This window comes from Eurosta solidaginis, chromosome 3 (genome assembly GCF_040869045.1).
Source record: "Eurosta solidaginis isolate ZX-2024a chromosome 3, ASM4086904v1, whole genome shotgun sequence".
In the NCBI taxonomy this organism is placed as follows: domain Eukaryota; kingdom Metazoa; phylum Arthropoda; class Insecta; order Diptera; family Tephritidae; genus Eurosta; species Eurosta solidaginis.
This window is the reverse complement of record NC_090321.1, coordinates 217,920,790-217,982,493: the sequence shown is the minus strand read 5'-3', so window position 1 is coordinate 217,982,493 and position 61,704 is coordinate 217,920,790. Positions and strand designations below refer to the sequence as shown.

Below are 61,704 nucleotides of genomic sequence, written 5' to 3'. Positions count from 1 at the left end.
CTTGAACCTCTTTGTAGACAAGACCATATCCGTCTTCTCTGCATTGACTTTCAACCCGACGTTAGATGCCTAGGTATGAATATCCCGAAGCGCCCGATCCATCAAAGAACTAATCGTTGGAAGGTACTTTCCACTTATGACAATTGTAATATCATCAGCGTAAGCCGAAAATTTTACGGGTCCCTCATCGAATCGCCTGAGCAGTTGGTTCATGACCAGCGCCCACAGCAGAAGTGATAGCACCACTCCGTGCGGCGTGCCCCTGTCCACTGATTTGGTAGCCTCGTACAATCCCCATTGTGATGTTATCTGATCGGGCTGTTTACAAACATATGTATTTAAAATTGCAATATGAGATCCCGGGATTTTATTCACTGTAATGCCGGGATTTCGGGACGGCGAAATGTCTCGGGATCGAGATTCTCGGGGCTCGATGCCTAAGTGCGCTGCAGAAAAAGTAAAAATCATGTTAGCTTATGAAAACAATCACAAGGCAGTGGTGGACACATAATACGTCTGACTTTCGGTTGTTATGCTATGGTGGAAGCGTTCGAAATTTTGACAACGGAAAGCGTTTTTAAAAAGACGTTTGCTTGCTTGGTTGTGTTTAGACTCTTAGCTCTTGGTGGTCGCTGTGTCAATTTGGGAACACCTAATGATTGTGCATAGAAAAATAAAGAGTTGGTGCTAATGCAAATTAAGTTTCAGTCTTCGGCAGTCAGAAGGTTGCTATAAAAATTTTAGTAAATTGAGTTTGAACCATCATTTGCTGTATACGAAACATAACTGTTCCAATACCTCATGCATATAACATACTTTGGAAATAAATCGTATGCGGAAATTAAACGCTAGTAACAATATCCACTCGGAAAAGCCATGCATTCAATCATAATAGACAGAAATGACCATTTGGAATATGAATTGGCTGTAAATCCGGCAGAAATCAGTTTAACTAGTGAAGGAGAAGATGATTTTGCTAGCGCAAATTCTCAATATAACATACCGGGATGCATTGATAAAATGCGAATGTGGAAAATGCTTTGACTACATCCGAAAAGGTTTTCAATGCTTAATAAATAGTAAAAAGTTTTGGGCATTTAAATAACAACTTTGCTATGGAAGAACACAAAAGCATTCAAAAAGTATTTGTGTATAAATATACGATTAATATTTCTATTTGGCAACTGAATAAAACAAAAAAAAACTTAAAATTTTAGACTACAACGTAAGTTACAAGAACAAAAACACAACTGTCACCGTGCTGCCATCTTGATTGTTTTTGCCACAGAGACAGCCCATACCAGAGGTCGCTAACGATTTCCGACTAGAAGAGCCCAAAGTCAATCTAGTGTACCTCAAATTCAAAATCGGTGCAGAAGTTTAGGAGTCCATCGCGGACAAACAATGTGACACGTGATTTTTATATATAAATATTTTAACGCTCAATTTTATTTTCCTTATGACAAAAACTGAGTTATTTATTTGTACGATGGGTAGAAAACCGCCTTTGAAGCTAAGGATTCTAATTAGCACTTAACCTATAAGTTAGTCACGGTTTATAAAGCTCTAAGTAGTATTTAATTTAAGTACGATTATTTTTAAGTGAGCTTTCATATAAATTGCTATAATTCGTCTTTCACAGTATCATTATTACTCCCATCTTTCTCCACTGTACTTAATTTCAAATAAACACCGTTTAGTTCCGTCTGAGACTGATGAATACGTGCTGACTCTTCTACACCAATTTGAGATTGTCTCCGAGCCACTTCAGCATCTGTAACGCGCCGTCCAGTACGAAAGTATTTCTCAGTCTCGAGCAATGTGCGACCTTTCGTCTCAGGCACAAAAAAATAAATAAACACCGCAGCTAGCAGAGATATTCCACCGAAATATGCAAAACTATTAGCAGCGCCTATTAGAGATTTAATTGTGGGATATAGTTTAACAGCTACGAATGAGAAAAAGAGGCCAATGCTTAGCGTAAAACCATTAGCGCTCCCACGTACGCGTTGCGGAAATACTTCGGGTATCATAGTATATGGTAAAGTTAACAAACCAAATGCTGAGAAGATGATATGAAAAACAATAGCTATAACGGAGAGTAGTGGCAGATGTTCAGCTATGGTGGGCCACCAACCGTTTGCAGCGAGCATCAGCATACAGATGGTCATGCCAGTTGCCGATGTCAAACCCGCTGGACGACAGCCAAACTTGTTAATAACCACGCCGGTAAAGAAAGTGCATACAACGCGTGCCACGCCCACAAATACAGCAACAAGTAATGGATCTGCAGTGACGCCAGCATGCGCTGCAATTTGTGCTGCAAATACTACAACAACAACAATACCAGAACATTGTTGAAAATAAAACAAGCCAATCATCACAATCAGCGGTTTGTAAACTTCAGGTTCTCGTATTGCTTCCAATAATGATTCGTCGGCAGCAGCTTTGAGGCTATCATCCGAGTTCTTTTGAATGAAAGCTAATTCGGTTTCGAATTCCTCATAAAGCTTTATATCTATATGGGTGGAGTAGCAAGAGAGTTCAGAGAAATGCTGTTTAATTGTGGACTTGAACTTGAACGCAGCAAATAATATTCCCAGTACTGGCTTGTATAAAATATCCCAAGACAAACATCAACAAAATACCGATAGATAAAGCAACCGATGTGCCCATTATCAGCGGACCTCGTATGCGTGGCAAACTGATCTCAGCTGCATAGGCTCCAACGGGTGAGAGTGATAGGCCGATCATTACACCTTAATATAATCAGAAAGAGAGGTACTTGAGGTATTCATTTTCATATTTTTCTTTAATATGGGGTGCTATTACTCACCACATATAATACGTCCCATGAGTAACTGTATATAAATGGCATTATGTGTATTTTGATAGGGTGCTGTCGCTAATATCGCCAAACTAATTATGCCAACAAAATTGGTGCATAACATTGTGTTCCGACGACCTATACGATCCATGAGATAGCCGACTAATACACCTCCAATGGGACTAGCCACACTATAAATTGATGCTGAGAGTCAGAAAGACCGAGATAGAAATTATTATTATTGATGAAAACTTAACCATGAAGGTTCTACGACATTAAAGTGTGTGATAGAAGTGAGGACCATGCGATTGTAAATACAATCATGGCTGGTGCTCTCTTCCATAGATATTTGTAGTTGCACAAGAAGCCTATATACCAAAATATTATAAACAAGTAAGGAAGGCTAAGTTCGGGTGTAACCGAACATTACATACTCAGTTGAGAGCTATGGAGACAAAATAAGGGAATATCACCATGTAGGAAAATGAACCTAGAGTAACCCTGGAATGTGTTTGTATGATATGTGTATCAAATGGAAGGTACTAAAGAGTATTTTAAGAGGGAATGGGCCATAATTCTATAGGTGGACGCCATTTAGGGATATTGCCATAACGGTGGGCCAGGGCTGACTCTAGAATTTGTTTGTACCATATGGGTATCAAATTAAAGGTGTTAATGAGGGTTTTCAAAGGGAGAGGTGGTAGTGGTATATGTGAAGGCGTTTTCGAGATATCGACCAAAATGTGGACCAGGGTGACCCAGAACATAATCTGTCGGGTACCGCTAATTTATTTATATATGTAATACCACGAACTGTATTCCTTCCAATATTCCAAGGGCTTTTGATTTCGCCCTGCAGAACTTTTTCATTTTCTTCTACTTAATATGGTAGGTGACACACCCATTTTACAAAGTTTTTTTCTAAAGTTATATTTTGCCTCAATAGACCAATCCAATTACCATGTTTCATCCCTTTTTTCGTAGTTGGTATATAATTATGGCATTTTTTTCATTTCTCGTAATTTTCGATATCGGATTTCGGCCATTTTTTATACCAATACAAAGTGAGTTCAGATAAGTACGTGAACTGAGTTTAGTAAAGATAAATCTATGTTTGCTAAAGTTATCGTGTTAATGGCCGAGCGGAAGGAGAAACGGTCCACTTTGTATAAAAACTGGGCGTGGCTTCTACCCATTTCGCCCTTTTTCACAGAAATAAGTTACCGTCCCAGAAGCTAAGCCCCTACCAAATGTCACAAGGATTGGTAAATTTTTGTTCGACTTATGGCATTAAAAGTATCCTAGACAAATTATATGAAAAGGGGCGGAGCCACGCCCATTTTGAAATTTTCTTTTATTTTTGTACTTTGTTGCACCATATCATTGAATGTTGGCATAATTTACTTATATACTGTAAAGATATTAACTTTTCTTTTAAAATTTGACTTAAAAAAAAATTTTTTTTAAAAAGTGGGCTTGGTCGTTCTCCGATTTTGCCAATTTTTATTAAACATACATATAGTAATAAGAGTAACGTTCCTGCCAAATTTCATTATGATATCTTCAACGACTGCCAAATTACAGCTTTAAAAACTTCTAAATTACCTTCTTTTAAAAGTGGGCGGTGCCACGCCCATTGTCCAAACTTTTACTAATTTTCTATTTCGCGTCATAAGCTCAACTCACCTACCAAGTTTCATCACTTTATTCGTATTTGGTAATGAATTATAGCACTTTTTCTATTTTTCGAAATTTTCGATATCGAAAAAGTGGGCGTGGTTATAGTCCAATATCGTTCATTTTAAATAGCGATCTGAGATGAGTGCCCAGGAACCTACATGCGAAATTTTATCAAGATGCCTCAAAATTTGCTCAAGTTATCGTGTTAAGGGGCAGACGGACGGACGGACATGGTTTAATCAAATTTTTTTTCGATACTAATGATTTTGATATATGGAAATCTATATCTATCTCGATTCCTTTATACCTGTACAACCAACCGTTATCCAATCAAAGTTAATATACTCTGTGAGCTCTGCTCAACTGAGTATAAAAAGTGGAAAATCTATCTGAAAGAGAAAGCTGGAGAATGTGGAAAACGGATAAGAGACTTAAAAACTAGTCAGAACGAAAGAACAAAGGAAAACCAAGTGTCGATACAAACGACTGAGGAGATTGTAGTGGAAACTGGAACATAAAACAAAACGGAAGGGAACGAGTCTGCGCCTCCAATATATCTCACTGCTCGATTCGGACGAAGTTTTTTTTTTGGGATTTGAAAAAAAAAAAAAAGAAATATGTAATTTGGCACCTTCTCAATCGCGTTTCCTTCCGAAACCAGTTACAGAATAAAGCCCCAGACTATTGCAAGATATCAATGGTGGACTACCGATCGCCATCACCACACGTATAGTCAAAATACTTGAAGACTGCAACAAAAAAATATAGAGAAACACACAGAAATGTTAGATAGAAAGGTGAATCATAACTTTTGACAAGAAATTTCGATACATTGGATGTTCTGTAATAAAATTATTGTTCATGGAAACAATGAAGAGAACTATAAAAGACAGTTGAGGATAGGTTGGAAGGAATGAGCTTAAAGTTAACAATATGAGATCAGATATAGTCTTGAAGGTGTATGTGATAAATCTTTAAAAAAAATTTAAGAGAAATCTTCTAGCTTTGGTCATGGACTTTGGCAGTGAAGAAAACGAAAAACTAACATTACAATGCCGACAGAATCCAAAATATAATTTTACTATGCATACTTGACTACAAAAATTAATAAACCAACATATAAAGTGAAGAAATATTAAAGCTATAATCACTCTGACTTATATCCACAAACCTCGAGGAGAGCTAGAAATTGGAAGCTACAGATCGATAAGTATCTTTAACGTTCTTCATAGGCGTTTGAACATCCGCTTAAGTTCAATAATAATAGGAGAAATCCTCATGGAGCGCAAAATGAGTATATGAAGGGAATATATACAGACATTTTCCCCTGTGAGCTCATTGTGTGTAGCTCTCTACTAACTGTTGTAGGTTGTAGAGACAAACGAGCTCGATAGGAGTGGAGTAAGGAGTTCGAGTCCTTTTCGCTCTAAGTTGTGAAATCCTACACGGTGTGCTTAGTAGGTTACTTACTTGGGTCGCGGAAAGATTTAACTGAATTTTTTCAGTTACAAGACAAGTACAAAAAAATTCCAAATGTTTTCACTCAAAGGCACAGACGTCTCGATCTCCACAAATTCGAGTACAGCGGTGCCCAAGAGAACCCCACGTACACCCCATCATTCTTTTACATTCATAAAGTGCCGCTGAGGCTTCCTCAACCTCTCCTCCACGTTGAGCTTCCATGACAGCTTACTGTCTATGATTATTCCTAGATATTTTGTGCATGGTTTCTCTTGTAAGGTCACCCCTCCTAACTTAGGCCTGGCCAACTTGGGACCTTGTACCTCTTTGTAAACAAGACCATATCCGTCTTCTCCGCATTGACTTTCAACCCGACATTAGATGCCCAGGTATGAATACCCCGAAGCGCTCGATCCATAAAAGAACTAATCGTTGTAAGGCATTTTCCACTTTTGAAAATTGCAACGTCTTCTGCGTAAGCCGTAAGTTTTACGTGTCCCTCATCGAATCGCCTGAGCAGTTGGTTGATGACCAGCGTCCACAGCAGAGGTGATAGCACCCCTCCCTGCGGCGTGCCCCTGTCCACTGATTTCGTGGCATCGTACTATCCCCATTGTAATGTAATCTGATCGGGCTATTTACAAACATATGTATTTAAAATTGCAATATGAGATCCCGGTATTTTATTCACTGTAATCCTGGGATTTCGGGACGGCAAAATGTCTCGGGATCGAGATTCTCGGGGCTCGATGCCTAAGTGCGCTGTAAAAAAAAGTAAAAATCATGTTAGCTTATAAAAACAATCACAAGGCAGCGGTGGACACATAATACGTCTGAATTTCGGTTGTTATGCTATAGTGGATGCCTTCGAAATTTTGACAACGGAAAGCGTTTTTAACAAGACGTTTGCTTGCTTGGTTGTGTTTAGACTCTTAACTCTTGGCGGTCGCTGTGTCAATTTGGGAACACCCAATGATTGTGCATAGAAAAACAAAGAGTTGGTGCTAATGCAAATTAAGTTTCAGTCTTCGGCAGTCAGAAGCTTGCTATAAAAATATTAGTAAATTGAGTTTGAACCATCATTTGCTGTATACGAAACATAACTGTTCCAATACCTCATGCATATAACATACTTTGGAAATAAATCGTATGCGGAAATTAAACGCTAGTAACAATATCCACTCGGAAAAGCCATGCATTCAATCATAATAGACAGAAGTGACCATTTGGAATATGAATTGGCTGTAAATCCGGCAGAAATCAGTTTAACTAGTGAAGGAGAAGATGATTTTGCTAGCGCAAATTCTCAATATAACATACCGGGATGCATTGATAAAATGCGAATGTGGAAAATGCTTTGACTACATCCGAAAAGGTTTTCAATGCTTAATAAATAGTAAAAAGTTTTAGGCTTTTAAATGACGATTTTGCTATAGAGGAGCACAAAAGTATTCAAAAAGTATTTGGGTATAAATATACGATTAATATTTCTATTTGGCAATTAAATAATACAAAAAAAAACTTAATATTTTAGACTAAAACGTAAGTTGCAAGAACAAAAACACAAATAACCAATACTCCAGTTTATCATAACTGTACTCTAAATCTCATAAATAAGACACAAAATCTTATCAATAAATAATAGTAATTGTCATAATAGAAATCGCTGGACAGCGCAAATAAAAAATCCTTAAAGCAACTTGCATTTAAAAAGTGGTTTTAAAAAAACGTTACCCATATGTGGCCACTGTAGCAATTGGGATACACTCGTTTAAAATTCTGAAAACCATTTTTTTTTTTATTTTTTTCTTATTATCTTTTCTACTTTTTCCAACTGTTTTTCAGAAAAGAACAAACGTGTTTCAGAAAAATCAACTGTTTTAAAGAAAAGCTCAAATGTGTACACTCAGAGAAAAAATCGTTCTAAAACGAACGAAACAAGTTTAAAATCAAGAACATTCGTTGACAAAAGTCTGTTAAGTACGCTTTTTCTTAACTCGTGACCGATGTGCTTGATTTAAGAACAGTTTTTCCAAGCACACCGTTCATATTTTATGACCAGTTTGGTATTGATGTGTGAACCTTCTATGCTCATTTCAAGCTATACTTGGGCTTGATTTAAGATTTTTCTTTCTCACGCTTCGAGAACGATTTGGGGTCGATTTAATATTTTTCGGTCTCAATTCAAGAACGGTTCCTGCTTGATCTTTGGTGAGAGAGCAAGTATTTTTTTCAATAGGTACCCATTTATTTTTTATTAATAATGATTTTTTTGTCATAAAGAAAAAATATTTATAACAAACATTTTTTTATTAAATTCCAAAATTTTACGAAAAAATGCATAATATGATGCCTTTTTTCATGTTTCTCTTATTGAGAAATTATTCTTCTTTGAAGATGTAATCTGCATATATACTTAAAACATTTCATAACAAGTTTGAGAATTATCTGTGCATAAGTGAATGGCGGCCACCGTGGTGTGATGGTAGCGTGCTCCGCCTATCACACCGTATGCCCTGAGTTCGCACCCCGGGCAAAGCAACATCAAAATTTTAGAAATAAGGTTTTTCAATTAGAAGAAAATTTTTCTAAGCGGGGTCGCCCCTCGGCAGTGTTTGGCAAGCGCTCCGGGTGTATTTCTGCCATGAAAAGCTCTCAGTGAAAACTCATCTGCCTCGCAGATGCCGTTCGGAGTCGGAATAAAATATGTAGGTCCCGTCCGGCCAATTTGTAGGGAAAATCAAGAGGAGCACGACGCAAATCGGAAGAGAAGCTCGGCCTTAGATCTCTTCGGAGGTTATCGCGCCTTACATTTATTTTATTTAAGTGAATGGAAAAATAATTGAACGAAAAATAAAAGTTAAAAAATTGTTTTAAAAAATTTTTCAGTTCGATGGTGATCGAACTCGCGACACGCGATCGCAACCACAACCATTGTGAATGATTACTAAGTGTGATATCTTCTGCATAGACGTCAAAATTCCAAAGTGATTGGATCACCTGATTTGTATTTGACTATCGCTGTCTCATTTTGTATCTCTTCCTATCACCCGCTGAAGATAGGCGCCGCCATATTGAACAGCCTGTCAAAACACTAAAAAGTAGCCATATTGAACATCCTGTCAGGCAGTTGACAGATAAGATATCGCACTAAGTCATCATTCACAATGACCACAACATCATAACCGCTGGGTCACTACGACCGCTTGATAGCTTGTGCCAAATGTTGTATTTAACATTGTCGTGCACACGAATTGTACCGTTTCTTTTTTCTTTAACTTAATTTAAAAACATTGTTCTCATTATTAGAACATTTGTTCATATTTTAAGACCAGCTGTTCTCTTTTCAAGAAAATGGTGTCAGTTCAAGCACAAGGTTGTTGTTTTAAGAACTGGTCGTTCGTTTTTCAAGAACCAAAAAGTAAGAACATGAAAAGCTTGAATTGAGTCCGGAGGAGCTGGATTTTAGAACGGCGTTTTTCTCTGAGTGTATGAGAAAAATATAAACGTATTTCAGAAAACCGCAAATGTATCCCATATATTCCAATTGTATTTCAGAAAACCTCAACTTTACTTCAGAAAAACTCAAGTGCATTTCAGAAAAATTCAACTGTATTTCAGATTTTTCAAATGTATTACAGAAAACTACAAATTTATTTCAGAATATAGAAAAGGTATTTCAGAAAAAAAATTGCAAATGTATTTCAGAAAATTTCAAATGTGAACAAAAGTCTTAGATATTAAAAAAAAATATGTACATCAAAAATGAAAAGGATGAAAACGCATATAAAAAAAAAGTAGTTCAGTGCTGTATAGCGCGAGCACAACCAACTGTTGGCACCGTGTTTTCCTTTGTCGAATAGCTCTTTCTATATATCGTTTGCCTAATTCACAAAGGCTCTAACCAAAAAATTTAAAACTTGACAGGAGAAGCAAGAACCATTTTAATTTTACATTCAATACATGCAGAAATGTCTTTTTAAAAGTGGCAAAATACTGTTGTAATTAGTTTAATTGTTTCTTGTTTTGGCCTTTCGATTACTTCTGGTACATCCATGTTAGGAAGTGCCATATTCGAATTTACGTACAATTTGGGTTTGCCATGAATTTTCAATTGAATTGAGCATAGGGGAATACGGTTCCAGACCTAAATGAGCTGCTGATGTATTATAACAGACTTCCTACAACTCAACATGACACGGCGCATTGTTGCATAAAATAACAAAATCGGTCAAAACGTAGCTTAAAGTCGTCCGCTTAAAGGTTCTTGAACCCTTTCTACAGGTCCCTTCCGTTTGAATGAGCTATTTCGCACATCCATCGATAGCACACTTGTTGTATTTATATATATTTATATATTTATATAATTTGGCGTCCCTTCTAATTTAAACCAAACATTTTTTTACTATTAACTAGCATGAACTAATTGTATTTGAATTTCGAAATTTTAATTTTTTTTCCAAAAGTACTATTACGCTTTCTGAAAAACACTAAACATTTTCGGAAACACATTTGAGCTTTTCTCACATACATTTGACTCTTTCTGAAATAATTTTTCCATATTCTAAAGTACATTTGTCATTTTCCGAAATTAATTTTAGATTTTCGTTAATACCTTTGGAAAATCTGAAATGCAGTTGGTTTTTTCTAAAATCCATTTGACATTTTCTGAAACAAAAAAAATTGCAATTTTAAATAATTTGGAATACCTGAAAAACACTTGGCTTTTTCTGAAATACATTTTCACTTTTCCTATATTCATTTAAACTTTTCTGAAATACAGTTATAGTTATCGAAAGTATCGAAAAAAAAGATAGATATAGACTTCCATATATCAAAATAATCAGGATCGAAAAAAAATTTGATTGAGCCATGTCCGTCCGTCCGTCCGTCCGTCCGTCCGTTAACACGATAACTTGAGTAAATTTTGAGGTATCTTGATGAAATTTGGTATGTAGGTTCCTGAGCACTCATCTCAGATCGCTATTTAAAATAAACGATATCGGACTATAACCACGCCCACTTTTTCGATATCGAAAATTTCGAAAAACCGAAAAAGTGCCATAATTCATTACAAAAGACCGATAAAGCGACGAAACTTTGTAGATGAGTTGAACTTATGACGCAAAATAGAAAACTAGTAAAATTTTGGACAACGGGCGTGACACCGCCCACTTTTAAAAGAAGGTAATTTAAAATTTTGCGAGCTGTAATTTGGCAGTCGTTGAAGATATCATGATAAAATTTGGCACGAACGTTACTCTTATTACTATATATACGCTTAATAAAAATTAGCAAAATCGGAGAAGGACCACGCCCACTTTTAAAAAAAAAATTTTTTTAAAGTAAAATTTAAAAAAAAATTTTATATCTTTACAGTATATATGTAAATTATGTCAAGATTCAACTCCAGTAATGATATGGTGCAACAAAATACAAGAACAAAAGAAAATTTAAAAATGGGCGTGGCTCCGCCCTTTTTCATTTAATTTGTCTAGGATACTTTTAACGCCATAAGTCATACAAAAATTAACCAATCCTTTTGAAATTTGGTAGGGGCATATATTTTATGGCGTTAACTGTTTTCTGTGAAAATGGGCGAAATCGGTTGTTGTCACGCCCAGTTTTTATACACAGTCGTCCGTCTGTCCTTCCGCATGGCCGTTACACGATAACTTGAGCAAAAATAGATATATCTTTACTAAACTCAGTTCACGTACTTATCTGAACTCACTTTATCTTGGTATGAAAAATGAACGAAATCCGACTATGACCACGCCCACTTTTTCGATATCGAAAATTACGAAAAATGAAAAAAATGCCATAATTCTATACCAAATACGAAAAAAGGGATGAAATATGGTAAGGTAATTGGATTGTTTTATTGACGCGAAATATAACTTTAGAAAAAACTTTATAAAATGGTTGTGACACCTACCATATTAAGTAGAAGAAAATGAAAAAATTCTGCAGGGCGAAATAAAAAACCCCTAAAATCTTGGCAGGTATTACATATATAAATAAATTAGCGGTATACAACAGATGATGTTCTGGGTCACCCTGGTCAACATTTTGGTCGATATCTGGAAAACGCCTTCACATATACAACTACCACCACTCCCTTTTAAAACTCTCATTAATACCTTTAATTTGATACCCATATCGTACAAACAAAGTCTAGAGTCACCCCTGGTCCAGAAAGTCCCACTCCCTCTTAAAATACTCATTAACTCCTTTCGTTTGATACCCATATTGCACAAACGAATTCTAGAGTCACCCCTGGCCCACCTTTATGGCGATATCTCGAAACGGCGTCCACCTATAGAACTAAAGCCCACTCCCTCTTAAAATACTCATTAACTCCTTTCGTTTGATACCCATATTGAACAAACGAATTCTAGAGTCACCCCTGGTCCACCTTAATGGCGATATCTCGAAAAGGGGTCCACCTATAGAACTAAGCCCCACGCCCTTTTAAAATAATCATTAACACCTTTCATTTGATACCCATATCATACAAACAAATTCTAAAGTCACCCCTGGTCCACCTTTATGGCGATATCTCGAAAAGGCGAACACCTATAAAACGAAGGCCCACTCCCTTTTAAAAATACTCATCAACACATTTCATTTGATACCCATATCGTACAAACAAAGTCTAGAGTCACCCCTGGTCCACCTTTATGGCGGTATCTCGAAACGGCGTCCACCTATGGAACTAAGGATTACTCCCTTTTAAAATGCTCATTAACACCTTTCATTAGATACCCATATCGTACAAACGCATTCTAGAGTTACCCCTGATCCATCTTTACGGCGATATCTCGAAAAGGCGTCCATCTATAGAACTTAGGCCCACTCCCTCTTAAAATACTCATTAACTCCTTTCGTTTGATACCCATATTGCACAAACAAATTCTAGCGTCACCCCTGGTCCACCTTTATGGCGATATCTCGAAACGGCGTCCACCTATGGAACTAAGGATTACTCCCTTTTGAAATGCTCATTAACACCTTTCATTTGATACCCATATCGTACAAACGCATTCTAGAGTTACCCCTGATCCATCTTTACGGCGATATCTCGAAAAGGCGTCCATCTATAGAACTTAGGTCCACGCCCTTTTAAAATACTCATTAATACCTTTCATTTGATACCCATATCATACAAACGCATTCTAGAGTCAACCCTGATCCACCTTTATGGCTATATCCCTAAATGGCGTCCACCTATAGAACTATGGCCCACTCCCTCATAAAATACTCTTTAATGCCTTTCATTTGATACACATGTCATACAAACACATTCCAGGGTTTCCCTCGGTTCATTTTCCTACATGGTTATTTTCCTTTATGTTGTCACCATAGCTCTCAACTGAGTATGTAATGTTCGGTTACACCCGAACTTAACCTTCCTTACTTGTTTTTCACTTAATCTTTGCATTTTTTAATTTGTATAACAACTCAAAAAATTTTGTTTGGCAATAATACAGCTGATAAACAATCAAGTTTATCAAGAGTATTACAAGGTGCGTTCATATAACAGCGTGTGTAAATGGATATAATTTTACACCTTATAAGTTTATATGCTTTCATGAGTCCCCCTAATAACAATCAAAAAAGAGTCGGTAGTATCATCATAAAGAGTAAAATAAATTAAAATCATTTTTGTTTTTTTAGTGAAAGCATTGTAATCGTCAACGCTAGTGGCTTCATATCTTTATTCTTTTGAATTTAATGGAGTGCTTATAATTTATCTTGGTAAAACTGTCAAAACAAATCTTAGATAGTAGTGATCTAAGTATATGCTTGAGGAAAAAAAATATTTTTGACTGATTTTGCTTTTATTCATGAAAGTGTGGCAGTAATTGTAGATAACTGTTTTTTATATTGTGTTTACCAATGTTAACTATACTCACTTATGCTTAACCGTCTTAGGTAGTACTAGTCAGCTGTCTGTAAATAACATTCTTGTAGGCGTTTTAATATTAATTTAAATAATATGTTTAGGCGGCCACCGTGGTGTGATGGTAGCGTGCTCCGCCTACCACACCGTATGCCCTGGGTTCACAAAGCAACATCAAAAATTTTAGAAATAAGGTTTTTCAATTAGAAGAAAAATTTTCTAAGCGGGGTCGCCCCTTGGCAGTGTTTGGCAAGCGCTCCGAGTGTAATTCTGCCATGAAAAGCTCTCAGTGAAAACTCATCTGCCTTGCAGATGCCGTTCGGAGTCGGCATAAAACATGTAGGTCCCGTCCGGCCAATTTGTAGGGAAAGCCAAGAGTAGCACGACGCAAATTGAATGAGAAGCTCGGCCTTAGATTTCTTCGGAAGTTATCGTGCCTTACACTTATTTATTTTTATAATATGTCAACATATGTGACCCGGCCTATGAAAAGGTTGCTTATGACTCAAAAAAGAAATTGCGAGAAACAGCTTTTAACAGTTTTTTTTTTGAGCCATAAGCCGCCTTTTCATAGGCCGGGTCACATACATATAGCATACAATTAGTTGAACTTTTTAAATCATACTATACATACAATTGATTTTGATACTCGTATAACAGATGTATCCAAAACAAAAATTGATTTACTTTTTTCGAATACTTAAGACATAGTGTGTGAGAAGTTAGATGATCACCAAATTTCCGATCATGAATAAAATTTAAAATAAAAAGAAGTCCTAAATTTAGAATAAGAAGCCCTAAAAAAGTTACATCATGGGAGTACTATAATATTAAAACACTTACAAATCAATTACGCATACATATGAGATTTTAGCAATTTTGAGTTTGGATAATAAAGTTTCGATCTTTAATACCAATATTTTGGGTGTTGTGCAAAATCTAACTTATAAAAAAGTAGTTCAATTAAAATTATTGAATAAATGATATGACAATAAGTTAGCCAATATGAATAAATGTAAACTTGAACTGTATAAACTGGCGCAAACTTCAGGAGATTGGGATGAATACAGAAACATAAAAAGAAATACAAAAAGCGTGTGAAAATTAAACAAAAAATTAAAACATATGGAACATAAAATATATATCAATAACCATGATAATAAAATAATGTGGAAACATTTGAATCAGGCAATAAGTATATATGGGAAAGGAAACTTCATCAATCAAGAAAACAGTAATAAATGGTTTAATATATGTTAATGAATCGGAAAAATCGCCAACAATTTAAATAAATATTTTGTAGATACCATTCAAGAGATTTGTAGTAATATAGAAGTAATAGCCTTTACCCGCGGCCCCGTCCGCAAGGTGAAATTTAAATATATGGGCTATTCACGTAAGCCTGCTTATCAAGTTATCTGCTTAAAATTTTGTTTTCTGTCTAATGCATTTTATTTTTGTAATTGAGTAAAAAAAAAGAACTAAATGAGCTGATAACCTGATAGGATCCCAAATGATCCCGAAATTATCCAGAAAAAGCTACGAAATTACCCCCACGCTATCGCAGACGGATCCCGAAAACCGTCCAGAAATGCCCCGAAAGGGTCTCCAAAAGTTCCCGGAATAGTCCCAAAAAACCCGAAATGACAACGACACGATTCTAGACTTATCCAGAGAACCACACAGAAATGATCCTTGGAGGTGTTCCAAAATGATCCCTAAAAGGTTCCGAAATGACCCTGACGGGCTCCCGGGCGGATCTCAAAAACCATCCAGAAAATATCCAGGAAGGGTCCCTAAATTATACCGACATAATCCAGAAAAAGTTCCGAAATGGCTCCGAGGGGATCCACGACGGATCGCAAAAACCATACAGAAATGATTCCGGAAGGGTCCCAAAATGATCCCGAAATAGTCCGGAAATGACCCAGATGGGATCCCGCACAGATCCAGAAATGATCCCGGAAGGGTCCAAAAACTATCCCGGAAAAGTAACAAAAAATCCCGAAATGGCTCCTACGGCATCCCGGACGGATCCAGAAGTGATCTGGGAAATGGTCCCGAAATGACCCTGATGGATCCGGCAAACCATCAGAAAATTATGCCGGAAGGGTCCTCAAATGATCCCGAAATAAAACAGAAAAAGTCACGAAACGACCCCTAGAGGATCCCCAAATGATCCCGTATTAGCCCCGAAAAGGTCCAGAAATAACCCCGACGGAATCCCGGACAAATCCCGAAAACCATCCAGAAATGATGCCGGAAGGGATCCCAAATGATTCCGAAAAAGTCCCGCAATGATTCCGACGGGAACCCGAACGGATACCGAAAATCATCCAGAAGTGATGCCGGAAAGGTCCTCAAATATATAATCTGGTAACCTTGCCGTGCGCGGACGTGTTTTTGATCGCTCTTCGAATTGTTATTCTTTTTACTTTGTAAACAAGTTTTATCATTTATAAATATTTATTCATATAATAGAAAACAGTTTATAAGTTTAATTTGGTATTAAATCTTTACACACTGCAATATACATAGTGGCTTTTTGTGCAATTTAAACATTCAGTCTGTGTGTTCATATATCATAGATTTTCACAAAAATTTGTGATAACTGCATACCTTTTTGTTGGTAGCGGCTATTAGCAAGTCATTGTGTGCCCTTTTTGCTATGTGTTGTGTTCGCTGCTAGCTATACGCTGTCTTGCGATTTGCATCCAGTGCTCCAAAATAACTCTCGCCCATAATTTTTGAACAGCTGTTCAATTTATCCTATACTCATAGTTTCTTTTGCCTATTTTTCTTTTGGGTTTGTTTAACTTTGCAATTATGTTGGATTGCTGTATCAAGAAGTGCACCAATCAAAAGAAAATTTCCCGTGGTGATACTTATGTTTGTTGTTGGCTCTGTGATAATATGGCTCATGTTATCTGTGCCGGTTTCTCTCACATAGGTGGTCGGGTGGTTGACCTAATATCCAGCAAAATTGGACTGAACTGGACATGTCATGATTGTCGTTCCGTAGAAAATGACATGCGAGCTTTTATGAGGCAAACTCAGAAAGAGTTCAACAACATTTTTATTGGGTTTCGTGACCTTAACGAAAGATTCAAAACGATGGAGGCTCACTTTAAAAAATTGAAAGTGATATCTGAATCCCCAAAACGTAAGAAATGTATGCCCAACAATAAATCCAACTTGTCTTCGAGTCAGGAGCAAAGCTGTCCTCCTACGAATGTCCCTTCAACCGCGGTGACTGATACGAACAGGCTTACCAAAGACATTATGAACAATGCAGCTCAGGAATCTCCACAAGAATCTCCACAAGGTTGTGTCGAGACTTCCAGTGAGACGATCTCTGGCAAATTAAACGATGCACGAACTAATAGTGGTACCTTTGCGGCTGTTTGTTCTACGTCACCAATGTTGATTTCGCTGGACTCCCCAATTCATCCTACACCTCCACCGGTATCTTTAGATCAAACAGTAACAGTTACCGATACTGGGGTTGTTGCTAACGATACAAGTGTACCTGAAAAAAATAGTACATGCTCGATAACCAACGCTATAACGGCCGCACCTTCCCAGCTCTCTGGTGCGCTATCCGCTACTCCTTTGCAGGTGACTGCCGTGCCACCTCGTAGGGCTGTATTTGTGTCCCGATTACACGCCTCGCTTACCGAAAATGACATTCCTCATTACGTTTGCTCTAAACTTGGTGTTGCACCCACTAGTAACATCAATGTGTATAAATTTAACTTTAAATATGAGAGAGACATCTCCTCATTTAAAATATCCCTTTCAGATGAATATTTCGATAAGGTACTTGATTCCTCTTTTTGGCCCAAGCATACTGTGGTTCACTTGTTCACGAGAAAGGCGAGGGCCGAACCTGTTTTATTACAGCCAAAAAACGGTATGACGAACACAGTAATAACTACACAAAGGTAATTGCTGATCTGTCCCGTCTTCTCATTAATTACCAAAATGTTCGTGGTTTACGATCAAAACTTGTTCCATTCTTCCTTAATTCTTTCAACTTTTCTGCACAAGTTGTAGCTTTTACGGAGACCTGGCTAAAGCCTGATAATTACAATTCTGAGGTTTTTTCAAATAAATATGCTGTTTATCGGCGTGATCGCATCTCTAGAGCGGGAGGTGTCCTTATTGCTGTTGAATCTAACCTATCGTCTGAGTTGATTTCGCTGGACAATATCTCTCATATCGAATTCATAGCAGTTAGGCTTTCATTCGGTAGCTATAGCGTAATTGTTTGCTGTTCGTATATACCACCTCGTTCGGATATGGATGTTTATGCTAGTCATAGCTCGGCCATCTGTGATTTGCATTCGCAGTTGGGAGATAACGATCGACTTGTTGTTGTTGGTGACTTTAACTTGCCAACAGTTAGTTGGGTTAATATAAGTGATTCAAACTTTTTAACTCCCACTGCTCAACATGAGTTTCTCAATTGCTTGTTAGACTCATCTCTTTTACAGATTAACAATGTTCCAAATAGTGGAAATAAAATGCTGGATTTAGTATTTGTGGATGGCTCGGTGGGTACTGCCCTTACACGAATACCACCTTTATCCCTTCCAGAAGACCCTCTTCACCCTACGCTAGAGATATCACTTGATATCAGCCTACCCCGTAGGATTCAAGTACAGTCTCGTCCCCGATCTAGATGCTTCTACAAAGCGAATTTCATTATGCTCAATGATCTGTTGGCTTCCCATGATTGGTCGGATCTCTATGCTTGCACTGATGTCGATTCGGCTATCTCTATATTTTACAGTACACTTAATGGCTTCTTTGATACCTGCATTCCTACTCGCTATACCCTATGTTCGAATAAGCCCCCTTGGTTTTCAAGGCAACTTATCAGACTTAGTAACATTAAATCTAGGCTTTATAAGAGGTTCAAGAAATCTGGAGCATCTGCAGACCTCTCTAAATATCTAATAGCTCGTTGTAAATTTCACCGTCTTAATCAGCTTTGTTATAAAAATTACTTGAGTTGTTGTAAAGCCCAATTTTTTAGAAGTCTAAAAAAATTTTACAGTTTCGTAAATTCAAAGCGGAAAACTTCTGGGTATCCTTCCTCATTAACCTTTGGAGGTAAAAAAGCTTGCACTGATGACGACGTTGCTGAACTATTTTCTGAGTTCTTTAAGTCCACGTATTCATCCAGTGGTTTTCATTCCGGTTAATATCCCTATCACTTAGATAGCTCAAATTACATTAGGAATCCTGCTATTGATGGTAATATTGTTCTTCAGAGTCTTCAATCTTTGAAGCCCACCTTTTCTCCGGGACCGGACGGTGTTCCTAGTTGCGTGCTTAGGTACTGCGCCGAAAACATGTATGAGCCTATTTTAAAATTATTTGAGCTATCTCAGGAATCTGCGTCATTCCCGGCACTTTGGAAACAGTCTTTTATTATACCCCTGCATAAAAAAGGTAGTAGGTCAAAATTTGAAAACTACAGGGGTATTGCTAAACTTTCAGTCATTCCTAAAGTCTTTGAACAGATTGTCACCAGTCAACTGCAATATCAGTGTTCTAGTCTTTTATCTGCATGCCAACACGGTTTTATTCGTCAAAGGTCAACCACTACAAATTTGCTTGTATTCACCTCTATAGTTATGGAAGGATTTTTAGCGAACAAGCAAACGGATGTCATCTACACGGACTTCAGCAAAGCATTTGATACCGTCAACCATGAGTTGCTTATTCATAAGCTTGATTTACTGGGCTTTCCGTTTCACCTATTAATGTGGCTGAAAAGCTATCTTTCTAACCGGACCCAAAAAGTCCTGTTCAAGTGCAATCTGTCGGAATCGTTCGGAGTTTCCTCCGGCGTACCCCAGGGAAGTCATCTAGGCCCTTTGCTCTTTGCCCTTTTCATTAATGACTTGCCACAGACAATATTATATTCCCATACTATAATGTATGCGGATGATGTAAAACTTTGCTACACTTACTGTCCTACCGATTTGAGTTCATTGGATCTTCTTCAGGCCGACTTGGACTCGTTCCAATGTTGGTGCACAACAAATTTACTAGCTTTAAATTGCTCTAAATGTAAGCATATGACATTTCATCGAGTGAAGCCAGCATTGAAATCTTATGTAATAGATGGTACGCTTTTGGAGCGTATATCTATTACAAATGATCTAGGTGTCCTTTTTGATCCGAAATTGAATTTTAACATGCATATTTCATCTATAGCCAACAAAGCTTTGGGTTTACTTGGATTTGTTAAAAGATGGGCTAAAGAGTTCGATGATCCGTACCTCACTAAGGTTCTTTACACATCGCTGGTTCGTCCAATACTCGAGTATTGCTCATGCGTTTGGTCCCCTGTTTCTCAAAAGCATATAAAGCGTCTTGAGTCAGTTCAAAAGCAATTTTTGATTTTTGCATTGCGCGGCCTTAATTGGGACTCAAGTCTCCACCTTCCTCCATACAGAAGTAGACTTCTTCTTATTAACTTACCCACTCTGGAAAATCGGAGAATATTACTGGGGGTATTGTTCATCCATAAGCTCATTATTGGAGAAATTGATTCCGCGGACCTCCTCAGCCGCTTGTTTTTTGCGGTTCCCCCTAGAGTATCCAGATACTACGTTCCTTTCTATTTACCCCTTTGTCGACGAAACTTTGCTAAAAATAATCCTCTTCTTATCTGGTGCGCGCACTACAATGACTTGTATAGCTGCATCAGTCTTGAATGTACTTTTGCCACTATACGTAATGCAATACTTGCCTATCTAATTTAAGAGATACAAGCTAATTTAATTTGCCGGCATTTTATTCCTTCGATAAAAAAGGGAACTATTTCGCTTAAGGATGGAGGAACATTTATCAACATGTATCATTAAGAAGGAACAAGACAGTACTGTGTTGATTGGAATCTGGTGCATTCCAACAACGTAAAAAACATGCTTTTTCATGAGTCACTGACCGGAATCGTATGCATTCCGGCAGTATAATCTTATGGGTCAGGCATCGAGCTGATTGGAATTCGGCGCATTCCAACAACACAGGTCATGTTACTTTTTTATGCCTTGTGATGACGTATCCTCATTACACTACTCTTAGCACTGCCGGATTCCCATGACATGCTGATTGGAATCTTGATGCATTCCAACAGGGAGATTGGAATCCACTGCATTCCGATATCATGCTGAGCGGAATCTGATGCATTCCGCCAGTATAAGATTTCGGCATAAGATCTTATTTCTACTCATATTTCTTATTATTATTATATTTTGAAATTAAATAGTAATGTTCATTAATATTTCTTTGTTTGTAATATAACATTGTTGAAATCTAGATATATCTTAAATTTTATCTTTTGAGTTGTATATTTATATATCTTTTATATTATGCAGTCGACCATAGTTTGTCGTCGACTTTAAATAATAAATAAATAAATAAATAAATGATCACCTAATAGTCCCGAAATTACCCTTAAGGGATCCTGAACGGATCCCGTAAACTATCCAGAAATGATCCCGATATAGTCCCGAAGAAGTCCGAAATGACCCTGACGGGATCTCGAACTCATCCCTAAATGACCCCGACGGGATCCCGGACAGATCCCAAAATCCACCCAGAAATGATCTTGGGAGGGACCCCAAATGATCCCGAAAAAGTCCCGCAATGATTCCGACGGGATCCTGAACGGATACCGAAAACCATCCAGATAGGGTGCCAGAAAGGTCCTTAAATGATCCCCTAATAGTCCCGAAATTACGCTCACGGGATCTCGACGGATCCCGAAAACCATCCAGAAATGATGCCGGAGGGGACCCCAAATGATTCCGAAAAAGTCCCAAAATGACCCCGACGGGATCATGGACGAATCCCGAAAACCATCCAGAAATTATGCCGGAAGGGAACCCAAATGATACCGAAAAAGTCCCAAAATTAACCCGACGGGATCATGGACGAATCCCGAAAACCATCCAGAAATGAAGCCGGAAGGGAACCCAAATGATACCGAAAAAGTCCCAAAATGACCCCGACGGGATCTCGGACGAATCTCGAAACCCATCCAGAAATGATGCCGGAAGGGAACCCAATGATCCCGAAAAAGTCTCGAAATGATCGCGACGGGATCCCGGACGGATACCAAAAACCATCCTGATGTGATCCCGGTAGGTACCCCAAATGAACCGGAAAAAGTCCCGAAATGATCGCGACGGGTTCCCCGACGGATCCCGAAAAACATCCAGAAATGATGCCGGAAGGGTCCCCAAATGGTGGCGAAATTATCCCGAAATGATTCCGGAATAGTCCGAAAATGCCCCAAAATAACCCCGACGGGATCCCGGGCGGATCCCGAAAACTATACAGAAATGATCCCGGAAGGGTCCCAACATGATTCCGAAATAGTCCCGAAAAAGTCCCGAAATTACCCCGGCGGGCTCCCGGACCGATCCCGAAAACCATCCAGAAATGATCCCGGAAGGGTCTCCATATGACCCTTACGGGATTACAAATAAGGTGAAGCTAATTATAAACCCATGTTAATAAGGCAGCAGGCGCATTGGAGCGAATGAAAAGTTACATAGAACCATACAGGTAAAGCTAATAAAAGCGTGCTAATAAAAACAATTGAAGGAGGGCGGATGGCGGGAGGAGAAGAAGAGGACCATTGATCGTTTTTCCAAAATTGTCTAGATCTCGATTTGTATGTGCCAGATACCAAAAACTATTGATTTAGGAGAAAATATATATTGAGTTATAACAATTTATAGATTTTACACCAGAGGTGGAGAGATGGGGTGAGGGAGACGGAGGGTGTCACTGCTCACTTTGTAAGCCCTCGACTTATTTGACCCCTTGCGTCTGTGATATTGGTGAAGGCCAGTATACGTAAAGTTATAATGTGTAAAAATTATTAAAAAGTAATTGCTCGAAGGGGTCGTGGGACCCCACCCCTCTTTCCATGTTCGGAAAAAATTTCGCTAGTAGACTACTGTCTGTGTCCCAAATTTCATCAAAATCCGTGTAGCCATTCTGGCGTGATTCACTCGAAAAGACGAAAAAATATAATAATTAAATTATAACTGTTCCTAGGGGGCGGGGACCACGCCCCTTTTGAAAAATATATAGCTAGTAGATCCTTCTAGACTATTGGCTATATGTGTGCAAAATTTCATCCAAATCGGTCCAGCCGTTCTTGCGTGATTGAGTCACAAAGACAAACGTCTGGACAAACATCCAAACATCCAAACATCCAAACATCTTAACATCCAAACTTTCCCATTTATAATATACTAGCCTTTACCCGCGGCCCCGTACGCAAGGAGAAAATGAAATATGTGGGCTATTCACGTTAGCCTGCTTATAAAGTTATCTGTTTAAAATTTTTTTTCTGCCTAATGCATTTTATTTTTGTAATTGAGTAACAAAAAGAACTTTATGAGCTGATAACCTGATAGGATCCCAAAATGATAACGAAATTATCCAGAAAAAGCCACGAAATGACCCCGACGCTATCGCGGACGGATCCCGAAAACCATCCAGAAACGCCCCGAAAATGTTTCCAAAAGTTCCCGAAGTAGTCCCAAAAAAAACCCGAAATGACAACGACACGATTCTAGACTTATCCAGAGAACCACACAGAAATGATGCCTGAAGGGTACCAAATTGATCCCGAAATAGACCCGAAAAAGTTCCGAAATTACCCTGACGGGCTCCCGGACGGATCTCAAAAACCATCCAGGAAGGGTTCCTAAATTATCCCGACATAGTCCAGAAAAAGCTCCGAAAAAGTTCCGAAATGACCCCGAGGGATCCACAACGGATAGCGAAAACCATAAAGAAATGATTCCGAAAGGGTCCCAAAATGATTCCGAAATAGGCCGAAAATGACCCCGATGGAATCCCGCACAGATCCAAATGTGATCCCGGAAGGGTTTCAAAACTATCCCGAAAAAGTAACAAAAAAAATCTCAAAATGAATCTTACGGCATCCTGGACGGATCCAGAAATGATCCCAACATGGTCCCGAAATGACCCTGATGGATCCGTCAAACGATCAAGAATTGATGCCGGAAGGGTCTTCAAATGATCACGAAATAATACAGATAAAGTCATGGAATGACCCCTAAGTGGTCCCCAAATGATCCCGAAATAGTCCCGAAAAAGTCCCGAAATTACCCTGATGGGTTCCCGTACAGATCCCGAAATCCATCCAGAAGTGATGCCGGAAGGGTCCAAAAATGATCCCGTATTGTCCCCGAAAAAGTCCCTAAATGACCCCGACGGGATCCCGGACGGATCCCCAAAACTATCTAGAAATAATGAAGGAAGGTACCCAAAATGATTCCGAAAAAGTCGTGAAATAATGCATTTTATTTTTGTAATTGAGTAACAAAAAGAACTTTATGAGCTGATAACCTGATAGCATCCCAAAATGATAACGAAATTATCCAGAAAAAGCCACGAAATGACCCCGACGCTATCGCGGACGGATCCCGAAAACCATCCAGAAACGCCCCGAAAATGTTTCCAAAAGTTCCCGAAGTAGTCCCAAAAAAACCCGAAATGACAACGACACGATTCTAGACTTATCCAGAGAACCACACAGAAATGATGCCTGAAGGGTACCAAATTGATCCCGAAATAGTCCCGAAAAAGTTCCGAAATTACCCTGACGGGCTCCCGGACGGATCTCAAAAACCATCCAGGAAGGGTTCCTAAATTATCCCGACATAGTCCAGAAAAAGCTCCGAAAAAGTTCCGAAATGACCCCGAGGGATCCACAACGGATAGCGAAAACCATAAAGAAATGATTCCGAAAGGGTCCCAAAACGATTCCGAAATAGGCCGAAAATGACCCCGATGGAATCCCGCACGGATCCAAATGTGATCCCGGAAGGGTTTCAAAACTATCCCGAAAAAGTAACAAAAAAAATCTCAAAATGAATCTTACGGCATCCTGGACGGATCCAGAAATGATCCCAACATGGTCCCGAAATGACCCTGATGGATCCGTCAAACGATCAAGAATTGATGCCGGAAGGGTCTTCAAATGATCACGAAATAATACAGATAAAGTCATGGAATGACCCCTAAGTGGTCCCCAAATGATCCCGAAATAGTCCCGAAAAAGTCCCGAAATTACCCTGATGGGTTCCCGTACAGATCCCGAAATCCATCCGGAAGTGATGCCGGAAGGGTCCAACAATGATCCCGTATTGTCCCCGAAGAAGTCCCTAAATGACCCCGGCGGGATCCCGGACGGATCCCCAAAACTATCTAGAAATAATGAAGGAAGGTACCCAAAATGATTCCGAAAAAGTCGTGAAATAATGCATTTTATTTTTGTAATTGAGTAACAAAAAGAACTTTATGAGCTGATAACCTGATAGGATCCCAAAATGATAACGAAATTATCCAGAAAAAGCCACGAAATAACCCCGACGCTATCGCGGACGGATCCCGAAAACCATCCAGAAACGCCCCGAAAATGTTTCCAAAAGTTCCCGAAGTAGTCCCAAAAAAAACCCGAAATGACAACGACACGATTCTAGACTTATCCAGAGAACCACACAGAAAGGATGCCTGAAGGGTACCAAATTGATCCCGAAATAGTCCCGAAAAAGTTCCGAAATTACCCTTACGGGCTCCCGGACGGATCTCAAAAACCATCTAGCAATGATGACGGAAGCTACCCTAAATGATCCTGTATTAGTCGAGAAAAAGTTTGGAAATGACCCCGACGGGGTCCCTTACGGATCCCGAAAACCATCCAGAAATGATGCCGAAAGGAACACCAAATGATCTCGAAATAGTCCCGAAATGACTCCGACGGGATCCCGGACTGATCCCGAAAACTATTCAGAAATGATGCCGGAAAGGTCCTCAAATGATCCCTTAATAGTCCCGAAATCACCCTGAAGGGATCCCCGACGGACCCGGGAAACTATCCAAAAATGACGCCGGAAAGGTTCCAAATGATCCCCAAATAGTGCCGAAATGACCCTGACGGGATCACGGACGGATCCCGAAAACCATCCAGAAATGATGGCGAAAAGGCCCCCAAACTATCCCGTATTAGTGGCGAAGAAGTCCTGAAATGACCCCGACGGGATCCCGGACGAATCTCGAAAACCATCCCGAAACGACGCCGACGGGATCCCGGACGGATCCCGAAAACCATCCAGAAATGATGCCGGTAGGTATCCCAAATGATCCCGGAATAGTTCCGAAATGACCCCGTCGGGATCCCGGAAACTATTCAGAAATGATGGCGGAAAGGTCCTCAAATGATCCCGTATTAGTCGAGAAAAAGTCCGGAAATGACCACGACGGGGTCCCTTACGGATCCCGAAAACCATCCAGAAATGATGCCGGTAAGTACCCCAAATGATCCCGAAATAGTCCCGAAATGACCCCGTCCGGATCCCGGAAGAATCCCGAAAACCATCCAGAAATTATACCGAAAGAGCCCCCAAATGATCCCGTATTAGTCGAGAAAAAGTCCCGAAATGACCCCGACGGGATCCCGGACGAATCCCAAAAACCATCCAGAAATGATGCCGGTAGGTATCCCAAATGATCCCGAAATAGTCCCGAAATGTCCTCGTCGGCATCCCGGACGGATCCCGAAAATTATCCAGAAATGAGAGAGATCCCCAAATTATCCCCTAATAGTCCCGCAATTACCCTGATGGGATCCCGGACGGATCCCGAAAACCATCCGGAAATGATGCCGAAAGGGTTACCAAATGATCCCGAAAAGGTCCCCAAATGACCCCGACGAGATCCCGGACGGATACCGAAAACCATCCAGAAATGATGCCGGTAGGTACCCCAAATGATCCCGAAATAGTCCGGAAATGACCCCGTCCGGATCCCGAAAAATATCCAGAAATGATGCCAAAAGGGTCTCCAAATGATCCCGTATTAGTCGAGAAAAAGTCCCGGAATGACCGCGACAGGATCCCGGACGGATCCGAAATCCATCCAGAAATTATGCCGGAAGAGCCCCCAAATGATCCCGAAAAAGTCCTCAGATGACCCCGACATACTCCAGAGAAAGTTCCGAAATTGCTCCGAGGGGATCCACGACGGATCGCGAAAACCATACAGAAATGATTCCGGAAGGATCCCAAAATGATCCCGAAATTGTCCGGAAATGACCTAGATGGGATCCAGCACAGATCCAGAAATGATCCCGGAAGGGTCCAAAAACTATCCCGGAAAAGTAACAAAAAATTCCGAAATGGCTCCTACGGCATCCCGGACGGATCCAGAAATGATCTCGGAAGGGTCCCCAAATGATCCCAAAATGGTTCCGAAATGACCCTGATGGATCCGGCAAACCATCAACAAATTATGCCGGAAGGGTCCCCAAATGATCCCGAAATAATACAGAAAAAGTCACGAAACGACCCCTAGAGGATCCCCAAATGATCCCGTATTAGCCTCGAAAAGGTCCCGAAATAACCCCGACGGGATCCCGGACAAATCCCGAAAACCATCCAGAAATGATGCCGGAAGGATCCCAAATTATTCCGAAAAAGTCCCGCAATGATTCCGACGGGTTCCCGAACGGATACCGAAAATCATCCAGGAGTGATGCCGGAAAGGTCCTCAAATGATCACCTAATAGTCCCGAAATGACCCTTAAGGGATCCTAGACGGATCCCGTAAACCATCCAGAAATGATCCCGAAATAGTCCCGAAATGACCCCGACGGGATACCGGACGGATCCCGAAAACCATCCAGAAATGATGCCGAAAGCATGTCCAAATGATGCCGTATTAGTCGAGAAAAATTCCCGAAATGACCCCGACGGGATCCCGAACGGATCCTCAAAACCATATAGAAATGATGCCGGAAGGTACCCCAAAGGATCCCGAAATAGTACCGAAATGACCCTGACGGGATCACGGACGGATCCCGAAAACCATCTAGAAATGTTGCCGGAAGGTACCCCAAATGATCCCGAAGTAGTCCCGAAATGACCCCGACGGGATCCCAGACGGATCCCGAAAGCCATCCAGAGATGATGCTTAAAGTGTCCCAAATGATCCCGTATTAGTCGAGCAAAAGTCCCGAAATGACCCCGACGGGATCCCGGACGGATCCCGAAAACTATCTAGAAATGATGCCGGAAGGTACCCCAAATGATCCCGAAATAATCCCGAAATGACCCCGACGGGATCCCAGACGGATCCCGAAAACCATCCAGAAATGATGCCGAAAGCGTCCCCAAATGATCCCGTATTAGTCCAGAAAAAGTCCCGCAATTACCCCGACGGGTTCCCGGACGGAAACCCGAAAAGCATCCAGATATGATGCCGAAAGGGTCCCCAAATGATCCCGTATAAGTCGAGAAAAAGTTTCGAAATGACCAAGACGGGATCCCGGACGGATCCCGAAAACCATCTAGCAATGATGACGGAAGCTACCCTAAATGATCCTGTATTAGTCGAGAAAATGTCCCGAAATTACCACGATGGGATCCCGGACGGATCCAGAAAACCATCTAGAAATGAAGCCGGAAGGTACCCCAAATGATACCGAAATAGTCCCGAAATGACCCTGACTGGATCCCGGACGGATCCCGAAAACCATCTAGAAATGAAGCCGGAAGGTACGCCAAATGATCCCGAAATAGTCCCGAAATGACCTTTATTGGATCCCGGACGGATCCCGAAAACCCTCTAGCAATGATGCCGGAAGCTACCCCAAATGATCCCGTATTAGTCGAGAAAAAGTCCAGAAATGACCTCGACGGGATCCCTGATGGATCCCGAAAACCATCTAGAAATGATGCCGGAAGGTACCTCAAATGAACCCGTATTAGTCGAGAAAAAGTCCCAAAATGACCCTGAAGGGATCCCGAACGGATCCCGAAAACCATACAGAAATGATGCCGAAAAGGTCCCCAAATGATCCCGTATTAGTCGAGAAAAAGTCCCGAAATGACCCCGACGGGATTCCGGACGGAACCCGAAAACCATCCAGAAATGATGCCGAAATGGTCCTCAAATGATCCCGTATCATTCGAGAAAAAGTCCAGAAATTACCCCGACGGGACCCGGACGGATTCCGAAAACCATCCAGAAATGATGCCGGGAGGGTCCCCAAATGATCGCGAAATAGTCCCGAAATGATCCCGGAATAGTCCCGAAAATGTCCCAAAATAACCCTGACGGGATCCCGAAAACCGTCCAGAAATGATGCCGGGAGGGTCCCCAAATGATCGCGAAATAGTCCCGTAATGATCCCGGAATAGTCCCGAAAATGTCCCAAAATAACCCCGACGGGATCCCGGACGGATCCCGAAAACTATCCAGAAATGATCCCGGAAGGGTCCCAAAACTATCCCGAAAAAGTAACAAAAAGATCTCGAAATGACTCCTACTGCATCGGGGACGGATCCAGAAATGACCTCGGAAGGGTCCCCAAATTACCATGATGGATCCGGCAACCATCAAGAATTGATGCCGGAAGGGCCCCCAAATGATCCCGAAATAATACAGAAAAAGTCATGAAATTACCCCTAAAGGGTCTCCATATCATTCCGAAAAAGTCACGAAATTACCCTGATGTGTTCCCGTACAGATCCCGAAATCCATCCAGAAGTCATGCCGGAAGGGTCCCCAAATGATCCCATATTAGCCCTGAAAAAGTTCCGAAATGAGGCAGACGGCCTCCCGGACGGATGCCGAAAACCAACCAAAAATGATCCCGAAATAGTGCCGAAGAAGTCCCGAAATGACCCTGACGGGATTTCGAACGGATCCCTAAATGACCCTGACGGGATCACGGACATTTCCCGAAATCCATCCCAGAATGATCTTGGAAGGGTCCCAAAATGATCCTGAAACAGTTTCGGAAAAGTCCAGAAATTACCCTGATGGGATCTCGGACGGATCCTGAAAACCATGTTTAAATGATCCCGAAAAATTCCCGAAATGAACCTGACGGGATCCTGTACGGATCCCGAAAACCCCCCAGAAATGATGCCGGTAGGTACCCCAAATGATGCCGAAATAGTCCCGAAATGACCTCGACGGGATCCCGGACGGATACCGAAAACCATCCAGATAGGATGCCGGAAAGGTCCTTAAATGATCCCCTCATAGTCCCTAAATGATGCCGAAATGGTTCCTAAATTATCCCGTGTTATTCGAGAAAAAGTACCGAAATTACATCGACGGGATAACGGACGGATCCCTAAAACCACCCAGAAATGATACCGGAAGGGACCCCAAAAAATCCCGAAAAAGTCCCGAAATAACCCCGACGGGATACCGAAAACCATCCAGAAATGATGCCGGTAGGTACCCCAAACTGATCCCGAAATAGTCCCAAAATGACCCCGTCGGGATCCCGAACGGATCCCCAAAACTATCCAGAAATAATGCCGGAAAGGTCTTCAAATGATCCCCTAATAGTTTCGAAATCACCCTGACGGAATCCCGGACGGATCCCGAAAACCATTCAGAAATGATGCCGAAAGGTCCTTAAATGATCCCCTAATAGTCCCGAAATTACCCTCACGGGATCCCGACGGACCCCGAAAACCACCCAGAAATGATACCGGAAGGGACCCCAAAAAATCCCGAAAAAGTCCCGAAATAACCCCGACGGGATACCGAAAACCATCCAGAAATGATGCCGGTAGGTACCCCAAATGATTCCGAAAAAGTCCCAAAAATGACCTCGACGGGATCATGGACGAATCCCGAAAACCATCCAGATATGATGCCGGTAGGTACCCCAAATGATCCCGAAAAAGTCCCAAAATGACCCAGATGGGATCTCGGACGAATCTCGAAAACTATTCAGAAATGATGCCGGAAGGGAACCCAAATGATCCCGAAAAAGTCCCGAAATGATCGCGGCGGGATCCCGGACGGATACCGAAAACCATCCAGATAGGGTGCCAGAAAGGTCCTTAAATGATCCCCTAATAGTCCCGAAATTACGCTCACGGGATCTCGACGGATCCCGAAAACCATCCAGAAATGATGCCGGAGGGGACCCCAAATGATTCCGAAAAAGTCCCAAAATGACCCCGACGGGATCATGGACGAATCCCGAAAACCATCCAGAAATTATGCCGGAAGGGAACCCAAATGATACCGAAAAAGTCCCAAAATCACCCCGACGGGATCATGGACGAATCCCGAAAACCATCCAGAAATGAAGCCGGAAGGGAACCCAAATGATACCGAAAAAGTCCCAAAATGACCCCGACGGGATCTCGGACGAATCTCGAAAACCATCCAGAAATGATGCCGGAAGGGAACCCGAAAAAGTCCCGAAATGATCGCGACGGGATCCCGGACGGATACCAAAAACCATCCTGATGTGATCCCGGTAGGTACCCCAAATGAACCGGAAAAAGTCCCGAAATGATCGCGACGGGTTCCCCGACGGATCCCGAAAAACATCCAGAAATGATGCCGGAAGGGTCCCCAAATGATGGCGAAATTATCCCGAAATGATTCCGGAATAGTCCGAAAATGCCCCAAAATAACCCCGACGGGATCCCGGGCGGATCCCGAAAACTATACAGAAATGATCCCGGAAGGGTCCCAACATGATTCCGAAATAGTCCCGAAAAAGTCCCGAAATTACCCCGGCGGGCTCCCGGACCGATCCCGAAAACCATCCAGAAATGATCCCGGAAGGGTCTCCATATGACCCTTACGGGATTACAAATAAGGTGAAGCTAATTATAAACCCATGTTAATAAGGCAGCAGGCGCATTGGAGCGAATGAAAAGTTACATAGAACCATACAGGTAAAGCTAATAAAAGCGTGCTAATAAAAACAATTGAAGGAGGGCGGATGGCGGGAGGAGAAGAAGAGGAACATTGATCGTTTTTCCAAAATTGTCTAGATCTCGATTTGTATGTGCCAGATACCAAAAACTATTGATTTAGGAGAAAATATATATTGAGTTATAACAATTTATAGATTTTACACCAGAGGTGGAGAGATGGGGTGAGGGAGACGGAGGGTGTCACTGCTCACTTTGTAAGCCCTCGACTTATTTGACCCCTTGCGTCTGTGATATTGGTGAAGGCCAGTATACGTAAAGTTATAATGTGTAAAAATTATTAAAAAGTAATTGCTCGAAGGGGTCGTGGGACCCCCACCCCTCTTTCCATGTTCGGAAAAAATTTCGCTAGTAGACTACTGTCTGTGTCCCAAATTTCATCAAAATCCGTGTAGCCATTCTGGCGTGATTCACTCGAAAAGACGAAAAAATATAATAATTAAATTATAACTGTTCCTAGGGGCGGGGACCACGCCCCTTTTGAAAAATATATAGCTAGTAGATCCTTCTAGACTATTGTCTATACGTGTGCAAAATTTCATCCAAATCGGTCCAGCCGTTCTTGCGTGATTGAGTCACAAAGACAAACGTCTGGACAAACATCCAAACATCCAAACATCTTAACATCCAAACTTTCCCATTTATAATATACTAGCCTTTACCCGCGGCCCCGTACGCAAGGAGAAAATGAAATATGTGGGCTATTCACGTTAGCCTGCTTATAAAGTTATCTGTTTAAAATTTTTTTTCTGCCTAATGCATTTTATTTTTGTAATTGAGTAACAAAAAGAACTTTATGAGCTGATAACCTGATAGGATCCCAAAATGATAACGAAATTATCCAGAAAAAGCCACGAAATGACCCCGACGCTATCGCGGACGGATCCCGAAAACCATCCAGAAACGCCCCGAAAATGTTTCCAAAAGTTCCCGAAGTAGTCCCAAAAAAACCCGAAATGACAACGACACGATTCTAGACTTATCCAGAGAACCACACAGAAATGATGCCTGAAGGGTACCAAATTGATCCCGAAATAGTCCCGAAAAAGTTCCGAAATTACCCTGACGGGCTCCCGGACGGATCTCAAAAAACATCCAGGAAGGGTTCCTAAATTATCCCGACATAGTCCAGAAAAAGCTCCGAAAAAGTTCCGAAATGACCTCGAGGGATCCACAACGGATAGCGAAAACCATAAAGAAATGATTCCGAAAGGGTCCCAAAATGATTCCGAAATAGGCCGAAAATGACCCCGATGGAATCCCGCACGGATCCAAATGTGATCCCGGAAGGGTTTCAAAACTATCCCGAAAAAGTAACAAAAAAAATCTCAAAATGAATCTTACGGCATCCTGGACGGATCCAGAAATGATCCCAACATGGTCCCGAAATGACCCTGATGGATCCGTCAAACGATCAAGAATTGATGCCGGAAGGGTCTTCAAATGATCACGAAATAATACAGATAAAGTCATGGAATGACCCCTAAGTGGTCCCCAAATGATCCCGAAATAGTCCCGAAAAAGTCCCGAAATTACCCTGATGGGTTCCAGTACAGATCCCGAAATCCATCCAGAAGTGATGCCGGAAGGGTCCAAAAATGATCCCGTATTGTCCCCGAAAAAGTCCCTAAATGACCCCGACGGGATCCCGGACGGATCCCCAAAACTATCTAGAAATAATGAAGGAAGGTACCCAAAATGATTCCTAAAAAGTCGTGAAATAACCCCGACGGATTCCGGACGGATCCCGAAAACCATCCAGAAATGATGCCGAAAGGTACACCAAATGATCCCGAAATGATCCCTACGGGATCCCTTACGGATCCCGAAAACCATGCAGAAATGATGCCGGAAGGGACCCAAATGATCCCGAAAGAGTCCTGAAATGACCCTGACGAGATCCCGTACGGATCCCGAAAACCATCCAGAAATGATGTCGGTAGGTACCCCAAATGATCCCGAAATAGTTCCGAAATGACCCAGTCGGGATCCCGGAAACTATTCAGAACTGATGCCGGAAAGGTCCTCAAATGATCCCGTATTAGTCGAGAAAAAGTCTCGAAATGACCCCGACGGGGTCCCTTACGGATCCCGAAAACCATCCAGAAATGATGCCGAAAGGAACACCAAATGATCCCGAAATAGTCCCGAAATGACCCCGACGGGATCCCGGACTGATCCCGAAAATTATCCAGAAATGATGTCGGAAAGGTTCTCAAATGATCCCGAAAAAGTCTTGAAATGAATCCGACCGGATCCCGGACGAATCCCGAAAACCATCCAGAAATGCTGAAGGAAGGGAACCCAAATGATACCGAAAAAGTCTCGAAATGACCCCGACGGGATTCCTTACGGATACCGAAAACCATCCAGAAATGATGCCGGAAAAGTCCTAAATGATCACCTAATAATCCCGAAATGACTCTGACCGGATCCCGGACGGATCCCGAAAACCATCAAGAAATGATGCCGAAAGGGTCCCCAAATGATCCCGTATTAGTCGAGAAAAAGTCCCGAAATGACCCCAAACGGGTCTCGGACGGATCCCGAAAACCATCCAGAAATGATGCCGGAAGAGCCCCCAAATGATCCCGAAAAGGTCCCCAAACGACCCCGACGAGATCCCGGACGGATACCGAAAACCATCCAGAAATGATGTCGGTAGGTACCCCAAATGATCCCGAAATAGTCCCGAAATGACCCCGTCCGTATCCCGAAAACTATCCAGAAATGATGCCGAAAGGGTCCCCAAATGATCCCGTATTAGTCGGAAAAAGTCCCGGAATGACCTGCGACAGGATCCCGGACGGATGCCGAAAACCATCCAGAAATTATGCCGGAAGAGCCCCCAAATGATCCCGAAAAAGTCCTCAGATGACCCCGACATACTCCAGAGAAAGTTCCGAAATTGCTCCGAGGGGATCCACGACGGATCGCGAAAACCATACAGAAATGATTCCGGAAGGATCCCAAAATGATCCCGAAATAGTCCGGAAATGGCCCAGATGGGATCCAGCACAGATCCAGAAATGATCCCGGAAGGGTACAAAAACTATCCCGGAAAAGTAACAAAGAATCCCAAAATGGCTCCTACGGCATCCCGGACGGATCCAGAAATGATCTCGAAAGGGTCCCCAAATGATCCCAAAATGGTTCCGAAATGACCCTGATGGATCCGGCAAACCATCAAGAAATTATGCCGGAAGGGTCCCCAAATGATCCCGAAATAATACAGAAAAAGTCACGAAACGACCCCTAGAGGATCCCCAAATGATCCCGTATTAGCCCCGAAAATGTCCCGAAATAATCCCGACGGGATCCCGGGCAAATCCCGAAAACTATCCAGAAATGATGCCGGAAGAATCCCAAATGATTCCGAAAAAGTTCCACAATGATTCCGACGGGATCCCGAACGGATACCGAAAATCATCCAGAAGTGATGCCGGAAAGGTCTTCAAATGATCACCTAATAGTCCCGAAATGACCCTTAAGGGATCCTAGGCGCATTCCGTAAACCATCCAGAAATGATCCCGATATAGTCCCGAAGAAGTCCGGAAATGACCCTAACGGGATCTCGAACGCATTCCTAAATGACCCTGACGGGATCCCGGACAGATGCCGAAATCCATCCAGAAATGATCTTGGGAGGGACCCCAAATGATTCCGAAAAAGTCCCGCAATGATTCCGACGGGATCCTGAACGGATACCGAAAACCATCCAGAAGTGATGCCGAAAGGGTTCCCAAATGATCCCGTATTAGTCGCGAAAAAGTCCCGAAATGACCCCGAAGGATCCCGGACCGAAATCCATCCAGAAATGATCCCGGAAGGGCCTCGATATGACCCTTGCGGGATTACAAATAAGGTGAAGCTAATTATAAAACCATGTTAATAAGGCAGCAGGCGCATTGGAGCGAATGAAAAGTTACATAGAAACATACAGGTAAAGCTAATAAAAGCGTGCTAATAAAAACAATTGAAGGAGGGCGGATGGCGGGTGTAGAAGATAGGACTACTGATCCTTCCTCCAAAATTGTCTAGATCTCGATCTGTATGTGCCAGATACCAAAAACTATTGAAGTAGGAGAAAATTTATATTGAGTTATAACAATTTATAGATTTTACACCAGAGGGCTGATAAAGGGGGGAGGGGGCGGCGGAGTGTTTCACTGCTTGCTTTGTAAGCCCTCGACTTATTTGACCCCTTGAGTCTGTGATATTGGTGAAGGCCAGTATACGTAAAGTTATAATATGTAAAAATTATTAAAAAGTAATTGCTCGAAAGGGTCGTGGGACCCCCACCCCTCTTTCCATGTTCGAAAAAAATTTCGCTAGTAGACTACTGTCTGTGTCCCAAATTTCATCAAAATCCGTGTAGCCATTCTGGCGTGATTCACTCGAAAAGACGAAAAAATATAATAATTAAATTATAACTGTTCCTAGGGGGCGGGGACCACGCCCCTTTTGAAAAATATATAGCTAGTAGATCCTTCTAGACTATTGGCTATAAGTGTGCAAAATTTCATCCAAATCGGTCCAGCCGTTCTTGCGTTATTGAGTCACAAAGACAAACATCTTGACAAACATCCAAACATCCAAACATCTTCACATCCAAAATTCCCATTTATAATATATACTAGCCTTTACCCGCGGCCCCGTCCGCAAGGAGAAAATTAAATATATGGGATATTCACGTTAGCCTGCTTATCAAGTTATCTGTTTAAAAAGATGTTTCTGTCTAATACATTTTATTTTTGTAATTGAGTAAAAAAAGAACTAAATGAGCTGATAACCTGATAGGATCCCCAAATGATCCCGAAATTATCCAGAAAAATCCACGAAATGACCCCGACGCTATCGCGGACAGATCCCGAAAACCATCTAGAAATGCCACGGAAGGGTCTCCAAAAGTTCCCGGAATATTCCCAAAAACCCCGAAATGACAACGACACGATTCTAAACTTATCCAGAGAACCACAAAGAAATGATGCCTGAAGGGTACCAAAATGATCCCGAAATAGTCCCGAAAAAGTTCCGAAATGACCCTGACGGGCTCCCGGACGGTTCTCAAAAACCATCCAGAAAATATCCAGGAAGGGTCCTTAGGGGATCCACGACGGATCGCGAAAACCATACAGAAATTATTCCGGAAGGGTCCCAAAATGATCCCGTATTAGTCCCGAAAAGGTCCTGAAATGACCTCGACGGGATCCCAGACGGATTCCGAAAACTATCCAGAAATGATGCCGAAATTACCGAAAACCATCCAGAAATTATGCCGGAAGGGACCCCAAATGATCCCCTAATAGTCCCGAAATGACCCTGACGGGATCTCGAACGGACTCCTAAATGACCCTGACGGGATCCCGGACAGATCTCGAAATCTATCCAGAAATGATCTTGGAAGGGCCCAAAATAATCCCGAAACAATCTCTGAAAAGTCCAGAAATTACCCCGACGGGATCCCGCACGGATCCCAAAAACTATCCAGAAATGATCCCGAAATGACCGAAAACCATCCAGAAATTATGCCGGAAGGGACCCCAAATGATCCCGAATACCATACAGAAATGATGCCGGAAAATACCCCAAATGATCCCGAAATAGTCCCGAAAAAGTTCCGAAATGACCCGGAAGGGATCCCGGACGGATCCCGAAAACCATCCAGAAATTATGCCGAAAGGGTCCCCAAATGATCCGATACCAGTCGATAAAAAGTCCCGAAATAACCACGACGGGATCCCGGACGGATCCTCAAAATCATATAGAAATGATGCCGGAAGGTACCCCAAATGATCCCGAAATAGTCCCGAAATGACCCTGGCAGGATCCCGTACGGATCCCGAACACCATCCAGAAATGATGCCGAAGGGCTCCCCTAATTATCCCGTATTAGTCCCGAAAAAGTTCTGAAATGACCCCGACGGAATTCCTGACGGATCCCGAAAAGCATCCAGAAATAATGCCGAAAGGGTCCCCAAATCATCCCGTATTAGTCGAGAAAAAGTCCTGAATTGACCCCGTTGGGATCCCGGATGGATCCCGAAAACTACCCAGAAATGATGCCGGAAGGTATCCCGAAATAGTCCCGAAATGACCCTGACGGGATCCCGGACGGATCCCTAAAACCATCTAGAAATGGTGCCGGAAGGTACCTCAAATGATCCTGAAACAGTACCGAAATGACCTCGACGGGATCCCGGACGGATCCCGAAAACCATCTAGAAATGATGCCTGAAGGTACCCCAAATGATCCCGAAATAGTCCCGAAATAGTCCCGAAATGACCTCGACGGGATACCGAACGGATCCCGAAAACCATCCAGAAATTATGCCGAAAGCGTCCCCAAATGATCCCGTATTAGTCGAGAAAAATTCCCGAAATGACCCCGACGGGATCCCGGACAGATCCTCAAAACCATATAGAAATGATGCCGGAAGGTACCCCAAAGGATCCCGAAATAGTTCCGTAATGAACCTGACGGGATCCCGAACGGATCCCATAAACCATCTAGAAATGGTGCCGGAAGGTATCTCAAATGATCCCGAAATGGTACCGAAATGACCATGACGGGATCCCGGACGGATCCCGAAAACCATCTAGCAATGGTGACGGAAGCTACTCTAAATGATCCTGTATTAGTCGAGAAAAAGTCCCGAAATTTTCACGACGGGATCCCGGACGGATCCCGAAAAGCATCCAGATATGATGCCGAAAGGGTCCACAAATGATCCCGTATAAGTCGAGAAAAAGTCCCGAAATGACCAAGACGGGATCCCGGACGGATCCCGAAAAACATCTAGAAATGATGCCGGAAGGTACCCCAAATGATCCCGAAATAGTCCCGAAATGGCCCCGACGGGATCCCGGACGGATCCCGAAAACCATCCAGAAATGATGCCGAAAGCGTCCCCAAATGATCCCGTATTAGTGGAGAAAAAGTCCCGAAATGACCCCGACGGATTCCCGGACGGATCCCGAAAAGCATCCAGATATGATGCCGAAAGGGTCCAAAAATGATCACGTATAAGTCGAGAAAAAGTCCCGAAATGACCAAGACGGGATCCCGGACGGATCCCGAAAACCATCCAGAAATGATGCCGAAAGCGTCCCCAAATGATCCCGTATTAGTCGAGAAAAAGTTCCGAAATGACCCCGACGGGATCCCGGACGGATCCCGAAAACCATTTAGAAATGATGCCGGAAGGTACCCCAAATGACCCCGACGGGATCCGGGACGGATCTCGAAAAGCATCCAGAAATGATGCCGAAAGCGTCCCCAAATGATCCCGTATTAGTCGAGAAAAAGTCCCGAAATGACCCCGACGGGTTCCCGGACGGATCCCGAAAAGCATCCAGATATGATGCCGAAAGGGTCCCCAAATGATCCCGTAAAAGTCGAGAAAAAGTCCCGAAATGACCAAGACGGGATCCCGGACGGATCCCGAAAACCATCTAGCAATGATGACGGAAGCTACCTTAAATGATCCTGTATTAGTCGAGAAAAAGTCCCGAAATTACCACGACGGGATCCCGGACGGATCCAGAAAACCATCTAGAAATGATGCCGGAAGGTACCCCAAATGATACCGAAATAGTCCCCAAATGATCCCGTATTAGTCGAGAAAAAGTCCCGAAATGACCCCGACGGGTTCCCGGACGGATCCCGAAAAGCATCCAGATATGATGCCGAAAGGGTCCCCAAATGATCCCGTAAAAGTCGAGAAAAAGTCCCGAAATGACCAAGACGGGATCCCGGACGGATCCCGAAAAACATCTAGAAATGATGCCGGAAGGTACCCCAAATGATCCCGAAATAGTCCCGAAATGGCCCCGACGGGATCCCGGACGGATCCCGAAAACCATCCAGAAATGATGCCGAAAGCGTCCCCAAATGATCCCGTATTAGTCGAGAAAAAGTCCCGAAATGACCCCGACGGGTTCCCGGACGGATCCCGAAAAGCATCCAGATATGATGCCGAAAGGGTCCCCAAATGATCCCGTATAAGTCGAGAAAAAGTCCCGAAATGACCAAGACGGGATCCGGACGGATCCCGAAAATCATCCAGAAATGATGCCGAAAGCGTCCCCAAATGATCCCGTATTAGTCGAGAAAAAGTCCCGAAATGACCCCGACGGGATCCCGGACGGATCCCGAAAACCATCTAGAAATGATGCCGGAAGGTACCCCAAATGATCCCGAAATAGTCCCGAAATGACCCCGACGGGATCCCGGACGGATCCCGAAAACCATCCAGAAATGATGCCGAAAGCGTCCCCAAATGACCCCGTATTAGTCGAGAAAAACTCCCGAAATGACCCCAACGGGTTCCCGGACGGATCCCGAAAAGCATCCAGATATGATGCCGAAAGGGTCCCCAAATGATCCCGTATAAGTCGAGAAAAAGTCCCGAAATGACCAAGACGGGATCCCGGACGGATCCCGAAAACCATCTAGCAATGATGAAGGAAGCTACCCTAAATGATCCTGTATTAGTCGAGAAAAAGTACCGAAATTACCACGACGGGATCCCGGACGGATCCAGAAAACCATCTAGAAATGAAGCCGGAAGGTACTCCAAATGATACAGAAATAGACCCGAAATGACTCTGACGGGATCCCGGACGGATCCCGAAAACCATCTAGAAATGAAGCCGGTAGGTACCCCAAATGATCACGAAATAGTACCGAAATGACCGTGACGGGATCCCGTACGGATCCCGAAAACCATCTAGCAATGATGCCGGAAGCTACCCCAAATGATACCGTATTAGTCGATAAAAAGTCCCGAAATTACGCCGACGGGATCCCGGACGGGTCCAGAAAACCGTCTAGAAATGAAGCCGGAAGGTACCCCAAATGATCCCGAAATAGTCCCGAAATGACCCTGATTGGATCCTGGACGGATCCCGAAAACCATCTAGCAATGATGCCGGAAGGTACCTCAAATGAACCCGTATTAGTCGAGAAAAAGTCCCAAAATTACCCTGAAGGGATCCCGAACGGATCCCGAAAACCATACAGAAATGATGCCGAAAAGGTCCCCAAATGATCCCGTAAAAGTCGATAAAAAGTCCCGAAATGACCATGACGGGATCCCGGACGGATCCCGAAAACCATCCAGAAATGGTGCCAAAAGCGTCCCCAAGTGATCCCGTATTAGTCGAGAAAAAGTCCCGAAATGACCCCGACGGGATCCCGGACGGATCCCGAAAACCATCTAGAAATGATGCCGGAAGGTACCCCAAATTATCCCGAAATAGTCCCGAAATGACCCCGACGGGATCCCGGACGGATCCCGAAAACCATCCAGAAATGATGCCGAAAGCGTCCCCAAATGATCCCGTATTAGTCGAGAAAAAGTCCCGAGATGACCCCGACGGAATCCCTGATGGATCCCGAAAACCATCTAGAAATAATGCCGGAAGGTACCTCAAATGAACCCGTATTAGTCGAGAAAAAGTCCCAAAATGACCCTGAAGGGATCCCTAAAACCATACAGAAATGATGCCGAAAAGGTCCCCAAATGATCCCGTATTAGAAGCGAAAAAGTCCCGAAATGACCCCGACGGGATCCCGAACGGATCCCGAAAACCATCCAGAAATGATGCCGGAAGAGCCCCCAAATGATCCCGAAAAAGTCCCCAAATTACCCCGACGAGATCCCTGACGGATCCCGAAAACCATCCAGAAATGATGCCGAAAGGGTCCCCAAATGATCCCGTATTAGTCGCGAAAAAGTCCTGAAATGACCCCGACGGAATGCCGGACGAATCCCGAAGACCATCCAGAAATGATGCCTAAAGGGACCCAAAATAACCCCGAAAAAGTCCCGTAATGATCCCGGCAACCATCAAGAATTTATCTCTCGAAGGTACGCAAATGATCCCGAAAGTACCCCGACGGGATCCCGGACGGATGCCGAAAACCATCCAGAAATGATGCCGGAAGGGTCCCCAAATGATCGCGAAATAATCCCGAAATGATTCCGGAATAGTCCCGAAAATGTCCCAAAATAACCCCGACGGGATCCCGGACGGATCCCGAAAACTATACAGAACTGATCCCGGAAGGGTCCTAAAATGATCCCGAAATAGTCCCGAAAAAGTCCCGAAATTACCCCGGCGGGATCCCGGACCGATCCCGAAAACCATCCGGAAATGAACCCGGAAGGGCCTCGATATGACCCTTACGGGATTACAAATAAGGTGAAACTAATTATAAAACCATGTTAATAAGGCAGCAGTCGCATTGGAGCGAATGAAAAGTTACATAGAAACATACTGGTAAAGCTAATAAAAGCGTGCTAATAAAAACAATTGAAGGAGGGCGGATGGCGGGTGTAGAAGGAGAGGACTACTGATCGTTCCTCCAAAATTGTCTAGATCTCGATCTGTATGTGTCAGATACCAAAAACTATTGATTTAGGAGAAAATTTATATTGAGTTATAACAATTTATAGATTTTACATCAGAGGGTGATAAAGGGGGGAGGGGGGCGGCGGAGTGTTTCACTGCTTACTTTGTAAGCCCTCGACTTATTTGACCCCTTGAGTCTGTGATATTGGTGAAGGCCAGTATACGTAAAGTTATAATGAGTAAAAATTATTAAAAAGTAATTGCTCGAAGGGGTCGTGGAACCCCCACCCCTCTTTCCATGTTCGAAAAAAATTTCGCTAGTAGACTACTGTCTGTGTCCCAAATTTCATCAAAATCCGTGTAGCCATTCTGGCGTGATTCAGTCGCAAAGACGAAAAAATATAACAATTAAATTATAACTGTTCCTAGGGGGCGGAGACCAAGCCCATTTTGAAAAATATATAGCTAGTAGATCCTTCTAGACTATTGGCTATATGTGAGCAAAATTTCATCCAAATCGGTCCAGCCGTTCTTGCGTTATTGAGTCACAAAGACAAACGTCTGGACAAACATCCAAACATCCAAACATCCAAACATCCAAACATCTTAACATCCAAACTTTGCCATTTATAATATACTAGCCTTTACCCGCGGCCCCGTCCGCAAGGAGAAAATAAAATATATGTGCTATTCACGTTAGCCTGCTTATCAAGTTGTCTGTTTAAAAATTTTTTCTGTCAATGTATTTTATTTTTTAATACAGTAAAAAAAAAGAACTAACTGAGCTGATGGGCACGCTTACATGAATAGTACAATACACTTTTTTCGAATTAAAAAAAATACATTTTGTTTCTAAGTTAAATTAATTGATATGACAGGGGTGAAAGAATTACTACTCATAGAACAAAGGAGTGAAACTACAATTAGCTAAAACCAAAAAGAAGTTTTTAAATGAAAGCAGAGTTGCTTTTTCGGGTATTTAGTTGGTTAAAATATTACAAAAATTTTAATTATAGTTGTAATAGTTCGTTACAGGATTAATTTAAAAATAGAACGAAAAAGCTGGATATATTAAAGATAAAACATACCGAATTTTAATTACGAATAATTTGCCGTAAATCCACGGCCATGTGTGCTGAATTACCGGTTTCGAAGAGACCTAAAATGATCCCGGAAGTGTCCCTACATGACACCAAATAGTCACGAAATGATGCCGACGGGATCCTGGACAAATCTCGAAAACTTTCCAGAAATGATGCCGGAAGGGTCCCAAAATAATCCCGAAGTAGTCACGAAAAGTCCCGAAATGACCCTGACGGGATCCCGGACGGATCCCGAAAACCATCCAGATTTGATTCCTGAACGGTCCGCAAATGATCCCGATATAGTCCGAAAAAGTCCCGAAAAAACTCTGACGGGATCCCGGACAAATCCCGAAAATCGCCCAGAAATTATCCCGGAGGAGTCCAAAAATGATTCCGAAATAGTAGTCACGAAAAAGGCCCGAAATGACCCTGACGGGATCCCGAAAACCATCCAGAAATGACTCTGGAGGGATCCCCAAATGATCCCGGAAAAGTCCAAAAACCATCCAGAATTGATCTCTGAAGGTTTCGCAAATGATCCCGAAATAGTCCCGAAAGTCACGAAAAACTCAGACCCATCCCGAAAATCATGAAGAAATTATCCTGGAAGGGTCCCAAAATTACCCCGAAATAACTCTGACGGGATCCCGGACAGATCCCGAAAATCATCCAGAACTGAGCTTTGAAACGTCCCCAAATAATCCAGAAATAGTCCGGAAAAATTCCCGAAAAAACTCCGTCGGGATCCCGAACAGATCCAGAAAATCACCCAGAAATTATGCCGGAGGGGTCCCAAAATGATTCCGAAATAGTCCCGAAAAAGTCCCGAAATGACCTTGAGGGGATCCCAGACCGATACCGAAAACCATCCAGAATTGATCTCTAAAGGGTCCGCAATTTATCCCAGATAAAGTCGCGAAAAAACTACGAAGGGATCCCGAACAGATCCCGAAAATCATAGAGAAATTATCCCGGAAGGGTCACAAAATGATCCCGAAATAGTCCCGAAAAGGCGCGAAATAAACCTGACGGGATCCCGCACGGATCCCGAATACCACCCAGAAATGATCTTTAAGGGCAACTGACCCCGAAATAGTCGTGAAAAAGTCCCGAAATTACCCCGACGGGATCCCGAAAACCATCCAGAAATTATCCCTGAAGGATCCCCAAATGATCCAAGAACAGTCTCGAAACTCCCTGACATTTTCCCGAAAAAGTAAAAAAATAAACCCGACGGGATCTCGGACGGATCCCGAAAACGATCCAGAAATGATGCCGGAAGGGACCCCAAATGATCCCGAAAAATTCCCGAAATTCCCCCGATGGGATCCCGGACGGATCCCGGACCATCCAGAAATGATGCCGGTTGGTACCCCAAAATGATCCCGAAATAGGCCAGAAATGACCCCGTCGGGATCCCGGACGGATCCCCAAAAGTATACAGAAATGATGCTGGAAGGTGAAATGATCCCCTTAAAGAAAGATGAAAAATGAAATGATCCCCTTATAGTTCCGAAATGATCCTGAAGGGATTCCCGACGGATCCCGGAAACTATCCAGAAATGATGCCGGAAAGGTTCCCAAGTTATCCCCAAATAGTCCCGAAATTACCCTGACGGTATCCCGGACGGATCAAGAAAACCATCCGGAAATGATGGCGAAAGGGTCCCCAAATGATCCCGCATTAGTCGCGGGTTCCGAAATGACCCTATAGGGATCCCCGAAGGATCCCGGAAACTATCCAGAAATGATGCCGGAAAGGTTCCCAAGTTATGACCCCGACAGGGTCCCGGACGGATCCCGTAAACCATCCAGAAATGATGCCGGTAGGTACCCCAAATGGTCCCGATATGACCCCGTCGGGATCCCGAACGGATCCCTAAAACTATCCAGAAATGATGCCGAAAGGGTCCCCAAATGATCCTGTATTAGTCGAGAAAAAGTTCCGAAATGACTCCGACGGGATCCCGGATGGATCCCGAAGACCATCTAGAAATGATGCCGGAAGAGACCCCAAATGATCCCGCAAAGGTCCCAAAATGACCCCGACAGGATCCTGGACGGATCCCGAAAACCATCCAGAAATGATGCCGGAGGAGACCCCAAATGATCCCGCGAAAGTCCCAAAATGACCCCGACAGGATCCCGGACGGATCCCGTAAACCATCTAGAAATGATGCCGGAGGAGACCCCAAATGATCCCGCAAAAGTCCCAAAATGACCCCGACAGGATTCCGGACGGATCCCGTAAACCATCCAGAAATGATGCCGGAGGAGACCCCAAATGATCCCGCTAAAGTCCCAAAATGACCCCGACAGGGTCCCGGACGGATCCCGTAAACCATCCAGAAATGATGCCGGAAGAGAACCCAAATGATCCCGCAAAAGGCCCAAAATGACCCTGACAGGATCCCGGACGGATCCCGTAAACCATCCAGAAATGGTGCCGGAAGAGACCCCAAATGATCCCGCAAAAGCCCCAAAATGACCCCGATAGGATCCCGGACGGATCCCGAAAACCATACAGAAATGATGCCGGAAGAGACCCCAAATGATCCCGCAAAAGTCTCAAAATGACCCCGACAGGATCCCGGACGGATCCTGTACACCATCCAGAAATGATGCCGGAAGAGACCCCAAATGATCCCGCAAAAGTCCCAAAATGACCCCGACAGGATCCCGGACGGATCCCGAAAACCATCCAGAAATGATGCCGGAAGAGACCCCAAATGATCCCGCAAAAGTCCCAAAATGACCCCGACAGGATCCCGGACGGATCCCGAAAACCATCCAGAAATGATGCCGAAATGGACCCCAAATGGTCCCGAAATGACACCGACGGGTTCCCGGACGGATACCGAAAACCATCCAGAAATGATGCCGGCAGGTGCCCCAAATTATCCCGAAATAGTCCCGAAATGACCCTGACGGGATCGCGTACGGATTCCGAAAACCATCCAGAAATGATGCCGATAAGGTCCCCAAATGATCCTGTATTAGTCGAGAAAAAATTCCGAAATGACTCCGACTACCGAAAACCATCTAGAATTGATACCGGAAGGTACCCCAAATGATGCCGAAATAGTCCCGAAATGACATCGACGGGATCCCGGACGGATACCGAAAACCGTCCAGAAATGACGCCGGAGGAGGCCCCAAATGATCCCGCTAAAGACCCAAAATGACCCCGACAGGGTCCCGGACGGATCCCGTAAACCATCCAGAAATGATGCCGGAAGAGACCCCAAATGATCCCGCAAAAGTCCCAAAATGACCCCGACAGGATCCCGGACGGATCCCGTAAACCATCCAGAAATGATGTCGGAAGAGACCCCAAATGATCCCGCAAAAGTCCCAAAATGACCCCGACAGGATCCCGGACGGATCCCGAAAACCATCCAGAAATGATGCCGGGAGAGACCCCAAATGATCCCGCAAAAGTCCCAAAATGACCCCTACTGGATCCCGGACGGATCCCGTAAACCATCCAGAAATGATGCCGGAGGAGACCCCAAATGATCCCGCTAAAGTCCCAAAATGACCCCGACAGGGTCCCGGACGGATCCCGTAAACCATCCAGAAATGATCCCGGAAGAGACCCCAAATGATCCCGCAAAAGTCCCAAAATGACCCCGACAGGATCCCGGACGGATCCCGTAAACCATCCAAAAATGATGCCGGAAGAGACCCCAAATGATCCCGCAAAAGTCCCAAAATTACCACGACAGGATCCCGGACGGATCCCGTAAACCATCCAGAAATGATGCCGGAGGATACCCCAAATGATCCCGCAAAAGTCCCAAAATGACCCCGACAGGATCCCGGACGGATCCCGAAAACCATCCAGAAATGATGCTGGAAGAGACCCCAAATGATCCCGCAAAAGTCCCAAAATGACCCCGACAGGATCCCGGACGGATCCCGTAAACCATCCAGAAATGATGCCGGAGGAGACCCCAAATGATCCCGCAAAAGTCTCAAAATGACACCGACAGGATCCCGGACGGATCCCGAAAACCATCCAGAAATGATGCTGGAAGAGACCCCAAATGATCCCGCAAAAGTCCCAAAATGACCCCGACAGGATCGCGGACGGATCCCGTAAAACATCCAGAAATGATGCCGGAAGAGACCCCATATGATCCCGCAAAAGTCCCAAAATGACCGCGACAGGATCCCGGACGGATCCCGTAAAGCATCCAGAAATGATGCCGGAAGAGACCCCAAATGATCCCGCAAAAGTCCCAAAATGACCCCGACAGGATTCCGGACGGATCCCGTAAACCATCCAGAAATGATGCCGGAGGAGACCCCAAATTATCCCGCTAAAGTCCCAAAATTACCCCGACAGAGTCCCGGACGGATCCCGTAAACCATCCAGAAATGATGCCGGAAGAGACCCCAAATAATCCCGCAAAAGTCCCAAAATGACCCCGACAGGATCCCGGACGGATCCCGTAAACCATCCAGAAATGATGCCGGAAGAGACCCCAAATGATCCCGCAAAAGTCCCAAAATGACCGCGACAGGATCCCGGACGGATCCCGTAAACCATCCAGAAATGATGCCGGAAGAGACCCCAAATGATCCCGCTAAAGACCCAAAATGACCCCGACAGGGTCCCGGACGGATCCCGTAAACCATCCAGAAATGATGCCGGAAGAGACCCCAAATGATCCCGCAAAAGTCCCAAAATGACCCCGACAGGATCCCGGACGGATCCCGTAAACCATCCAGAAATGATGCTGGAAGAGACCCCAAATGATCCCGCAAAAGTCCCAAAATGACCCCGACAGGATCCCGGACATATCCCGTAAACCATCCAGAAATGATGCCGGAAGAGACCCCAAATGATCCCACAAAAGTCCCAAAATGACCGCGACAGGATCCCGGACGGATCCCGTAAAGCAACCAGAAATGATGCCGGAAGAGACCCCAAATGATCCCGCAAAAGTCCCAAAATGACCCCGACAGGATTCCGGACGGATCCCGTAAACCATCCAGAAATGATGCCGGAGGAGACCCCAAATGATCCCGCTAAAGTCCCAAAATGACCCCGACAGGGTCCCGGACGGATCCCGTAAACCATCCAGAAATGATGCCGGAAGAGACCCCAAATAATCCCGCAAAAGTCCCAAAATGACCCCGACAGGATCCCGGACGGATCCCGTAAACCATCAGAAATGATGCCGGAAGATACCCCAAATGATCCCGCAAAAGTCCCAAAATGACCGCGACAGGATCCCGGACGGATCCCGTAAACCTTCCAGAAATGATGCCGGAAGAGACCCCAAATGATCCCGCAAAAGTCCCAAAATGACCCCGACAGGATCCCGGACGGATCCCGTAAACCATCCAGAAATGATGCCGAAGGAGACCCCAAATGATCCCGCAAAAGTCTCAAAATGACCCCGACAGGATCCCGGACGGATCCCGAAAACCATCCAGAAATGATGACGGAAGAGACCCCAAATGATCCCGCAAAAGTCCCAAAATGACCCCGACAGGATCCCGGACGGATCCCGTAAACCATCCAGAAATGATGCCGGAGGAGACCCCAAATGATCCCGCTAAAGTCCCAAAATGACCCGACAGGGTCCCGGACGGAGCCCGTAAACCATCCAGAAATGATGCCGGAAGAGACCCCAAATGATCCCGCAAAAGTCCCAAAATGACCCCGACAGGATCCCGGACGGATCCCGTAACCCATCCAGAAATGATGCCGGAAGAGACCCCAAATGATCCCGCAAAAGTCCCAAAATGACGCCGACGGGATCCCGGACAGATCCCGTAAACCATCCAGAAATGATGCCGGAAGAGACCCCAAATGATCCCGCAAAAGTCCCAAAATGACCCCGACAGGATCCCGGACGGATCCCGTAAACCATCCAGAAATGATGCCGGAAGAGACCCCAAATGATCCCGCAAAAGTCCCAAAATGACCCCGACAGGATCCCGGACATATCCCGTAAACCATTCAGAAATGATGCCGGAAGAGACCCCAAATGATCCCGCAAAAGTCCCAAAATGACCGCGACAGGATCCCGCACGGATCCCGTAAAGCATCCAGAAATGATGCCGGAAGAGACCCCAAATGATCCCGCAAAAGTCCCAAAATGACCCCGACAGGATCCCGGACGGATCCCGTAAACCATCCAGAAATGATGCCGGAAGAGACCCCAAATGATCCCGCAAAAGTCCCAAAATGACCCCGACAGGATCCCAGACGGATCCCGTAAACCATCCAGAAATGATGCCGGAAGAGACCCCAAATGATCCCGCAAAAGTCCCAAAATGACCCCGACAGGATCCCGGACGGATCCCGTAAACCATCCAGAAATGATGCCGGAAGAGACCCCAAATGATCCCGCAAAAGTCCCAAAATGACGCCGACGGGATCCCGGACAGATCCCGTAAACCATCCAGAAATGATGCCGGAAGAGACCCCAAATGATCCCGCAAAAGTCCCAAAATGACGCCGACGGGATCCCGGACGGATCCCTAAAACCATCCAGGAATGATTACGGAAAGGACCCAAACTGACCCCGAAAAAGTCCCGTAATGATCCCGGAAACCATCAAGAATTTATCTCTCGAAGGTACGCAAATGATCCCGAAAGTACCCCGACGGGATCCCGGACGGATCCCGAAAACCATCCAGAAATGATGCCGGAAGGGTCCCCAAATGATCGCGAAATAGTCCCGAAATGATTCCGGAATAGTCCCGAAAATGTCCCAAAATAACCCCGACGGGATCCCGGACGGATTCCGAAAACTATACAGAAATGATCCCGGAAGGGTCCCAAAACGATCCCGAAATAGTCCCGAAATTACCCCGGCGTAATCCCGGACCGATCCCGAAAACCATCCAGAAATGATCCCGGAGGGTCTCGATATGACCCTTACGGGATTACAAATAAGGTGAAGCTAATTATAAAACCATGTTAATAAGGCAGCAAGCGCATTGGAGCGAATAAAAAGTTACATAGAAACATACAGGTAAAGCTAATAAAAGCGTGCTAATAAAAACAATTGATGGATGGCGGATGGCGGGAGTAGAGGAGAGGAACACTGATCGTTCCTCCAAAATTGTCTAGATCTCGTTCTGTATGTACCAGATACCAAAAACTATTGATTTAGGAGAAAATTTATATTGAGTTATAACAATTTATAGATTTTACACCAGAGGGGGAGATAAAGGGGGGTGGGCGGGCGGAGGGTGTCACTGCTTACTTTGTAAGCCTTCGACTTATTTGACCCCTTGAGTCTGTGATATTGGTGAAGGCCAGTATACGTAAAGTTATAATGTGTAAAAATTATTGAAAAATAATTTCTCGAAGGGGTCGTGGGACCCCCACCCCTCTTTCCATGTTCGAAAAAAATTTCGCTAGTAGACTACTGTCTGTGTCCCAAATTTCATCAAAATCCGTGTAGCCATTCTGGCGTGATTCAGTCGCAAAGACGAAAAAATATAATAATTAAATTATAACTGTTCCTAGGGGGCGGTGACCACGCCCCTTTTGAAAAATATATAGCTAGTAGATCCTTCTAGACTATTGGCTATATGTGTGCAAAATTTCATCCAAATCGGTCCAGCCGTTCTTGCGTGATTGAGTCACAAAGACAAACGTCTGGACAAACATCCAAACATCCAAACATCCAAACATCTTCACATCCAAACTTTCCCATTTATAATATATATTAGATTAGATACTAGCCTTTACCCGCGGCCCCGTCCGCAAGGAAAATTTTAAATATATGGGCTATTCGCGTTAGCCTGCTTATTATCTGTTTAAAATTTTGTTTTCTGTCTAATGCATTTTATTTTTGTAATTGAGTAAAAAAAAGAACTAAATGAGCTGATAACCTGATAGGATCCCAAATGATCCCGAAATTATCCAGAAAAAGCAACGAAATGACGTCAACGCTATCGCGGACGGATCCCGAAAACCATCCAGAAATGCCCCGAAAGGGTCTCCAAAAGTTCCCCGAATAGTCCCAAAAAAACCCGAAATGAGAGCGACACGATTCTAGACGTATCCAGAGAACCACACAGAAATGATCCCTGAAGGTGTTCCAAAATGATCCCGAAAAGGTTCCGAAATGACCCTGACGGGCTCGGGCGGATCTCAAAAACCATCCAGAAAATATCCAGGAAGGGTCCCTAAATTATCCCGACTAACTCCAGAAAAAGTTCCGAAATGGCTCCGAGGGATCCACGATGGATCGCGAAAACCATACAGAAATGATTCCGGAAGGATTCCAAAATGATCCCGAGATAGCCCGGAATTGACCCAGATGGGATCCCGCACAGATCCAGAAATGATCCCGGAAGGGTGCAAAAACTATCCCGGAAAAGTAACAAAAAATACCGAAATGGCTCCTACGGCATCCCGGACGGATCCAGAAATGATCTCAGAAGGGTCCCCAAATGATCCCAAAATGGTCCCGAAATGACCCTGATGGATCCGGCAAACCATCAAGAAATTATGCCGAAAGGGTCCCAAAATGATCCCGAAATAATACAGAAAAAGTCACGAAACGACCCCTAGAGGATCCCCAAATGATCCCGTATTAGCCCCGAAAAGGTCCCGAAATAACCCCGACGGGATCCCGGACAAATCCCGAAAACCATCCAGAAATGATGCCGGAAGGAGTCCCAAATGATTCCGTAAAAGTCCCGCATTGATTCCGACGGGATCCCGAACGGATACCGAAAATCATCCAGAAGTGATGCCGGAAAGGTCCTCAAATGATCACCTAATAGTCCCGAAATGACCCTTAAGGGGTCATGGACGGATCCCATAAACCATCCAGAAATGATCCCGATATAGTCCCGAAGAAGTCCCGAAATGACCCTGACGGGATCTCGAACGCACCCCTAAATGACCCTGACGGGATCCCGGACAGATCCCGAAATCCATCCAGAAATGATCTTGGGAGGGACTCCAAATGATCCCGAAAAAGTCCCGCAATGATTCCGAATTGATCCTGATCGGATACCGAAAACCATCCAGAAGTGATGCCGGAAAGGTCCTCAAATGATCCCCTAATAGTTCCGAAATGACCGTGACGGGATCCCGAACGGATCCCGACAACTATCCAGAAATTATGCCGGAAGGGTCCGCAAATGATCCCGTATTAGTCGAGAAAAAGTCCCGAAATGACCCCGACGGGATCCCGGACAAATCCCAAAAACCATCCAGAAATGATGCCGGTAGGTATCCCAAATGATCCCGAAATGACCTCGTCGGCATCCCGGACGGATACCGAAAATTATCCAGAAATGATGCCGGAAAGGTCCACAAATGATCCCCTATTAGTCCCGAAATTACCCTGATGGGATCCCGGACGGATCCCGAAAACCATCCAGAAATGATGCCGGAAGAGCCCCCAAATGATCCCGAAAAAGTCCCCAAATGACCCCGACGATATCCCGGACGGATCCCGAAAACCATCCAGAAATGATGCCGGAAGAGCCCCCAAGTGATCCCGAAAAAGTCCCCAAATGACCCCGACGAGATCCCGCACGGATCCCGAAAACCATCCAGAAATGATGCCGGAAGAGCCCCAAATGATCCCGAAAAAGTCCCCAAATGACCCCGACATACTCCAGAAAAGGTTCCGAAATGGCTCCGAGGGAATCAACGACGGATCGCGAAAACCATACAGAAATGATTCCGGAAGGATCCCAAAATGATCTCGAAATAGTCCGGAAATGACCCAGATGGGATCCCGCACAGATCCAGAAATGATCCCGGAAAAGTAACAAAAAATCCCGAAATGGCTCCTACGGCATCCCGGACGGATCCAGAAATGATCTCGGAAGGGTCCCCAAATGATCCCAAAATGGTCCCGAAATTACCCTGATGGATCCGGCAAACCATCAAGAAATTATGCCGGAAGGGTCCCCAAATGATCCCGAAATAAAACAGAAAAAGTCACGAAACGACCCCTAGAGGATCCCCAAATGATCCCGTATTAGCCCCGAAAAAGTCCCAAAATGACCCTGACGGGATCCCGAAAGGATTCCGAAAACAATACAGAAATGATGCCGGAAAGGTCCTCAAATGATCCCCTAATAGTCCCGAAATGGCCGTGACGGGATCCCGACAACTATCCAGAAATGATGCCGAAAGGGTCCGCAAATGATCCCGTATTAGTCGAAAAAAAAGTCCCGAAAGGACCACGACGGGATCCCGGACGAATCCCAAAAACCATCCAGAAATGATGCCGGTAGGTATCCCAAATGATCCCGAAATAGTCCCGGAATGACCTCGTCGGCATCCCGGACGGATCCCGAAAATTATCCAGAAATGATGCCGGAAAGGTTCCCAAATGATCCCCTAATAGTCCCGAAATTACCCTAATGGGATCCCGGACGGATCCCGAAAACCATCCAGAAATGATGCCGAAAGGGTTCCCAAATGATCCCGTATTAGTCGCGAATAAGTCCCGAAATTACCCCGACGGGATCCCGGACGGATCCCGAAAACCATCCAGAAATGATGCCGAAAGGGTTCCCAAATGATCCCGTATTAGTCGCGAAAAAGTCCCGAAATGACCCCGACGGGATCCCGGACGGATCCCGAAAACCATCCAGAAATGATGCCGGATGAGCCCCAAAATGATCCCGAAAAAGTCCCCAAATGACCCCGACGAGATCCCGGACGGATCCCGAAAACTATCCAGAAATGATGCCGGAAGAGCCCCCAAATGATCCCGAAAAAGTCCCCAAATGACCCCGACGATATCCCGGACGGATCCCGAAAACCATCCAGAAATGATGCCGGAAGAGCCCCCAAATGATCCCGAAAAAGTCCCCATATGACCCCGACGAGATCCCGCACGGATCCCGAAAACCATCCAGAAATGATGCCGGAAGGGTCCCCAAATGATCGCGAAATAGTCCCGAAATGATTCCGGAATAGTCCCGAAAATGTTCCAAAATAACCCCGACGGGATCCCGGACGGATCCCGTAAACTATACAGAAATTATGCCGGAAGGGTCCCAAAATGATCCCGAAATAGTCCCGAAAAAGTCCCGAAATTACCCCGACGTAATCCCGGACCGATCCCGAAAACCATCCAGAAATGATCCCGGAAGGGTCTCGATATGACCCTTACGGGATTACAAATAAGGTGAAGCTAATTATAAAACCATGTTAATAAGGCAGCAGGCGCATTGGAGCGAATAAAAAGTTAGATAGAAACATACAGGTAAAGCTAATAAAAGCGTGCTAATAAAAACAATTGATGGAGGGCGGATGGCGAAAGTAGAGGAGAGGACCACTGATCGTTCCTCCAAAATTGTCTAGATCTCGTACTGTATGTACCAAATACCAAAAACTATTGATTTAGGTGAAAATTTAGATTGAGTTATAACAATTTATGGATTTTACACCAGAGGGGGAGATAAAGGGGGGCGGGCGGAGGGTGTCACTGCTTACTTTGTAAGCCCTCGACTTATTTGACACCTTGAGTCTGTGATATTGGTGAAGGCCAGTATACGTAAAGTTATAATGTGTAAAAATTATGAAAAATAATTTCTAGAAGGGGTCGTGGGACCCCCACCCCTCTTTCCATGTTCGAAAAAAATTTCGCTAGTAGACTATTGTGTGTGTCCCAAATTTCATCAAAATCCGTGTAGCCATTCTGGCGTGATTCAGTCGCAAAGACGAAAAAATATAATAATTAAATTATAACTGTTCCTGGGGGGCGGGGACCACGCCCCTTTTGAAAAATATATAGCTAGTAGATCCTTCTAGACTATTGGCTATATGTGTGCAAAATTTCATCCAAATCGGTCCAGCCGTTCTTGCGTTATTGAGTCACAAAGACAAACGTCTGGACAAACATCCAAACATCCAAACATCCAAACATCTTAACATCCAAACTTTCCCATTTATAATATATATTAGATATTAGATTAGATATTAGATTAGATTAGATATTAGATATTAGATTTGATAGAGATGCCAATATAACTAATCTAACTAATTGTGTTTTTAAATTTGTTCAAGTTAGCAAGGAGGACATCGTAAAAATTGTCAGTAAGTTTAAAGCCAGAAGAAGTGGAAAAATTTGTTATCAGATGGTGTTGTGAAAGATGTAATACCCTATTTAGGTTTTTTCTATGATCAAATTATAAATAAAAGCTTAAGCAGTGGCATGTTTCCAACCATTTGGAATGCCTTGACTATAGTCCCAATAGAAAAATTTGCAAATACTAATAAAGCAGAGGAGCTGCGACCAATAAATACATTGGCTAGTGATGCGGCACTTTATACATGTAAACGAATGCTGGGGTCTACGTGGGGTTTATCGCCCTCTCTTTCTCATTGGGTTTTTACAGCGATTGTAAATCCTATTCTATATTATGGAGCACTTGTTTGGTGGAAAGCCATACAAAAGACAAACCTACCTCAAAAGATTAGAGGGGGTATGCAGACTATCAATGCTTAGTATTACGGGAGCCCTGAAAACAACCCCGACGGCCGCACTGTATGCCATTCTGCACATTCGACCTGTAGACCTGGTAGCAAAAAACGTAGCGTTAGCAACTGCAACCAGGTTCAGTGTCTCGGGCAGCTTGAGCGCCGACCATACGGCCATGTAGTATAGCGTCATCAATTACATGACGAACAGACTACCTGACTCCCTATCTGCACATCGAGGGAGATCTTAAGGCCACAATAGAGGTGGATGGTTGGCGCAAGGGTGCTCAAATGGCGGACGAGGCGATACATGTGTAAACAGAAGATCACAAAGTAGTGGAAGGAGTAGGCGGTATACTGTGCAGATCCGGAAATACAAGTTACCAGATTACTGTAGCGTTTACCTAGCGGATATATTAGCCGTAACCAAAGCGGTAGAAACATTGGAAGAGAATAGCGTAAACTGCAACCGTGTTAACTTCTATATTGGCATCTAACAGTGTATTAGAGTGTAGGCAGTCTCTGGAAAGAGTCGGGACAGGGAGAAGCATACATCTATATTGGGTTCCAGGGCATATGGGAATAGATGCGAATGAAAAAGCAGATGAACTTGCTAAAAAGGCGCATCCCTTGAATCTTGCTACGTAGACTTCCCGATTAGATTGGGAGAGATTAGAAGGCGGGAGGTGCATATGATCGACCGAGTGGGAAAGGTGTGGGTTCAAGCGCGGGGCTGTAAAGTGTCGAAGATTATGTGCAGGTCTTACAACCTTAGACTAAAAAAGTTGCTTCTATCATTAAAATGAGAGGACTGTAGACTCATGACGAGTATTGTGACTGGACACTGCCGTCTGGCGTCACATGCCTTTAAATTAGGCTTGGTCAGTGATAGCAGATGTAGGAAGTGCGGGTTGGAGGAGGAAACGATCGAGCACGTTTTGTGCTGTCAGATCAAGAAGCAGCAAGTGGCTTAAGTCCTAGAAAGCTTCTAGTATTTGCCAAGAGGACGGAGTTATTTTATAACATAGGTTCTGGTTTTTGATAGGGTTTTTCAGTTTGGTCATTAAAACAAAGTTCTGGTAACAACACGAACTCATTCAGTCTATGTGAGGTCCTCATGGACCGGCCAGTTCAAGCTAACCTAACCTATTAAATTAGTATTGTGACGAATATTACCATCACTAATCTGATACTAAGTAAATAAAGCCACAACAACAATAAAGCAGCTGCCACACTTGTATGTACGTAAACAAATTAATTATCATGTACATACATACATACAAGCAGCAGAGAGATACTCACAAACGCATGTCATCATGAGCTACTACTTCGCTCACATATACACACGCATATGGTTACACACTACAAATGCACGCACGCTTACGGCTGGTGACCAGGTAGAGGATTCTAGAAGAATAAACGTCTAGACATTTGGGCAGAGAGTATAAAAGCAGCAGAAGCTGAGTAGTCCGGGTTCAGTTTGATTTAAACACGCTATCAGTTGCGAAGTGAAGTTTATATGCGAAGTACTTTCAAAGTAGTTTTATAAAGACCATTTTATAATATAGAATATTGGAGTGTTTTATTCAACAATTTAGCGATACGAACGTAAGCAGGGTTGTAAATAAGCAGAATATCAGTAAATTCGTTACACTATTTCATTTATTGGGAAAATTTACCGGTGTTAAGGTTATTAATTCTTAAATATATTAAATAAAACTTTATATGGCCTTCCAGTATTATCTTTATCAGGTGGTTTCACTTTATTTTTATTTAAAATGTTTTTGTTTACCTCTTTAACCTTTATGTAATGGAAGAAGATATGGTGTGCTCTAGCGAAAAAATCTTCATTTTTCATCTTTTTATTGGCAAGCAAAAATCATAATCTAATTATTTATTGCCAAAGTCAAAAGCTTTATTTTAAATATTTTATGCCAAACTATATGTATAAGTAATAATTGAGAATATAACCAAATCTAAAACACACAATAACAACAACGAAAGAAATAATGAAAATGCACTAATTAAGCTTGCTGTCAATTACAATAGTATAGACAATCGAAACAAATGAATAAAGCAATTTTGCAACTAAAACAAAATTAATTGCACTAGTTAACAAAAGAGTTTTTCTGGCGAGCCATAAACATGATGTTGCTCTGGGCAACTGGCAATGAAAGCAGCGTATTATCAATGCAATCCTCTGAGTGTCTGCACTCGTACTTCTTTACATCAGAATCGCAATAATTAAAATGTTAAATATGTAAGTGCATAAGCACATATGCATGTGTATTATGTATTTATTTAGAATAGAAAACTTTGTCGTTATAGAAAATTTTTATTATAACTATGTAGGTAATAGAATTTCTATGTCCACATTTATGTTATACAGTAGCGGTCGCAAAAGTAGCAACTACTACGGGTATAGTCGATTGGGTGGCCCTGTATAAAATCTGCTTCAAACAGAAAAAACAGCTTAAGATCGGATTTCGAGTTTTGAAGTAGTAGTAAACAAGTTAAGATCAACAAATTTATATGCTTTTGCTAGGTCTTTCGCAGCAATATGATGTGATAAAGACTTTCGCTGACGGTATGGGGGAATCAGAATGTGTCCACCAAACCCAAACTCCGTGTTTGCCACTTTCTTACGACGGTAAAAAATCACGCCCACAAATATCGAGACTAGGACCGAGAAACGCGTTTTAACCTCGATTTCAATAGTGTGAAACCTAAATTGCATTTCTGTCACGAAACATTTTGCAAACAAAAATTTGCCAAACACTTGTTTGGATTTGGTGGAAACGTGGTATAAGCCTCGTCACTTCTTTGTAGCGTAGAGTTTATATGAACATAATCAAACAGAAAATCAATTATGGAAATAAACGATGGCAGAAAAAGAAATATAAATAGAATTGGAGGGAAGAGACGAGGAAATGGTAGATTGGAAGTCAAAACCGAAGACAAAATCGAAGCCAAACCAAAGCCGGACAGCATGTTATAAATTTGTTATCGAAATGTTACCCGTTTATTGTAATACATAGGTGTGCTGTATACGACGTAGCAACGAGTTGTCGATTTGTTATCAAAGTGATTTATAACATAATATAATGCTATTGATAATAAATGTTATAAATGCTTTTTAGATTTTTTATCGACGAGTTAGTTAAGTTATCGATATGTAACCAAAGAGATATCGATATATTCTTAAAAATTTATCGATTAATTATCGAAAAACAATCGATTATTTATCGAAACTTTACCAAAAAATTATCCATTTATTATAAAAAATTTGTCGATTTTGTATCGGAGTGTTTGCACTAAGCAAATAATGGTCAAAAAGCCTATTATACTGCTGTTGTTGCGCGTATTTTTAAGCGCGACAGTCGAACTATTTTTTATGAGAAAAGAAAACACAATTTTTATTTATCAGCGTGAGCGCTTTAAAACTTTTGTATTATTTCGCTATATTTTTGCAACTGTAACTCACTGCACAAGTGAAAATGATTTTTATGCCGGTCAAAGTGGCCTGACATTACGGTTAGTTTTTAGTAAATATTTAGTAAATGACATAGTATATGAATGTTCAAGTTTGCATGTATTGAAATGAGAAGAGAAACTTCAAATCGTAATGATATAAGTACATGTGAAACATATGCGTATGTGTATGAATTTAATGTTAATAAATAAACGAGCCAGAACTCCATACCATAGCAGCGTGTCGTCCCAGGCGATTCCAGAACGCCACACATCTTGCATCAAGATTTTCAACCCCACGGTGTAGCAACAGACAAATCCGAGAGGGTCGAATATCGACATTAGAACTTGGAGCGCCTCTCTTTTCGTAGGTGTGATCCGTTCGTTAACGACGTCTCGTCGAAGTCTTGCAAATATGAAAATATATTTAAAATTATCGCTTATGGGATCCCAAAACATACCGAGAACTTTCGTGGTTGATCCCCATTCCTTAACGGACTGAATTGAGCTAGGATCATTTTCGAGCTGCTCTACGACGAATTCTGAATTTGAAGACCAGCCGCGTAAATTGAAGCCAGCACCCTTGTGAATTCGTTTTACTTGTTGAGCTAACTCTAGCGCGGATTGATCGTCGTCTCCACAGTCGATAAAATCATCTACGTAATGACTTCTTTTAACGGCTTCTGCGGCACGACGAAGTTCGTGCTTAAAATCATCAGCATTCCTGTCGCGTATGTAGTGAGCAATAAATGGCGCGCAATTTAGGCCAAAGGTCAGCGCCTTCATGACGTAAATGCTTGGCTGTTGCGGATCATCGCCGTCGTCGCACGACAAAAATCGCTGAGCATGCATGTCACTGTCCTGAACGTTGATGCGGTGAAACATCTCCGCAATATCGCCACATATAGCAACTCTTCCCACTCTGAAAGACAATAAAATAGTAACGAGCGGGTTAAGTAAGTCTGGGCCACTCAGCAGGAAGTCGTTGAGTGAAGCTCCGTTCACCTTCGCTGCAGCATCCCACACCATTCGAAGCTTACCAGGCTTATTTGGATTTTTTACAATGAAGATAGGCAGGTACCATATTTTATCCTTTGCAACAGCAGTATCTGTCTGGGGAAGCTTTATTGCGTAACCTTTTGTGACCAAGTTATTGATTTCAGCTTGGATGTTTGATTTTAGCACGGAGTCTTTAACGAATTTTCTTTGCAAACATAGTAATCGCTTCATAGCATAAGCATAGCTATCTGGTAGCGATACATCTGAGTTTCGCCATGGCAACCCAACTTCGAAGTGATTGTCGACCCTTCGACAAGTATTTCTCACAATACTTACGGCTTTAGTATCCTCCTCCGATAGCAGCTGAGTAGGTTTGGATGACTCTAATGAGAAGTATTCTTTCACACTCTCGTGTAACTCGTCGTATCTTTTTTGACAATCGCACGTGTGCACGCTTAGTCGATATTCGCCAATTTGTCTTGAATTACACCCTTGTAATGTCCATCCCAAACGCGTCTTTGACGATATGTTCCTTCCCTGGTTTTGAGAGGAATTGCCAGTTTCCAGTTGTCAACACCGATTAAAAATGAGGGCTTCACATTCGTGTATGATACAATTGGCAATCCTGCTAAGTATGGATATTGGCGCACCATCGCGGATGCATCGATTGACTGAGCTGGAAGATCCAGATCGTCGACAGTGTGTATATTTTTCAAAGTGTACTTTCTGTCATCGTTCACACTGGAAATTTCTGCAGCAGCTCTTACAGAATTTTCTTCAACACGAGTTGTGTTGCCTGTCCACCTTAGACAAATAGGGTCTCGTTCACCTTCCAAACGAAGTTCATTTAGAATTCTCTTTTCCATTAGTGTCACGGATGAACCTTCGTCTAAGAATGCGAATGTTTCCACTACTTTGTTTTCTGAATAAATTTTAACTGGAATGATTCGGAAGAGTGGTTGCATTTGTTCGCGATCACTACTGTGTGCGTTTATCTGTCCGTCAGAGGGTTTATTCACGTTTTTACTCACGGCACTGGTTTTATCGTGACTCATTTTATGTAATAACTGATGGTGTTTTATAGTGCAGCCATCTACTCCACAAACCTTATTTAAAGTACATTTGCGTCTATGCGGATTCAAGCATTGGCGGCACAGACTCTTTGCTTTCACTTCCTCTCACTTACGTTGGAGTGGTAGACTTCTAAAAACGTCGCATTGAGTCACTTTGTGGGCAGAGGTTTTGCATATTATGCATTGTTTACCCTTTGGTATATTATGAGTTGCTATAGAATGCGACGGGTTTGCGTCGATTGTGTGCGTGTTGACCGTAGCATTGCTTTTAGTTGGTGCAAGAGATACGACAGTACTGGCTGCTTCGGCTAGATGGTATAGCCAGTCGCTGAACTGTTTCACGACGGGAATCGTGTCGCCTTTTGGTTGGACTGCCCAATTCAACTTTTGGCTATTGGTAAGCTTATCAACTAACTCCTTTACTAGCAGCGGGTTATGCATATGCGCATGCATTTGGCAACCTTCCATTGTAGCGCAAATGTTTCTGACGCAAAGTGCAAATTCAGTAAGGCCTTCCAGCTTATCTTTAAGTGCTGGCAAGGCTCGAGCTTTACTTATTGCGCGCTCAAGGATATGCT

The 61,704-nt window shown here is 43.2% G+C and overlaps 1 protein-coding gene across 1 annotated transcript; it reads right to left on the bottom strand.

Annotated features, from left to right (window-relative positions):
- Positions 1-1,622: 1,622 nt before the first annotated feature.
- Positions 1,623-61,108, bottom strand: LOC137246096 (solute carrier family 2, facilitated glucose transporter member 5-like). The gene is given in 5 exon segments (XM_067777190.1): positions 1,623-2,610; positions 2,612-2,759; positions 2,837-3,031; positions 59,516-60,480; positions 60,777-61,108. Coding segments are annotated over 5 exon segments (2,628 nt in total).
- Between the last annotated feature and the right edge of the window lie 596 nt (positions 61,109-61,704).